General features: G+C 64.0%; 2 protein-coding genes across 12 annotated transcripts in view; one reads left to right on the top strand and one right to left on the bottom strand.

Moving 5' to 3' along the window:
• Positions 1–13,129: 13,129 nt before the first annotated feature.
• On the bottom strand, positions 13,130–43,361 carry RTKN (rhotekin). Of its 11 annotated transcripts, none has more exons than XM_074992141.1 (13): positions 42,988–43,081; positions 34,935–35,337; positions 28,154–28,353; positions 27,980–28,041; positions 23,008–23,061; positions 22,387–22,504; positions 21,668–21,892; positions 21,502–21,596; positions 20,564–20,670; positions 19,631–19,753; positions 18,672–18,837; positions 16,443–16,547; positions 13,130–14,080 (listed from the first exon to the last, which is right to left on the bottom strand). In XM_074992141.1, the coding sequence occupies exons 2-13, from the start codon at positions 35,004–35,006 to the stop codon at positions 13,713–13,715; spliced, it is 1,695 nt and encodes a 564-aa protein (XP_074848242.1). In that variant the 5' UTR covers positions 35,007–35,337; positions 42,988–43,081; the 3' UTR covers positions 13,130–13,712. The 11 variants fall into 11 exon arrangements, 8 of the variants coding, with proteins under 8 accessions (XP_074848242.1, XP_074848243.1, XP_074848240.1 ...); XM_074992142.1 differs by lacking the exon at positions 42,988–43,081 and adding an exon at positions 36,286–36,301; XM_074992143.1 differs by having other exon boundaries at positions 13,131–14,080; positions 19,631–19,750; positions 42,988–43,080.
• A 23,430-nt stretch (positions 43,362–66,791) lies between these two features.
• INO80B (INO80 complex subunit B) overlaps positions 66,792–68,202 on the top strand; it is a 4,072-nt gene continuing 2,661 nt past the window's right edge. The window contains exons 1-3 of the mRNA XM_074992151.1: positions 66,792–66,978; positions 67,461–67,659; positions 68,000–68,118. Of these exons, the coding sequence (XP_074848252.1) occupies positions 66,795–66,978; positions 67,461–67,659; positions 68,000–68,118 (502 nt within the window). The 5' untranslated portion in view covers positions 66,792–66,794. The remainder of the gene's footprint in view (positions 66,979–67,460; positions 67,660–67,999; positions 68,119–68,202) is intronic.

Here is a 68,202-nt window from a genome sequence, read left to right as displayed (position 1 = left end):
GTTACACAAGCTGGGGCTGACCCCCACAGCCTAGCGGGAGGGGCCCCGGGGTGCCCGGAAGGTCCCTGAGGAGACGTACCAGGAGCTGGGGCAGGGCGCAGACCAGAGAGGAGCTGGCTGGTCTGCTGGTGCTGGGGCAGCTGGAGGGACGCCGCCTGCCTGAGCTGAGCCTGCGGCTGATGGCCCGGAAGTGATGGGCCGCACAGCACAGGGCAGCTGGCTGATGAGTTTACAGTCGGCTGCTCCGGGGGCTGGAACTGGGGAGCACCAGAGGGGCCCAGACACAGCGGTGCAGAAGAGGAGACCCCCCCAGCTGGGGTACTCTGGTAAACCCCTTGCACCCCCAAGGGAGACAGCCAATAGCAGAGCAGGCCAGCTGGCTCTGTCATGGCTGTGGGCAGAAGGCCCAGTGCCCCAGATTCCCAGGCAGGCTGAGCAGCCGAGGGCCCTGTGGGGCACACTGCCTGGGCAGGAGGGGCTGGCAGTCCGCCCTCAGCTTGGGAGGGGCCGGATCCACAGGCCAGCTCCTGTGGGGCGTGGGGCAGATGCCCAGGGCTCAATAGTCGGGGGGGGCAGGGCCGTCTCCGCAGAGCGAGGGCCTCGCACCCGTCAAGGAGCATGGGAGGAAGGTCACAGGGTTCTGGGACATGGGTGCAGGTGACGCTGCCCCGGCCCAGGGCGGTGGCACCAGGGTGCCCAGCTTTGGCAGGAATCGATGGGACCCCTTTCAAGGTGCCTGTGGCGAGGGTGCACCTGAAATGGGGATAAGGAAGGCCCCATGGAGGGGGCACGTGCACTGTTATTTGCCTGCTGATGTGCTATTGGGGGGGAACCTGGAACACTGGCCGGGCAAAGGCAGTGAGGGGGGCTCTCCCCAGGTCCAGGGCTGGATGCCCAGCCAGAGCCACAGGGGCCCCCAAGAGCAGGATGGGCCAGGCCAGCGGTCCTGGAGCCAGGCAGGGTGGGGGAAGCGGCTCCCACCCCTTCCCCAGCCACGGAGTTCCAGGTGGAGCTGCAGAGACCTCCTCATTGCAGAAGCTGAGGGAACGGGCCAGTCTCAGCCCGGCCCCACCACTGGGGAGGGCTGCAGGGAGAGCGTCCGGTGGGAGAAGGGATTCACTGTACCGGGAATGGGGTCCCACACACACAGTGGAGCTGGGGGGCGGGGTCTGAAAGAAGCTGGTGGTTCCCCAAAGGTACCGCCGCAGGCTGTTGTACCTGGCCCACAATGACCCGCTCGCAGGCCGCCAGGGGAGCCACAAGAGGCTGTTACAGAACTTTTTCTGGCCAGGGCATCTCTGCTGCTGGCCATCAGTCTCGCCGGTCCTGCAACCCTCGTCAGAGGGTGGGCAATACCTGGGACAACAGGAAAGCCACGTTGGGCCCACGGCCCATCATAGAGGAGCCTTGCCAGCAATGGCCGTAGACATGGTGGGGCCTTGTTGTAGGGTGTAATGGAGTGGGGGGAGTGCATGTGTGAGTCAGGCTGGATGTCCGAGGCAAGCAGCAGCTCCCAGTGGCTAAGGATGACCCTGGGGCTACAACTGGCAGGTGACACCTCTGCCTGAACAAAGAGCAGGGAGGAGCTGAGCTGGGTTTTGAATCGGGGGCGGCAGTTAGAGGCTAGGAAAAGGGAGAGCTGGAAGGCAGCCAGCCTGAGGAGGGGGAAGCTACACCCCAGAGGGGCACCCCTCGGGGTCTTCTCCCCAGGACAGGTTGGAAGGACTGTCTCTGGCTGCTGTGCTGTTGCTTCTGTGAGAAACTGGACATCTGTTGCCTAATAAACCTGCTGTTGTACCTGCTGAGTGAGAGTCTCTCCTGCCAGCGGACGGGGTGCAGTGCAGGGGGACCCCTGAACCCCATCACACTGGTGTCAGAAGTGGGATGCACTGCACCCATGGATGAGCTCCCAGCAGTGGCTGACTGAGCACCAGAGAAGGAAGGAGTCTCACAAGAGCCAGAGGGGGAACAGAGCCATTCCTGCAGCTGCTGCTGGTGAGTGGATACCCCGGGAGATAGCGGGGAGATGGATTATACCCGACTCCTGAAGGCAGAGCTAGCGGGGCTGTGCAGAGAGAGGGGCCTGACCGTGGGGAAGGCGACCAAGGCCCAGCTGATTGCACAGCTGGAAGAGAATGACCAATCCGGGGGGGCAGAGCCTGTCCCGGCAGAAAGTGGCCGGTCAGCCTCGGGAAGCGTTTCGGATTCTCCGACAGGAGCAGGGGCTCGACGCCGTCAGACAGACGCGGTGCCCGCCAGGTCGCGCTCAGCTAGCGGTGGTCCATCGCAGGCAGAGTCCCCCGCCGCAGAGCTGCGACGGCTGGAACTCGAGGTGAAATTAAAGGAACTGGAGCACCAGGAACGGGAAAGAGAGCGTGAGTGTGAGCGCCAGGAACGGGAAAGAGCGCGTGAGCACGAGCGCCAGGAACGGGAAAGAGAGCGTGAGCACGAGTGCCAGCTACAAGAGAGACAGCGTGAGGAGAGAGAGCGAGAGCGGGAGCATGAGCGGGCCATGGCAGAGGCGAGACGCCAAGAGGCCCCAGCTGCGGTAAGCGGGGAGAGGGCCAGACGGCTCGGGGTGGCCAGTCACTTGGAGACGCGTGTGCTGGCCCAGTGTCAGGACCCAGGGGACATGGACGAGTTCCTTACCGCCTTTGAGCGAGCCTGTGAGTTGCATGAGGTTCCCCCAGATGAGTGGCTCCGGCACCTCACCCCCTTGCTGGGCCAGAAGGCCGCAGCGGTGCTCAGCCAGCTGGTGGGGCTGCAGCCTGGGGACTATGAACGGTTCAAACAGGCCCTGCTGCATAAGGTCGGGCTGACTCCGGAGATGTACAAGAAGAAGTTCCAGGAGGCGCAGAAGAGGCCAGAGGAAACCCATGTAGATACAACCGCCCACCTGAAGCAATACGACCAGAAGTGGGCGTTCGGAATGGGAGTCCAGTCCGTAGAGGACCTGATCGAGCTGGCAGTCGTGGAGCGATTCTACGAGATGTGCGCACCTGACCTGAGGGTGCGGCTCGTGGACCGGAAGCCGGAGGACTCACATGATGCAGGGAAACTGGCAGATGACTTCACAAAGAGCCGGGCCATGTTTGAAAGTGAGCCCCACAAAGAGAGGGAGTCTCGGAGAGAGAGGGAGTCCCGGAGGGAGAGGGAGTCCTGGAGAAACCGAGACTCTCAGAGAGACCGGTCCCTAACTGTACGACAGAGGGGACCACCTCTTGGGCAAGCCCAGGAAAGAGGGGCCAGCCACCCACCCCCCAGAGAGCCAAACAGAGCCCGGACAGAGCAGCCGGCCCGAGGGACACAACAAGACCCAGGCTGTTATTGCTGTGGGCGAAAGGGGCATAGAGCAGCCCAGTGCCCCAGCCTCCCAGACAGGTTGAGCAGGCCGGGGGGTCATGGAGTCAACTGGGTGGGGTCCCAGAAGCCAGAGGGGCTGGCGGCCAAGGCGGGTGGTGCTGACAATGGGCACTCGGATTGGGCCGAGTCCGCCCCACAGACCAGCTCCTCAGGGGGATCAAATGCTCAGAGGTCAGTTTACAGAGTGGGGGCGGCACTGCCTCTGTGGAGCAAGTGTCTCAAACACCTCGAGGTAGACGGGAAAAAGGTCACGGGGTTCTGGGACACAGGCGCTGACGTGACGCTGGCCCAACCGGGGGTGGTGGCACCGGGCTGCATGATACCCGATTCCCACCTGACGATAACAGGAATTGACGGGACCCCTTTCAAGGTGCCCATGGCGGGGGTGCACCTGAAATGGGGGAAGAAGGAAGGCCCCAAGGAAGTGGGCGTGCACAGCCATTTGCCGGCGGATGGACTGATGGGGGCTGACCTGGAGAACTGGCCAGGTGAATGCCCTCGTGCCCTGGTCCTGACCCGTAGCCAAAGAAAACGAGGGGTGCGCTCCCCAGATTCAGGGGTACAGGCCCAGCCAAAGTCAAAGGACCCACAGGGGCCAACCCTGAGAGAAAGGGGGCCCCAAAAAACCAGATCTCACAGGACAGGGGTGCTGGAGCCAGGCAGGGATGGGGAAGTAGCATCCGCTCCTGCCCGAGCGGAAGAATTCCAGGCAGAGCAGCAGAGAGACCCCTCCTTGCAGAAGCTGAGGGAACTGGCCAGTCTCAGCCCAGCTCCACAGCTGGGGGAGGGCTGCAGGGAGAGATTCCTGTGGGAAAAGGGATTCCTGTACCAGGAATGGGCTCCCAGACGAAAAGCGGAGCCATGGAAGGTCCAGAGGCAACTGGTGGTTCCCCAAAAGTACCGGCGCAGGCTGCTGTACCTAGCCCATGATGTCCCGCTCGCAGGACACCAGGGGATCCACCGCACCAGGAGAAGGTTGTCACAGAACTTTTTCTGGCCAGGGATCTTTGCAGCTGTCCGTCTGTATTGCCTGTCCTGCGATCCCTGCCAGAGGGTGGGGAAGAGCCGGGACAAGGGGAAAGCTGCCTTGAGGCCACTGCCCATCATAGAGGAGCCTTTCCAGAAAGTGGCTATAGACATAGTGGGCCCCTTCAGCAAGGCAACGCGTTCGGGGAAGAAATATATTTTGGTGGTGGTAGATTTTACCATGCGATACCCAGAAGCAGTGGCCTTGACCTCTATCGACGCTGACACCGTGGCAGATGCACTGCTGTCCATTTTCAGCAGAGTTGGGTTCCCCAAGGAGGTCCTCACAGATCAGGGGTCCAACTTCATGTTGGCCCTACTGCAAAGCTTGTGGGACAAGTGTGGGGTCTGGCACACCTGGGCCACAGCCTACCACCCGCAGACCAATGGGCTGGTGGAGAGGTTCAATGGGACTCTGAAGCAGATGCTGAGAACCTTCATGAATCAATACCCCCATGACTGGGACAAGTACTTACCCCACCTGCTGTTTGCATACAGGGAGGTGCCCCAGGAATCCACGGGGTTCTCCCCGTTTGAGCTGCTGTACGGAAGGAGGGTACGGGGACCCTTGGACTTGCTCAGAGAAGAGTGGGAGGGGACGGCCTCTCCTGAAGGGGAGTCAGTGGTACAGTATGTACTGACCTTCCGGGAAAAACTCACCGAGCTCATGGGCCTGGCCAGGGAGAACCTCTCCATGGCCCAAAGGAAGCAAAAGGTCTGGTATGACCGTAACGCCAGGGCCCGAGCCTATGCCACCGGGGATCAAGTGATGGTCCTTATACCTGTGCGGCGGAACAAGCTGCAAGCGGCCTGGGATGGGCCCTTCAAGGTTGTCAAACAGCTAAATGACGTGAATTATGTGGTGGAACTGTCGAACCGGGCCCACAGCCACCGGGTCTATCATGTGAACATGATGAAACCTTACTGGGACAGACAGAACTTGGTGCTGGCCGTGTGCAGACACTGGGAGGGGCAGGGGGATGATCCCTTGGTGGATTTACTCACAAGGACTGGAGCCGGCTCCTTGCTGGAGTCTATTCCCCTCTCAGACCAGCTGACCCCTGCCCAGCAGACGGAGATCAAGGAGGTGCTGCATTCGCATCAACAGCTGTTCTCAGACAGACCCGGACGCACTGACCTGGCTGTCCACCGAATAGAGACAGGCACCCACGCCCCTATCAAGTGTGTGCCATTCAGAGCCACAGGGAGGACGGCTCAGGACATAGAGCAGGAGGTTGAAGACATGCTGGCTCTGGGGGTGATCCAACCCTCGTCCAGCCCCTGGGCCTCTCCCGTGGTGTTAGTCCCTAAAAAGATGGGTCTGTTCGGTTTTGTGTGGACTATCGCAAGCTTAACGCCATCACTGTCTCGGACGCCTACCCCATGCCCAGGCCTGATGACCTTTTAGACAAGCTGGGGGGAGCCCGTTACCTCACCACCATAGACCTCACCAAGGGGTACTGGCAAGTGCCATTAGACCAAGATGCCCGGCTCAAGTCGGCTTTCATCACTCCTGTGGGGCTCTACACTTTCCTGGTCCTGCCCTTTGGCCTCAAGGGGGCACCCGCTACCTTCCAGCGTCTGGTGGACCAGCTACTGAAAGGGATGGAGAGCTTTGCCCTGGCTTACATGGACGACATTTGCATCTTCAGCCAGACGTGGGAGGACCATGTGTCCCAACTCAAGCAGGTGCTGGACCGACTCCAGAAGGCCGGTCTGACTATCAAGGTAGGGAAGTGCAAGGTGGGAGTGGCTGAGGTGACCTACCTGGGCCACAAGGTGGGCAGCGGCTGCTTAAAGCCAGAGCCAGCTAAAGTGGAGGCTGTCAGAGATTGGCCCACACCCCAGACTAAGAAGCAGGTCCAGGCCTTCATTGGGATGGCGGGGTACTACCGGAGGTTTGTGCCCCACTTTAGCTCCATCGCACCCCCCTCACGGAGCTGTGTAAAAAGGGAAAGCCTGACAAGGTGGTCTGGACCGAGCAGTGCCAAGAGGCCCTCTGCGCGCTGAAGGAGGCTCTGGTCAGGGCCCCAGTGCTGGCAAATCCAGACTTCAACAAGCCCTTCCTGGTGTTCACTGATGCCTCAGACGTGGGGCTGGAGGATGTGCTAATGCAGGTGAATGACAAAGGGGAGAAACACCCCATCGTGTACCTGAGTAAGAAGCTGCTGCCCCGGGAGCAGAACTACGCAGCCATAGAGAAGGAATGTCTGGCCATGGTGTGGGCGCTGGGGAAGCTGCAGCCGTACCTGTTTGGACGGCGTTTCACCGTGTAAACCGATCACTCACCCCTGACCTGGCTGCATCACATGAAAGGGGCCAACGCCAAGCTCCTGCGGTGGAGTCTGCTCCTGCAGGACTACGACATGGAGGTGGTCCATGTGAAGGGGAACAACACCACCATAGCCGATGCCCTGTCACGCAGGGAGGGCCCCGAACTTCCCCAGGTCACTGGCTAAGTGACCCCGCTCAGTTCGGTCTGGAATGGGGGAGAGAAGTGATGGAGTGGGGGGAGTGCATGTGTGAGTCAGGCTGGATGTCTGAGGCAAGCAGCAGCTCCCAGTGGCTAAGGATGACCCTGGGGCTACAACTGGCAGGTAACACCTCTGCCTGAACAAAGAGCAGGGAGGAGCTGAGCTGGGTTTTGAATTGGGGGCGGCAGTGAGAGGCTAGGAAAAGGGAGAGCTGGAAGGCAGCCAGCCTGAGGAGGGGGAAAGCTACACCCCAGAGGGGCACCCCTTGGGGTCTTCTCCCCAGGACGGGTTGGAAGGACTGTCTCTGGCTGCTGTACTGTCACTTCTGTGAGAAACTGCGCTTCTGTTGCCTAATAAACCTCCTGTTGTACCTGCTGAGTGAGAGTCACTCCTGCCAGCGGACGGGGTGCAGTGCAGGGGGACCCCTGAACCCCATCACACCACTCTACCAGCCCATTGGTCTGCGGGTGGTAGGCTGTGGCCCAGGTGTGCCGGACCCCACACTTGTCCCACAAGCTTTGCAGTAGGGCCGACATGAAGTTGGACCCCTGATCTGTGAGGACCTCCTTGGGGAACCCCACTCTGCTGAAAATGGACAGCAGTGCATCTGCCACGGTGTCAACGTCGACAGTGGTCAAGGCCACAGCTTCTGGGTATCGCGTGGCAAAATCTACCACCACCAAAATATATTTCTTCCCCAAACGTGTTGCCTTGCTGAAGGGGCCCACTATGTCTATAGCCACTTTCTGGAAAGGCTCCTCTATGATGGGCAGTGGCCTCAGGGCAGCTTTCCCCTTGTCCCGGCTCTTCCCCACCCTCTGGCAGGGATCGCAGGACAGGCAATACAGACGGACAGCTGCAAAGATCCCTGGCCAAAAAAAGTTCTGTAACTACCTTCTCCTGGTGCGGTGGATCCCCTGGTGTCCTACGAGCGGGACATCATGGGCTAGGTACAGCAACCTGAGCCGGTGCTTTTGGGGAACCACCAGTTGCCTCTGGACCTTCCATGGCTCCGGTTTGCGTCTGGGAGCCCATTCCCGGTACAGGAATCCCTTCTCCCACAGGAATCTCTCTCTGCAGCCCTCCCCCAGCTGTGGAGCTGGGCTGAGACTGGCCAGTTCCCTCAGCTTCTGCAAGGAGGGGTCTCTCTGCTGCTCTGCCTCGAAATCTTCGGATGGGGCAGGGGCGGATGCTACTTCCCCATCCCTGCCTGGCTCCAGCACCCCTGGCCTGTGAGATCTGGTTTTTTTGGGGCCCCCTTTCTCTCAGGGTTGGCCCTTGTGGCTCCTGTGGCTTTGGCTGGGCCTGTACCCCTGAATCTGGGGAACGCATCCCTTGTTTTCTTTGGCTACGGGTCAGGACCAGGGCACGAGGGCGTTCACCTGGCCAGTTCTCCAGGTCAGCCCCCATCAGTACATCCACCGGCAAATGGCTGTGCACACCCACCTCCTTGGGGCCCTCCTTGGTCCCCCATTTCAGGTGCACCCTCGCCATGGGCACCTTGAAAGGGGTCCCATCAATTCCTGTTATCGTCAGCTGGGAATTGGGTATGATGCAGCCCGGTGCCACCACCCCGGGTCGGGCCAGCGTCACGTCAGCGCCTGCGTCCCAGAACCCTGTGACTTTTTTCCCGTCTACCTCGAGGTGTTTGTGTGATGGGGTTCCGGGGTCCCCCTGCACTGCACCCCGCCCACTGGCAGGAGAGACTCTCACTCAGCAGGTACAACAGCAGGTTTATTAGGCAACAGATGTCCAGTTTCTCACAGAAGCAACAGCATAGCAGCCCGAGACAGTCCTTCCAACCTGTCCTGGGGAGAAGACCCCGAGGGGGGCCCCTCTGGGGTGTAGCTTCCCCCTCCTCAGGCTGGCTGCCTTCCAGCTCTCCCTTTTCCTAGCCTCTAACTGCCTCCCCCGATTCAAAAACCCAGCTCAGCTCCTCCCTGCTCTTTGTTCAGGCAGAGGTGTTACCTGCCAGTTGTAGCCCCAGGGTCATCCTTAGCCACTGGGAGCTGCTGCTTGCCTCAGACATCCAGCCTGACTCACACATGCACCCCCCCCACTCCATCACAGTTTGAGACACTTGCTCCACAGAGGCATTGCCGCCCCCACTCTGTAAACTGACCTCTGAGCATTTGGTCCCCCTGAGGAGCTGGTCTGTGGGGCGGACTCGGCCCAATCCGAGTGCCCATTGTCAGCACCACCCGCCTTGGCCGCCAGCCCCTCTGGCTTCTGGGACTCCACCCAGTTGACTCCATGACCCCTCGGCCTGCTCAACCTGTCTGGGAGCCTGGGACACTGGGCTGCTCTATGCCCCTTTCGCCCACAGCGATAACAGCCTGGGTCTTGTTGTGTCCCTCGGGCCGGCTGCTCTGTCCGGGCTCTGCTTGGCTCTCTGGGGGGTGGGTGGCCGGCCCCTCTTTCCTGGGCTTGCCCAAGAGGTGGTCCCCTCTGTCGTATGGTCAGGAACCGGTCTCTCTGAGATTCTCGGTCTCTCCAGGACTCCGTCTCCCTCCGGGACTCCCTCTCTCTCCGGGACTCCCTCTCTTTGTGGGGCTCACTTTCAAACCTGGTCCGGCTGTTTGTGAAGTCATCTGCCAGTTTCCCTGCACTGTGTGAATCCCCAGGCCTCCAGTCCATGAGCCGCACCCTCAGGTCAGGTGAGCACATCTCGTAGAATCGCTCCAGGACCGCCAGCTCGATCAGGTCCTCTATGGACTGGACTCCCATTCCGAACACCCACTTCCGGTAGTATTGCTTCAGGCGGGCGGTTGTATCGACATGGGTTTCCTCTGGCCTCTTCTGCGCCTCCTGGAACTTCTTCTTGCACATCTCCGGAGTGAGCCTGAACTTATGCAGCAGGGCCTGTTTGAACCGTTCATAGTCCCCAGGCTGCAGCCCCACCAGCTGGCTGAGCACCACTGCGGCCTTCTGGGCCAGCAAGGGGGTGAGGTGCCGGAGCCACTCAGCTGGGGGAACCTCATGAAACTCACAGGCTCGCTCAAAGGCGGTAAGGAACTCGTCCATGTCCCCTGTGTCCTGACACTGGGCCAGCACGCGTGTCTCCAAGTGACTGGCCACCCCGAGCCGTCTGGCCCTCTCCCCGCTTACCGCAGCTGGGGCCTCTTGGTGTCTCGCCTCTGCCATGGCCCGCTCATGCTCCCGCTCTCGCTCTCTCTCCTCACGCTCTCGCTCTCTCTCCTCCCGCTGTCTCTCTTGTAGCTGGCGCTCGTGTTCACGCTCTCTTTCCCGTTCCTGGCGCTCATGTTCCCTCTGCCGTTCCTGGGCTTCCAGTTCCTTTAATCTCACCTCGAGCTCCAGCCGTCGCAGCTCTGCAGCAGGGGACTCTGCCCGCGATGGACCACCGCTAGCTGAGCGCGACCTGGTGGGCACCGTGTGTGTCTGACGGCGTCGAGCCCCTGCTCCTGTCGGAGAATCCGAAACGCTTCCCAAGGGTGACCGGCCACTTTCTTCTGGGAGTGGCTCTGCCCCCCCAGATCGGTCATTCTCTTCCAGCTGGGCAATCAGCTGGGCCTTGGTCGCCTTCCCCGTGGTCAGGCCCCTCTCTCTGCACAGCCCCGCTAGCTCTGCATTCAGGAGTCAGGTATAATCCATCTCCCCACTGTCTCCCAGGGTATCCACTCACCAGCAGCAGCTGCAGGAATTGCTCTGTTCCCCCTCTGGCTCTTGTGAGGCTCCTTCCTTCTCTTGCGCTCAGTCAGCCACTGCTGGGAGCTCATCCGTGGGTGCAGTGCATCCCACTCCTAACACCAGTGTGATGGGGTTCAGGGGTCCCCCTGCACTGCACCCCGTCTGCTGGCAGGAGTGACTGACACTCAGCAGGTACAACAGGAGGTTTATTAGGCAACAGATGCCCAGTTGCTCACAGAAGTGACAGTACAGCAGCCAGAGACAGTCCTTCCAACCCGTCCTGGGGAGAAGACCCCGAGGGGTGCCCCTCTGGGGTGTAGCTTTCCCCCTCCTCAGGCTGGCTGCCTTCCAGCTCCCTCTTTCCCTAGCCTCTAACTGCCGACCCGATTCAAAACCCAGCTCGGCTCCTCCCTCCTCTTTGTTCAGGGCAGAGGTGTTACCTGCCAGTTGTAGCCCCAGGGTCATCCTTAGCCACTGGGAGCTGCTGCTTGCCTCAGACACCCAGCCTGACTCACACATGCACTCCCCCCACTCCATCACACACGCCTATAAAGCGTGTGCCGTTCAGCTCCACAGGGACGACAGCTCAGGACCTAGGATGGTGGGGGGGGGGGGGTGATGGGGTTCAGGGTCCCCCAGGCTCTGCACCCGTCCCAGGCAGGAGTGACTCTCACTCGGCAGGAGGATGGCGGGTTTATTAGCTGACAGGACACAGCGTCGTACAGAGGGGTCAGTGCAGCCGGCAGAGACAGCCAGTCCCACCCATGCTGGGGAGAGGAGGCCCCGAGGGGCCCCCGGAGCCGGGGCCTGGCCCCCTCCTTTGTCTCTCTCTCCCAGCCCAGACTCACTGCTTCCCACTCCCAGTTCCAATTCAAACCCCTCAGGCTCCACCTCCCCCTTTGTCTGCAGCCCAAAGGGGTCACCTGGTCGCCAGGTCACCCTCAGCAGGAGCCCCACACCCTGTGAGAGCCACTCAGGTACACACACACGTATCCCCCACTACATCACGGCGGGGGGGGGGGGGGGGTGAGCCAGCCACCCTCCAGGCCCTGGGCCTCTCCCATGGTGCTGGGCCCTGAAAAGGACCAGCCAATCCAGTTTTGCATGGACTATTGCAAGCTCAAGGGCTTCGCTGTCGGATTCTTGTCCCATGCCCAGGCCTCACGCCCGCCTGGACAAGCTCAGCGCCTGTTACCTCACCACCATAGACCTCACCAAGGGGTAGTGGCACGTACCATTGGCTCCAGACAACTGGCTTAAATCGGCGTTCATCACTCCTGTGGGCCACTGAGAGTTCCTGGTCCTGCCCGTCAGCCTCAAGGGGCATCTGCCACTGCCCAGCGCCTGGTGGACCAGCTGCTGATGGGGATGGAAGGTTTCAGCCCCGTCTTACATCACTGATAGTTGTGTCTTCAGCCAGACATGGGAGGACCACGTATCCCAGGTCAGCCAGGTGCTGGGCCGACTTCAGGCCAGTCTGACTATCAAGGCAGGGAAGTGCAACGTGGGAACGGCTGAGGTGACCTACCTGGGCCACAAGGTGGGCAGCGGCTGCATAAAGCCAGAGCCAGCTAAGGTGGAGTCCGTCAGAGACAGGCCAGGGCCCCAGCATAAGAAGCAGGTCCAGGCCTTCGCTGAGATGGTGGGGGTAGTACCGGAGGTTTGTGCCCCACTTTAGCTCCATCGCGGCTCCCCCGCTGTGTTAGAAGGGGAACCAGGTGAGGTGGTCTGTACTGGCCACTCACTGGGCACTGAAGGGGGGCCCTGGCCAGGGCCCCAGTGCTGGCAAACCCCGACTTCGACAAGCCCTTCCTGGTGTTCACTGCTGTGTCAGACATGGGGCTGATGCTGTGCTAATGCAGGTGAACAACATGGGGGAGAGACAGCCCGTCGTGTAACTGAGCAGGAAGCTGCACCCCAGGAACAGACGTCCACAGCCTGGGAGAAGGACTGGCTGGCCGTGCTGTGGCAGCCGAACCTGTTTGGATGGCACATCACCTTGTCCATCGATCACGCACCTCTCACTGTGCCCCAGGCCTGGCCATTTGTAACCTGGGCACCCAGGTAACACTTTGCTTCCCAGGGCACCTAGATGAGGGTGGAGCCAGGCTGGTGCTGAATTAGAAGCTGGGAATTTAGATGAGTTCACCTGGAGGCAGGAGAGGACAAAGGAGGCAGGATCCCAGGCCTGGGGGGGGTCCTTTTGGGGGCCTCCTCCCCTGCCCCCGCCCAATACAGAACAAATTGACCACTTCTGGTGTCTGTGCTGACAAGCCTCTACCTCTTCCAGCAGCTGAGCGGGAGTCACTGCCAGTTGCAGATGGGGTGTGAGAGGCTGGGGACCCCTGAACCCCTTTCCACCCCCCTCCACGCCTCACAGAGCTCAGCAGCAGGCAACCCGCCCCCCAGCTGGCCAGGGCAGAGGGAGGGGGTCCTATCCCTGGGCAGACCTGGCCCAGGCCTGCAGTACTCCCTGGGGCAGGAGCTGGCAGCTGCAGGGAACCCTGGCAGCAGTGTGGGGCCTGAGGGGGCACTGAGGCCCACCCACCAGGCCAATTTAGCCTGGCTCCCACAGGGCTCTGGCTGTTTGTGAGGTCCCGGAGACTGCCCCCCGACAAAGAAGAGAGAGGTAACGTTAAATAAATTTTAATGCATATTAATGAGGCAGCTACTACAGCCTCATGCCCGCGAGCCCCACAAGAGGGGCGAGGCACATCCCTGTGAAGCTGCTGCCTGAGGGGGGCTGCAGGGGGCCACGGAGCAAATTCCCATCCAGGGCTGGCTGGGATGAGTGCGGAAGTGGTCAGGGCTGGTCCCCGCCTCTGCCCTTTAGTGTCACCATGTCATGAAGCCAGTTTTGTGCCCCAGGCCTGCAGCGTCAGCCTCTGCTCAGGCCCCGGGCAGGCTGCCCCACTGCCCACACCGCAGGGGCCCATCAATGCAGGAGGCGGGTCGGGAAAGCCCAGGGGGGCAGCCGGAAGGTAGGCCCCTGAGGCAGCCCAGCCAGGGGGGTGAGTGGACCCAGCACCCCGGGTGGGGATAGGGCCCCCCAAGGCCGCCGCTCGGACATGGCGGCCCAGCCTGGGCTCTGCGGGAGGGCAGCGCTGCAGGCCATGGGGCTGGCTGGGCCATGGGGCTGCGGCCGGGGGCATCTCCCCATCGCTTCCAGTCACTTCTTGGGGTGCAGGCGCCCCCTGCTGCTCACACCTGGGACTGCAGACTGGGGCGGGGAGCCCGGGTGGGGCAGCGGCCTGGGCGCTCCGGCTCGGGGGTGGTGCTGCCGCTGCTGGAGGAGCTGGAGACGGGGGGTGGGCGTGGGGCAGAGGCCCGGCCCTTCCCCACGCGCCCCTTCAGTGTACTGAGCCTGGCGTCCAGGGAGAGCGTGCGGGGCCGGCTGCCCGGTGGGCGCGAGCGGGACGGGCTGCGGCTGGCACCAGACACGGGGAGCAGGGGCCCCTCGAAGAGAGACACCCACTGGGGGGAGCCCGGCCCGGGCTGCAGCTCAAGCGCAGTCACCCGCCGTGCCAGGATCTCCGTCACCGCCTCGATGTCGTCCACAGGCTCAATAGCTGCGGGGCGGGGCAGGGGTGAGGCTGCTGCCCAGAACCGCCCGCACGCGGCTCCCGGCTGCCCTCCCTCCACACCCCACGGCCCGGACCCACCCCACAGCCCCCCGCCGGGACAGGCCGGGCTGCAGTCACTGAGAGCTCACCCCACGGCCCCCCACCGGGACGGGACAGGCTGCAGTCGCTGAGCCCCCGCCCCACGGAGACCCCCGCCGGGACAGGCCGGGCTGCAGTCGCTGAGCCCCCGCCCCACAGCCCCCTGCCGGGACAGGCCGGGCTGCAGTCGCTGAGCCCCCGCCCCACGGCCCCCCGCCGGGACAGGCCGGGCTGCAGTCGCTGAGCCCCCGCCCCACGGCCCCCCGCCGGGACAGGCCGGGCTGCAGTCGCTGAGCCCCCGCCCCACAGCCCCCCGCCGGGACAGGCCGGGCTGCAGTCGCTGAGCCCCCGCCCCACGGAGACCCCCGCCGGGACAGGCCGGGCTGCAGTCGCTGAGCCCCCGCCCCACGGAGACCCCCGCCGGGACAGGCCGGGCTGCAGTCGCTGAGCCCCCGCCCCACGGAGACCCCCGCCGGGACAGGCCGGGCTGCAGTCGCTGAGCCCCCGCCCCACAGCCCCCCGCCGGGACAGGCCGGGCTGCAGTCGCTGAGCCCCCGCCCCACGGCCCCCCGCCGGGACAGGCCAGGCTGCAGTCGCTGAGCCCCCGCCCCACGGCCCCCCGCCGGGACAGGCCGGGCTGCAGTCACTGAGCTCCCGCCCCACAGCCCCCCACCGGGACAGGCCGGGCTGCAGTCACTGAGCTCCCGCCCCACAGCCCCCCACCGGGACAGGCCGGGCTGCAGTCGCTGAGCCCCCGCCCCACGGCCCCCCGCCGGGACAGGCCGGGCTGCAGTCGCTGAGCCCCCGCCCCACGGCCCCCCGCCGGGACAGGCCGGGCTGCAGTCGCTGAGCCCCCGCCCCACGGCCCCCCGCCGGGACAGGCCAGGCTGCAGTCGCTGAGCCCCCGCCCCACGGAGACCCCCGCCGGGACAGGCCGGGCTGCAGTCACTGAGCTCCCGCCCCACAGCCCCCCACCGGGACAGGCCGGGCTGCAGTCGCTGAGCCCACGCCCCACGGCCCCCCGCCGGGACAGGCCGGGCTGCAGTCACTGAGCTCCCGCCCCACAGCCCCCCACCGGGACAGGCCGGGCTGCAGTCGCTGAGCCCCCGCCCCACGGTGCCCCCGCCGGGACAGGCCGGGCTGCAGTCGCTGAGCCCCCGCCCCACGGAGACCCCCGCCGGGACAGGCCGGGCTGCAGTCGCTGAGCCCCCGCCCCACGGAGACCCCCGCCGGGACAGGCCGGGCTGCAGTCGCTGAGCCCCCGCCCCACGGAGACCCCCGCCGGGACAGGCCGGGCTGCAGTCGCTGAGCCCCCGCCCCACGGCCCCCCGCCGGGACAGGCCGGGCTGCAGTCACTGAGCTCCCGCCCCACAGCCCCCCGCCGGGACAGGCCGGGCTGCAGTCGCTGAGCCCCCGCCCCACAGCCCCCCGCCGGGACAGGCCGGGCTGCAGTCGCTGAGCCCCCGCCCCACAGCCCCCCGCCGGGACAGGCCGGGCTGCAGTCGCTGAGCCCCCGCCCCACAGCCCCCCGCCGGGACAGGCCAGGCTGCAGTCGCTGAGCCCCCGCCCCACAGCCCCCTGCCAGGAGAGGCAGGACTGGAGCAGCCGGGAGGTCCCCTCACGGGGTGGCTGAGGCCTGGGGGCATTTGGCCCTGCTTCCGGGGGCAGGTGGCTGCTGGGGCGTGGCCGCGCCGGGACCCCACGCGGGCGTCACCTGTCGCTGTAATAGGAGGACAGCAGCGCCCGGATCTCGGCGGAGGCAGCGGTATCCTGCAGCAGGAGCCCCTCGCACGCCGCGGGCGGCACCGCCGGGCCAGGGAGAGCTGGGCCGGGGCAGCGAGGGGCCGGATAGAGACGAGAGAGAGAGGGGGGGCAGCGCCCGCGGGAAAGAGAGAGCAGCGGTTACAGACGGATGGCAGAGAGAGCGTCAGAGGGGCAGCGAGGGGTCACCCCACAGGGGTTAGAGAGTGGGCAGGTGCCCCACGGACAGGGAGAGCGTCAGAGGGGCAGCGAGGGGTCACCCCACAGGGGTTAGAGAGTGGGCAGGTGCCCCACGGACAGGGAGAGCGTCAGAGGGGCAGCGAGGGGTCACCCCACAGGGGTTAGAGAGTGGGCAGGCGCCCCACGGACAGGGAGAGCGTCAGAGGGGCAGCGAGGGGTCACCCCACAGGGGTTAGAGAGTGGGCAGGTGCCCCACTGACTGGGAGCCAAGACAGATAGGAGCACAGAGAAACTGCCCTGACTCCCCCGAGCCGCCCGCCCCCCTCACCCGTCTCGTGGTAGAGGGATCCCTGCTTGGCCAGCAGTGCAGGGGGCTTGCGGGGCGCAGGCACCTCAATCTTCATCAGCTCCTCACCGCACTGCTTCCACTGGGCTGTGGGGCAAAGTGGGGCTGGGTCACTGCCCCCACACAGCCCTCGGCCCCACCCCACGCAGCCCTCAGCCCCGCCCCGCCACCTCCCCGGCCCCACCCCACACAGCCCTCAGCCCCACCCCACACATCTCCCCACGCAGCCCTCGGCCCCACCCCACGCAGCCCTCAGCCCCGCCCCACCACCTTCCTGGCCCCACCCCACGCAGCCCTCAGCCCCGCCCCACCACCTTCCTGGCCCCACCCCACGCAGCCCTCAGCCCCGCCCCGCCACCTTCCTGGCCCCACCCCACACAGCCCTCGGCCCCACCCCACACATCTCCCCACGCAGCCCTCGGCCCCACCCCACCACCTCCCCAGCCCTCGGCCCCACCCCACACATCTCCCCATGCATCCCTCGGCCCCACCCCACCACCTCCCCAGCCCTCGGCCCCACCCCACGCAGCCCTCGGCCCCACCCCACACATCTCCCCACGCAGCCCTCGGCCCCACCCCACCACCTCCCCAGCCCTCGGCCCCACCCCACACATCTCCCCATGCATCCCTCGGCCCCACCCCACCACCTCCCCAGCCCTCGGCCCCACCCCACGCAGCCCTCGGCCCCACCCCACCACCTTCCTGGCCCCACCCCACGCAGCCCTCAGCCCCGCCCCACCACCTTCCTGGCCCCACCCCACACAGCCCTTGGCCCCACCCCACACATCTCCCCACGCATCCCTCGGCCCCACCCCACCACCTCCCCAGCCCTCGGCCCCACCCCACACATCTCCCCACGCATCCCTCGGCCCCACCCCACCACCTCCCCAGCCCTCGGCCCCACCCCACACATCTCCCCACACAGCCCTCAGCCCCACCCCACCACCTCCCCGGCCCCGCCCCACACAGCCCTCGGCCCCGCCCCACACATCTCCCCACACAGCCCTCAGCAACACCCCACGCATCTCCCCACACAGCCCTCGGCACCACCCCACGCAGCCCTCAGCCCCACCCCGCCACCTCCCTGGCCCCACCCCACACAGCCCTCGGCCCCACCCCACCACCTCCCAGGCCCCGCCCCACACAGCCCTCGACCCCGCCCCACCACCTCCCCGGCCCGACACCACACAGCCCTCGGCCCCACCCTGCCACCTCCCCAGCCCCACACCACACAGCCCTTGGCCCCGCCCCACACCTCTCCCCACGCAGCCCTCGGCCCCACCCCACCACCTCCCCAGCCCTTGGCCCCACCCCACGCATCTCCCCACGCATCCCTCAGCCCCACCCCACCACCTCCCCAGCCCTCGGCCCCACCCCACACATCTCCCCACACAGCCCTCAGCCCCGCCCCACCCCACCACCTCCCCGGCCCCGCCCCACACAGCCCTCGGCCCCGCCCCACACATCTCCCCACACAGCCCTCAGCAACACCCCACGCATCTCCCCACACAGCCCTCGGCACCACCCCACGCAGCCCTCAGCCCCACCCCGCCACCTCCCTGGCCCCACCCCACACAGCCCTCGGCCCCACCCTGCCACCTCCCCAGCCCCACACCACACAGCCCTTGGCCCCGCCCCACACCTCTCCCCACGCAGCCCTCGGCCCCACCCCACCACCTCCCCGGCCCCACCCCACACAGCCCTCGGCCCCGCCGCGCCACCTCCCCGGCCCCTCTCCACGCAGCCCTTGGCCCCGCCCCGCCACCTCCCTGGCCCCACCCCACACAGCCCTCAGCCCCGCCCCACCACCTCCCCGGCCCCTCTCCACGCAGCCCTCGGCCCCACCCTGCCACCTCCCCAGCCCCACACCACACAGTCCTCGGCCCCGCCCCACCACCTCCCCGGCCCCTCGCCATGCAGCCCTTGGCCCCACCCCACACACCTCCCCACACAGACCCTGAGTCCTGCCCCACCCACATCCACATGGAACCCCTTGGCCCTGCCCCACACGTCCCTCCATGGAGCCCCTCGGCCCCACCCCGACACCTCCCCACACATCCCCTCATCCCCGCCCCACACACCTCCCCTTGGAACCCCTCGGCCCCGCCCCAGGCCAAAACACTTCCCCCGCAGAGACCTGCTGGCCCTGCTCCAGCCCCAATGGCTCTCTCAGGCCCAGCAGCTGCCCCCCGCCCGGCCGCGCCCACGCACTGAGGTCATAGAAGTGCTGCCAGAAGGCCTCCATCCAGCGCTGCACGTCGGCCCAGCTCTCCGCCAGCAGCGTGTGCGTCACCTCCTCGTCCCCGTAGCGGTTGGTCACAGAGATGCTCTGCAGCTGGGTCCTCGGGTCCTTCTCCGTGGCCCGGATCCGCGTCTCCTGCCACGCAAGGGACTGCTCAGCCCTGGCCAGGTCCCACGCCTCCCCTGGCACATGGCCCAGCCCGGTCCGGTCCGGTCCAGTCCAGTCCAGTCCAGTCCAGATCCCACGCCTCCCCTGACACACGGCCCAGCCCGGTCCGGTCCGGTCCAGTCCAGTCCAGACCCCACGCCTCCCCTGGCACACGGCCCAGCCCGGTCCGGTCCGGTCCAGTCCAGTCCAGACCCCACGCCTCCCCTGGCACACGGCACAGCCCGGTCCGGTCCAGTCCAGTCCAGGCCCCACGCCTCCCCTGACACACGGCCCAGCCCGGTCCGGTCCGGTCCAGTCCAGGCCCCACGCCTCCCCTGGCACACGGCCCAGCCCGGTCTGGTCCAGTCCAGTCCAGTCCAGGCCCCACGCCTCCCCTGACACACGGCCCAGCCCGGTCCGGTCCGGTCCAGTCCAGGCCCCACGCCTCCCCTGGCACACGGCCCAGCCCGGTCTGGTCCGGTCCAGTCCAGTCCAGTCCAGGCCCCACGCCTCCCCTGACACACGGCCCAGCCCGGTCCGGTCCGGTCCAGTCCAGGCCCCACGCCTCCCCTGACACACGGCCCAGCCCGGTCCGGTCCGGTCCAGTCCAGGCCCCACGCCTCCCCTGGCACACGGCCCAGCCCGGTCCGGTCCAGTCCAGTCCCCACGCCTCCCCTGGCGCACGGCCCTGCCCGGCCTGGTCCAGTCCAGTCCAGGCCCCACCTCCTCCGCCGCCCCTGCTGCAGGGACCCCTGCGCTCCCGCCCCGCCCTGCCCCTCACCTTGCTGATGGTGATGGTGAGCGCCGGCTCCGTGGGGCCCTGGGGGTGGCGGTAGCAGAGGAGGTTGGAGCCATGGAGCACACAGTACATCGGTGTCCCGCTCTGCGGCTCGGCCCCCTGCTGCTGCGGGCGACACGGCCCCACCAGGTCACGCTGGGCAGGGGAGATCCCCGGCAGCACCGCAGCAGGGAGGGGACTCGCTCACACCCTCCCCGTCCAGCGCTGGGAAGGGCTGGTCCTGGCCAGGCTCGCGCCCCGGGCAGGGCAGGGCAGGGCTGGGGGTTCAGCCCCAGGCTCCCAGCCAGCAGGACCAGGAGCTCCTGGGACACACAGACCCCTGCTCCAAATCTGCACTGAGACCCGGCAACCCAGTCACCCAGGCCACCGAGCCACGGCCGCCGGCCCGGCACGAGCGGTCGGCTCAGGACCGCCACCTGCTGCGGGCACCAGCGGGCGCCGCCTGGCCTGGGCTGAAGGAGAGCTGGGAGCAGCAGCCGCCCAGGCTGCCCTTACAGCTCCACGCAAGAGAGAACAGCCGGGCAACAAGAACCTGCAACGGGGACTTCAGAGGGACCCAACCTGGCCTGAGAGCCCCAGTCCCAAACCACAGCCAGCCCGGCCTGGGCCGCATCGGGGCCAGCACCCCCTACTGGAGAGAGGGGCCCCACCTCCCACTGCCCACCCCACAACCCGCCAGCCCGGCCTGGGCCGCATCGGGGCCAGCACCCCCTACTGGAGAGAGGGGCCCCACCTCCCACTGCCCACCCCACACCCCGCCAGCCCGGCCTGGGCTGCATCGGGGCCGATGTCCCCGACAGAAGAGAGGCCCCACGTCCCATCCCCACCCCGACTGGGGCCAGCTGGAGGCTAGCACTGCGAGGGACAGGCCCTGTGCCCCAGGCCCTTGCAGCCCAGGCTGGGTGCAGAACTGACCTGCAGTTTTAAGAAGCCGCACATCGCCTGCTGGGCCATGCAGTCGGGCTGGGCTGTCAGGCGGCAGCACATGCTGCCGTAGAGCGGCAGCCAGAAGGAGCTCTCCTCTGGGGGCAGACAGACAGACAGACAGACTGGAGAACTGGGCCAAAACAAACCCGACGAGCGACGAGCCCAAGTGCGAAGTCCCGTGCGTGGGCCGGGGGCTCCCAGGCACGGCTCGAGGCTGGGACCCACTGGCTGAGCAGCAGCGCAGGGAAACAGGCCTGCGGGTTACACTGGGCGAGAGGCCGGACAGGAGCCAAGTGCGCCCCGGGAGGCAGGGGGCGAACGGCACGTGGGGGCGGCCCAGAGGAGCGTTGCCAGCAGATCCAGTTCTGGGCCCCCCGGAGCAGAAAGCGTGAGGATGTGCCGGAGCAGGAGCAGGCTCAGCGGAGGGCAACAACGACGATTTGGGGGCTGGCGCACAAGAGCCATGAGGGGAGGCTGAGGGACTGGGGCCTGTTTAGCCTACAGCTGAATGAGAGAGGATTTGACAGCAGCCTGCGGGGGCTCTGGAGAGGGAGGAGCGAGGCTGTTCTCGGGGGCGGCAGAACAAGCAGCGATGGGCTGAAGTTGCCGAGGGGCAGTGCGGGGGGATATTAGGGAAGACTCTTGCCCCAGGCGGGTGGGGGAGCACTGGGACGTGGTGGTGGGTTCTCCGTCCCTGCAGGGAGTTAAGTCCCGGTGTGATAGAGCCCCGGCCGGGAGGCGTTAGGTGGGGCCGGTCCTGCTCAGGGCAGGGGTTGGGCTCGATGACGCCGGGGGTCCCTTCCCACCCCGGGATTGTACGCGCGGGAGTCAGGAGTCGCAATGGGGCTCTGCAGTGGGGCCGAGCAGCTCTCGCGGCCGGTGTCACCAGCTCTGCCCTCCTGCCTCTACCCTCAGGCTGCCCTTACCGGTGCTGGGGATGGCCAAGTCGTGGGTGCGGAAGCCGTCTTGCACCTCGGCCAGGGACAGCACAGTGTGGGCCAGCAGGTGGTACTTGGGGCCCCTGCAAGGGACAGAGGGTTAGGGCCCAGCCGGCCCCGCAGGCACAGCAATGAGAGGGCAACGGGTACTCACGCCACGCTGGGGGCCGGCAGCAGGAGGGGGCTGCTCCCCCCATTACTCACGGGGCTCCCGGGGGCCCCGTCTAACGCCGCACGCAGCCTCTTCCCAGAGGAACGCCCCAGCGAGCTGCTGAGCTTGCTGGCCAGCTTCTTCGGCGCGCCGCCGAGTGCGGCGTCCTCCTCCAGCCCCGCGCCGTACAGCTCCACCTTCAGCTCGAAGTCCGGGCCTGCCTCCGTGCTGCAGGGGGAACAGTCCCAGCCCAGCTGCAGACCACCCCTGGGGCGGGACAGCAGGCCAGCCCTGGCTTCTCCCAGCAGGGGCACGGGGCACCGGTGGGGAGCTCCCGGCCTCCCCCTCCCGCTGTGCCGTGGGGGGCTCCCGGCCTCCCCCTTCCCCTGTGCCGTGGGGGGCTCCCGGCCTCCCCCTCTCGCTGTGCCGTGGGGGGCTCCCGGCCTCCCCCTCCCCCTGTGCTGTGGGGGGCTCCCGGCCTCCCCCTCCCGCTGTGCTGTGGGGGGCTCCCGGCCTCCCCCTCCCCCTGTGCTGTGGGGGGCTCCCGGCCTCCCCCTCCCCCTGTGCTGTCAGGGAGCTCCTGGCCTCCCCCTCTCGCTGTGCTGGGGCACTGTGGGGGAGCCACCAGGAACCCAGACCCAAGGTCTCCCAGCAGGGAGCGCTGTGGGGGCGGGAGCACTGGCACGGTTCTGGCTGGGGGGCTGCTGGGGCTGGGTACTTACAAGAGGACGCTGCTCTCAAAGCAGATGTCGGTGAGCGTGCGGTCCACCAGCACCATCTCGGTGTCATAGATCTCCACGCCAATCTGCAGCAGGCAGAACACGGCACAGCGGTGCAGGTCTGGGCCGAAGAGAAGTGCCAACGTCACCCAGGGCCCTGCCAGGCCAGCCGCCTCTCTGACCCACGCCAGGCCCCTGCCAGGCCAGCCGCCTCTCTGACCCATGCCAGGCCCCTGCCAGGCCAGCCGCCTCTCTGACCCACGCCAGGCCCCTGCCAGGCCAGCCGCCTCTCTGACCCACGCCAGGCCCCTGCCAGGCCAGCCGCCTCTCTGACCCATGCCAGGCCCCTGCCAGGCCAGCCGCCTCTCTGGCCCATGCCAGGGCCCCTGCCAGGCCAGCCGCCTCTCTGACCCACGCCAGGCCCCTGCCAGGCCAGCCGCCTCTCTGACCCATGCCAGGGCCCCTGCCAGGCCAGCCGCCTCTCTGACCCACGCCAGGCCCCTGCCAGGCCAGCCGCCTCTCTGACCCACGCCAGGCCCCTGCCAGGCCAGCCGCCTCTCTGACCCATGCCAGGGCCCCTGCCAGGCCAGCCGCCTCTCTGACCCATGCCAGGGCCCCACTCACCTCCCTTGTTTTTGAAGTACTCCGTGTCCTTCCACATCAAGGGGATCCGAAGATCTGTGGGAGCAGAGAGCTGAGCTAGGGGCTGGACAAACACTGCCGGGCAGTGGGGGGGTGAGGAGAGTCAAGGGGTCCCCCAAACACTGCCGGACAGCAGAGGGGGTGAGGAGACTCAGGGGGTCCCCCAAACACTGCCGGACAGCGGGGGGGTGAGATTCAAGGGGTCCCCCAAACACTGCCAGGCAGCGGGGAGTGAGGAGATTCAGGGGGTCCCCCAGCTCTGCCCAACCGAGCTCCACAGCCAGGAGTGACTCTCACTCAGCTGGGGGACCAGGGGAGACAGGGATACAGCGTAGTACAGATTCATCAGTCTGCCCCACACTGCAGGGGAAGGAGGCCCTCAGAGAGAACCCCAGGCTTAGGGACCCAGCCCCCCCTTTGTTCCTCTCTCCCCTCCAGACGAACCCCGCCTAGCTGCCCAGCTTCTAATTCAAACCCAGGCCAGCCCCACCCCTCTGTCTAGCTGCCCCAGAAGCCAAGGTGTTACCTGGCTGCCCAGGTTACAAATAGTCAGGCCTGGGTCACAGCGAGTAGGGACCTCATACCCCATGTGAGGTGTCCCCCCCCACACTCTCGTGCACTTCACCATGTCTCCCCCCTTCCAGACCAAACTGAGCGGGGTCACTTAGCCAGTGACCTGGGGAAGTTCGGGGCCCTCCCTGCGTGACAGGGCATCGGCTATGGTGTTGTTGTTCCCCTTGACGTGGACCACCTCCATGTCGTAGTCCTGCAGGAGCAGACTCCACCGCAGGAGCTTGGCGTTGGCCCCTTTCATGTGATGCAGCCAGGTCAGGGGTGAGTGATCGGTGTACACGGTGAAACGCCGTCCAAACAGGTAGGGCTGCAGCTTCCCCAGTGCCCACACCATGGCCAGACATTCCTTCTCTATGGCTGCGTAGTTCTGCTCCCGGGGCAGCAGCTTCTTACTCAGGTACACGATGGGGTGTTTCTCCCCTTTGTCATTTACCTGCATTAGCACCGCCCCCAGCCCCACATCTGAGGCATCGGTGAACACCAGGAAGGGCTTGTTGAAGTCTGGATTTGCCAGCACTGGGGCCCTGACCAGAGCCTCCTTCAGCGCGCAGAGGGCCTCTTGGCACTGCTCGGTCCAGACCACCTTGTCAGGCTTTCCCTTTTTACACAGCTCCGTGAGGGGGGCTGCGATGGAGCTAAAGTGGGGCACAAACCTCCGGTAGTACCCCGCCATCCCAATGAAGGCCTGGACCTGTTTCTTAGTCTGGGGTGTTGGCCAATCTCTGACAGCCTCCACTTTAGCTGGCTCTGGCTTTAAGCAGCCGCTGCCCAACTTGTGGCCCAGGTAGGTCACCTCAGCCGTCCCCACCTTGCACTTTCCCACTTTAACAGTCAGCCCAGCCTTCTGAAGTCGGCCCAGCACCTGGCTGACCTGGGACACGCGGTCCTCCCACCTCTGGCTGAAGATGCAAATGTCATCAGTGTAAGACAGGGCTGAAATATTCCATCCCCATCAGCAGCTGGTCCACCAGGCACTGGAAGGTAGCGGGTGACAAAAGCCAACCTGAGCCAGGCGTCTGGATCCAATAATACTTGCCGGTACCTCTTGGTGAGGAAGCAGGTGCCCCTGAGCTTGTCCAGGAGGTCACCAGGCCTGGGCATGGGGTAGGCGTCCGATACAGTGATGGCGTTAAGCTTGCGATAGTCCACACAAAACCGAACAGACCCATCCATTTTGGGAACTAACACCACGGGAGAGGCCCAGGGGCTGGAGGAGGGTTGGATCACCCCCAGAGCCAGCATGTCTTTAACCTCCCGCTCTATGTCCTGAGCCGTCTTCCCTGTGGCTCTGAATGGCACACACTAGATAGGGGCGTGGGTGCCCGTCTCTATTTGGTGGACAGCCAAGTTAGTGAGTCTGGGCTAGTCAGAGAACAGCCGATGGTGCAAACACAGCACATCCCTGACCTCTCTCTACTGTTCGGGCTGAACTGGTCAGAGAGGGGAATAGATTCCAGCTAGGAGCCAGTCCCAGTGAGTAAATCCACCAAGGGATCATCCCCCTGCCCCTCCCAGTGTCTGCACATGGCCAGCACCAAGTTCTCTCTGTCCCAGTAAGGTTTCATCATGTTCACATGATAGAGCCGGTGGCTGTGGGCCCAGTTTGACAGTTCCACCACATAATTCACCTCATTCAGCTGTTTGACGACCCTGAAGGGCCCATCCCAGGCCGCTTGTTCTGCTGCATGGGTAAAAGAACCATCACTTGGTCCCCGGTGGCACAGGCTCAGGCCCTGGCGTTACGGTCATACCAGACCTTTTGCTTCCTTTGGGCCATGGAGAGGTTCTCCCTGGCCAGGCCCATGAGCTCAGTGAGTTTTTCCCGGAAGGTCAGTACATACTGTACCACTGACTCCCCTTCAGGGGAGGCCGTCCCCTCCCACTCTTCTCTGAGCAAGTCCAAGGGTCCCCGTACCCTCCTTCCGTACAGCAGCTCAAACTGGGAGAACCCCGTGGATTCCTGGGGCACCTCCCTGGATGCAAACAGCAGGTGGGGTAAGTACTTGTCCCAGTCATGGGGGTATTGATTCATGAAGGTTCTCAGCATCTGCTTTAGAGTCCCATTGAACCTCTCCACCAGCCCATTGGTCTGCAGGTGGTAGGCTGTGGCCCAGGTGTGCCGGACCCCACACTTGTCCCACAAGCTTTGCAGCAGGGCCGACATGAAGTTGGACCCTTGGTCGGTGAGGACCTCCTTGGGGAACCCCACTCTGCTGAAAATGGACAGCGGTGCATCCGCCACGGTGTCAGCGTCAACAGAGGTCAAGGCCACTGGCTCTGGGTAGCAAGTGGCAAAATCTACACCACTGAAGGATGGCAGTAAAGACTCCTGGCCAGAAAACGTTCTGTAACAGCCTCTCCCTGGTGCACTGTATCCTGGTGTCCTGCAAGCGGGACGGTGTGGGACAGGTACAGCAGCCTGTGGTGCTACTTTTGGGGAACCACCAGCTGCCTGCAGGCTCCCCACAGCTCTGCTTTGGGCAGTGGAACCCATTCCCGGTGCAGGAATCCCTTCTCCCATGGCAATCTGTCCCTGCGGTCCTTCCCCAGTGGTGGGGTCGGGCTCAGGCCATCCAGTTCCCTCAGCTTCTGCAGGGAGGGATCTCTCTACACCTCCGTGTGGAACTTCACGGCTGGGGAAGGGGTGGGAGTGATTTCTCCCTCCCTGCCTGGCTCCAGAACCACCAGCCCTGGAGATCCTGCTCCTGGGGGCCTCTTGTCTCCCAAAGTAGGCCCCTGTGCCTCAGGTTGGGCCAGGGCAGAGCATCCCTCGCTTCCTACGGCTGCAGGTCAAAACCAAGGCCCGAGGACGTTCGCCTGGCCAGTGTTGCAGGTCACCACCTATCAGGACATCAGCAGGCAAATAATGGTGCACGCCCATCTCTTCGGGGCCCTCCTTATCCCCATGTTTCAGGGGCACCTTTGCCACAGGCTCCCTGCCAGGGGCTCCCTCTGTGACTTCGCTGGATTTTTAACCGCTATGGAAGCCATTTCTGTCACCATTGTAGAGAGTGGCACCAAGCCTTGTGGCCGGCGGGCCCCAGTGGGGTGTCTAACGAGAGCTGGCGATGCCCTGGATCTGTCTGTTGTGTGTACGTCCGGGGCGTGCGTCTATGTGGAGATACAGGTATTGGCTCCAGAGCCGGACTGCAAACGTTAGTGATGAGAGTCACAAGGCGAGGCGTGATCGCCGCCGCAGCGAAGAAAAGGGACAGATTCCCAGGCGTCCCAAACACATCTCGGAAATTAGCGACTGTCACCTGGAACATGTCCACTGGCAGTTTGCCACAGCAGCCGACCTGGGCCAGGTGACCCTGACTCTCCAGTGCCTGACAGGACGGAGAGTCCACTCGGAAAACCAGAAAGGGGCCCTGGCAGGGTTCCTCCTGGGTCCTGCAGTGCTCATGACTTACGCCTGTCCGGACTGGGGGCCCACCCCCCAGAAGGATGCTTGCAAAGTCTTTCCAGAATCAGCATAAAACTCGGCTGGCTGCACCAATAGCGGTCACTGGTGGGTGTGATGTATCGCTTTGGCAACTGTTCTCTCACTCTGCTCTCTCTTTCCTTGTTAATAAACCTTTACATTTCAGATCCCAAGGATTGGCACTGGCGTGGTGATTTGCATAAGATCCAAGTACATGCTGACCAGGGTCTGGGACTGGGCCCTTTGGGGTCTGGAAGAATCTGTGCGGTGCTGGTGAAACAGACTCAAGAGCCTCTCACCTGATTTTGGGGGTTGTTGCTCAGGGCTGGTGCAGCAGCTGGGAAGTCTGTGGGTTTGCTTGTGTGGCTTCGGGCTGGCCAGTGGGGCTGGCAGAGGTGTTTTCGCGGCTGGTTGGATTTGCCTTGGTGAGAAGGAAATCCCAGCCTGGGGCTGTAAGTAGCCTGGACTTTAAGGAAAGGTACCCTGAACTGATTTCTCTAGCTGTGCCCACAAACACTATCCTATCACAGCCCATGGAAGGCGGAGGTGGGTGCCTTACAGAGCGGTTAGGGCTCAGCCCGCGGCAGGGGGAGATGGGTGCCGTACAGAGGGGTTACAGCTCAGCCCGCGGCAGGCGGAGGTGGGTGCCCATACGGAGGGGTTACAGCTCAGCGCACGGCAGGGGGAGGTGGGTGCCGTACGTAGGGGTTATGGCTCAGCCCGCGGAAGGCGGAGGTGGGTGCTGTACAGAGGGGTTAGGGCTCAGCCCATGGCAGGGGGAGGTGGGTGCCGTATGGAGGGGTTACGTCTCAGCCCGCAGCAGGGGGAGGTGGGTGCCCGTACTCAGCTGTTACAGTGGGCCAGGAACGGGAAAGGGGGCCCCTTCAGCATGGAGGACAGAGGGGTTTATGGGGTACAACTGGGCACATCAGGGCTTGGGGGTCCCGCTCGCCTTACCTGACACGCAGACCTTCCCCTTGCACGGCAAGCGGTCGTCCATTGGGCCGGCGTCCGAGGGGCTGCAGGGAAGCACCGAGCTGTGACCAGCGGCTGGCACTCCAGGTCTGTCCTCCCCCCACTGCCAGCTCCCCGCCCTCCGCCCAGCCCAGGCCAGGCCAGGCCCATCCTCACCGCCGGGCCATCCGCTGTGCCACCTGCGCCTCCTTCATGCGCTGCAGCTCTGCCATGTAGGCCATGATGCGGCTGTTGCAGACCAGGAGGCTCTTGGTGGCCTCCAGCGCTTGCTCCCGCTGTGTGCAAGCTGCCAGCAGCTTGCAGGCGCCTTCCCGCATCCGCAGCTCATGGTCGATCTTCTTCTGGATGTCCGTGTCCTGGGGAGATGGGGAGTGCAGCTGTGGTTAGTGTGGGTCGGGGAGCGGGAGGGCAGCTGGGGGCACCGGGGGCCTGGCAGAAGTGGTCAGAGGTGTGAACTTGCCCGGTGCCTGGCGGGCCAGCCCCACAGAGGATAGGGAGGACACGGCGGGGGTCCGGGGCTGAGTCCCAGGAGCCCCAGCAGGGGAAGGTCCCCGTGGGAAGGTATGAGATCCCCCCGACCTGGCTCATTTGCAGCCCTTGAGGAACAGGGGTCTCCCCTCAATGGCCTGGATGGAGCCCCAGGCCCTGCCGTGGGGACAACAGCCAGAGCAGCTCAGGGAGGGGCTGGGCACAGCACGGGGTACAGTCTGGCCTGCCAGCAGAGCGACAGCGACAGGGGCAGGGCTGGCACAAGGCAGTGCCCTGGGGGCACAGGCCCTGCCTGCCAGTAGCCAGTGCGGTGTGGCTGCCCCCCGAGAACTGAGCAGCAGAGCCACAGGCAGGCGGCTGGCAGCTGGGGAAAGGCTGTGTGGGCAGAGCACACAGGCGCTGGAGGAAAAGCCACATCCAGCCCCAGGCTCCAGCGTGGAGGCCACTCTTCCCCGCTCGCTGGCCCACGCAGCCGCCGAGCCCTTGGGAGAGCCCAGCTGCAGGAGGGCCAGGGCTGGGGTGGGGGAGCCGGGGTGGAGTTCTCTGGGGCAGTCTGTGCAAGGGGCAGGGCCCAACGAGGGTGGGGCTGGCAGGTGCCAGGGAAGCCCCAGGCTCCTAGGAACCAGCACAAGGGCTGGGAGGTAGGAAGCAGCCCCTGGCTAAGGGAGCCGGCTGGGGGGCCCAGGCCTGCGGGGTGCCAGGGAAGCCCCAGCATGAGGACTGCGGAGCCCAGCGCAGGGCAAGGAGCAGTCGGCAGGAGGCTCTCGAGGACACCTGGGGCTGCATCACTGGGAGGGGCCTGGCCCAGGAGCCAGGCAGCAGCGGTGCTGGAGAACTCTGTGCTGGGACTGGGGCACGGGGGGGCCATTCTGTACAGGGTTTGCAGCTCGACTCCAGCCCCGAGAAGCCCTTCAAGGCCACAAGGGACCCCTGTGCCCGCCAGGCCAGAGACCAGCCCTGCGGCAGAGCACGCTGGAAATCGGCCAGCCGGGCTGAGAGAGGGGAACTGGGCACCAGGGCTAACTGCTCCCACCCCGTCCAGCGAGATGCGACGGCCTCCACCTCCCTGCACGCCCCAGGAGCCCACATGGAGCTCTGCTGCTCGGCTGGTACTGGCCGCAGGGCCTCAGAGGAGCCCCGCACCTTCCCTCTGCTGCGCCCGAGCAACCCCTCCAAGGCAGGTTTCCAGCAGGCGCCCACTGGGGCAGGTCCTGAGCCCTGGGGCACTCCAGCGCAGGGCCCGGGCCCCCGGGGCACAGCACCAGGGCAGGGCACCGTGCCGGGGGTCCCCTCCCCGAGGCGCAGGCCACTTCAGGATTGGGCCGATGGGGAGGGGACCCACTGGTCTCACCACTGGGGGTTTGTACTGGGCCAGGAGGCCCACTGGGCCGACGGTCCTGCACCAGCCCTCCCAGCCCCCACACATGGCTCCGGGCATCGCCCCAGGCCCCACGCCTGCAGCCCTATGGCTGTAGACGGGAGCCTGACAGACACCCCCGGGCCCCTGAAGTGGCCTGGCCTCGCCCAGCGCTTGGAGGCATGGAGATACGCCCATCTCACAGCGCTGCAAGGGACCTCGAGAGGCCACGAATCCAGGCCCTGCACTCCTGGCAGGACCTGCTGCCGCCCCGACAGCAGAGGTGAATCCAGCCTGCCCCAGCCCCATGCAAGGCCCCTCGAGGGCTGCGCTCACAACCCTGCGTGTACAGGGCCCAGGCTCGAAGCCCTGAGCTGCCCCGGCCAGCTCAGCTCAACCCAGCCCCCTGCAATCTGACAGGAGGGGGCAGGGAGGTGCGCGTGATGGCCAGGAGCCTGCCACTCACCCCTGTCCACAAGGGCACCCCGACGCCAAGCTACAGCGCTGGTGAACACCGAGCCGCCGCTCACCCCTGTCCACAAGGGCACCCCGACGCCAAGCTACAGCGCTGGCGAACACCGAGCCGCCGCTCACCCCTGTCCACAAGGGCACCCCGACGCCAAGCTACAGCGCTGGCGAACACCGAGCCGCCGCTCACCCCTGTCCACAAGGGCACCCCGACGCCAAGCTACAGCGCTGGCGAACACCGAGCCGCCGCTCACCCCTGTCCACAAGGGCACCCCGACGCCAAGCTACAGCGCTGGCGAACACCGAGCCGCCGCTCACCCCTGTCCACAAGGGCACCCCGACGCCAAGCTACAGCGCTGGCGAACACCGAGCCGCCGCCCCGCCCCGCGCATGGGGAGCCTTTTCCTTCACGCATCGAGGACCCAAGCACGGTGCTCCGCAGGCCCCTGCCTGGCGGGTGCAGCTGGGAAATGCAGCAAGCCTAGGCCAGAGAAAGGATGGGGCCAGAGGCCCCTCGTAACTGAGCACCCCGCCCCCTTCCCAAGTCGCTGTGGGGGTCTATGGGGCTGGCAGTGAGCCTAGACACTGCCCAGTTCATGTCACTAAGCAAACCAGAGCCCCTCACAGCAGACTCCCCGTGCACCCCCCCGGCTGAGCTGTGCTTATGAGAAACTGGGCCAGGCGTGCCCAGCTTGAGGGGGCTCAAGGCCGCAGGCAGGGCAACCTCGCCTCCCTGGGTGTTCACTCTGGAGCCTAGTGTGAACACACCCACTATCAACCCCAGTGCTCCCGCCCTGCTGGCCACACCAGCTCCCCCTTGGGGCCCGAGGGTGGGGACTGGGGGGCTGCCAGCAGCTCTCAAGGCTTTTGGGTGAGGAATTCCAACTCTTACAGGTAAAGTCTCCCCATCATTGTCACAGAGGAGAAGAGTCGGAGCCTTCCCAGAGACCTCCCTGCCCTGGACACGGGCCCTGCAGCCATGGCTGGGCGGAGCTGGGTACTGGCTTGAGCCTCCCCGGCCTGGGCTGGTTCCACCACTGCTGTGGCGTAAGCTCCCTGCAGCACCAGGCCCGGCTGCGCCCTGCCCAGGGTAACACTGCCCGCCAGCTCCTGCTGGCCAAGAGGCTAGCGCCGAGTCAAGGGGCCAGGCTGAGCGCTGCCCACGAAACGCAGGCGCCCAGCACCACGCCGCACGCCAGGCACTCGCTCTCGGCACCAGCACACCCCATGCTGGCAAGGGACCCAAACCCGCCGGGAGACAGAACGGCACCTTCCGACCCACGGACACCGGGCCGCAGGGAAGAGCGCCAGCCTTTGCCGTGCGCCAGGACCAGGCTGGGGAGGTGCCTGGGGCAGACACCGGCCTCCAGCCAGGCGCGGGGGCTGAGCTGGCCCCAGAGGAGAAGTGGGGCGGCCCCTCAGCATGCTGGGGTGGGCGAAGGGCCGGGCAGAGGCCCATTCAGGCCTGCGGCATGGCACCCCCCACCCCCGCCCCGTGGAGCCTGGCAATGCCTTCATGCCCCTGCCCCATGGATCCCAGCACTGCCCTCGCCAGCCCGGTCTGGCTCTCCCAGCCCTCTGCGCCACCCCCTTGGCCCAGCTCCCTCCCGGCAGGGCGCCCGGCACTCACTCTGGCCATCCTGCAGCCGTCCATGCCAGGAGCTCCCCTTAGCTGCATGCCCCTGGCGCGCCAGCCCCCCAGCCCATCGCCCCAGCCTGCTCACGGCCCCACAGCGCTGGGCTGCGGCGGCGGAGGGGCTGGGGACAGCCGAGCCGGGGAGGAGAGGGCTGGAAGCCGGCCCCGGCCTGTCCCCCTGTCGCCAGCTCCAGCGACTCTCACCATGGAAAGAGCAGAGGAAACGGTGACATCACCACGTGGCTATAAATAGCGGGGAGGCAGCTGCAGTGCCGGGGGGGGGCAGCCGCCTCCTTTCCCAGGTGGGGGCCCAGCTGCAGCCGTCACAGCCGCCTCCCCGCCCCAGCTCGGGGGGCGCCGCGGGCAGGCAGAGGGAGCCCCGGCAGCCGGCACGGTCTGCACCCCCAGCCACAGGAGCGGGACCCAGGCAAAGGCAGGGTGTCTGGGGGCGTGCCGACCCCCACCCCCGAGAGGCAGGGCAGCCTGGCCCTACCCAGGGCCGGCCGGGCGTACGGCTGGGCAGCCTCTGCCAGCTCTGGGGCAGCAGCCCCTGCGGGGTGGGGCAGGTCCCCGCCGCCTGGCGCCGGCAGAGCCAGCTGTTGTGTTGTGAGGAGAGGCGATTAACAGGGGATTTGCTAATAGGCTTGTGGGGAGCCCTGCGTGGGGCAGAGCTGGGCAGACTCTGACCCCCCCCCACGCCAGCCTCGCTGTGAGGCAGAGCTGGGCAGACTCTGACCCCCCTCCCACGCCAGCCCGGCCGTGGGGCAGAGCTGGGCAGACTCTGACCCCCCCCCACGCCAGCCTCGCTGTGAGGCAGAGCTGGGCAGACTCTGACCCCCCTCCCACGCCAGCCCGGCCGTGGGGCAGAGCTGGGCAGACTCTGACCCCCCTCCCACGCCAGCCCGGCCGTGGGGCAGAGCTGGGCAGACTCTGACCCCCCCTCCCACGCCAGCCCCGCCGTGGGGCAGAGCTGGGCAGACTCTGACCCCCCTCCCACGCCAGCCCGGCCGTGGGGCAGAGCTGGGCAGACTCTGACCCCCCTCCCACGCCAGCCCCGCCGTGGGGCAGAGCTGGGCAGACTCTGACCCCCCTCCCACGCCAGCCTCGCTGTGAGGCAGAGCTGGGCAGACTCTGACCCCCCTCCCATGCCAGCCCGGCCGTGGGGCAGAGCTGGGCAGACTCTGACCCCCCTCCCACGCCAGCCCGGCCGTGGGGCAGAGCTGGGCAGACTCTGACCCCCCTCCCACGCCAGCCCCGCCGTGGGGCAGAGCAGGGCAGACTCTGACCCCCCTCCCACGCCAGCCCGGCCGTGGGGCAGAGCTGGGCAGACTCTGACCCCCCTCCCACGCCAGCCCCGTCGTGGGGCAGAGCTGGGCAGACTCTGACCCCCCTCCCACGCCAGGCTCACCAGTTCCACCCTGCCCGCCACGGCAGTTTGGCAGGACCGGCCAGTCCCTGGTTCAGACCCTCGCCCACTGCGTCCTGATTCAAACAGCCGTCCCCTCCCTCGGCTGGAGCCGGGCACAGAGGCCAAGCCGCCAGGCAGCCCGGGCCGCGGGGAATCCCCAAAGGCTGGGCCCTGAACGGGGAGAAGGAGCGGCAAGGGCCGGAGGAGGCAGAAGATAAGAGGGTCTAGGGATCCGGGACCACCGGAAGCTGCACTGGGCCTGGAGCGACTCAGTCCTGGGCACGGCTGGGGCAGAGGCCTGTGGTGCTAAGGCCTTGCGCCCCTGCAGGCAGGGCAGACGCAGCGCCTAGCTGTGCAGGGGGCACTGCCCCAGATGGGGCCTGCCCCACGCCCACAGCTCCCACGAGTCCCTGCTCACATTGGCTCTTTGCCTGGGCACCCCCAGTTCTCACAGGCCCGCCATGCCCAGAAATCAGCAGCAGCTCAGGGAGCCCTCAGCCCGGATGCCCGCCCCCAGCCTGCCCGCTCCTGCCTCCAGCCAGCCCCAGCCCCAGCCCCAAACCCGGGAGGCAGAACAGGCCAGGCCCCAGGGCACAGCGGAGAGATGAAAGCTGTGTTGTTTTCCAGCCCCCCAGCACATCCACGCCCATTCCAGAACCTGCTCCTAGCCACTGCCCCTTCCCCTGCCCCAGCTGGCGACAGACAAGGGCCCAGGGGCTGGGACTGGCCCTGCGCTCAGGAAGCGCCAGAGCGTGGCTGCTGCAGCAGCATCCCAGCAGTCTGGAGGGCGAGGGCCAGCCCCTGCCAGCTCACGTGATGTGCCGCTGCCCAGCAAACAGACCCCAAGGATGCCACCCACCCCGGCTCTGTGCTCTCCCAGGGCCCAGTGTAACTAGGGCTCCGAGACTACAGCTCCCAGCAGGCACCGCTCCCGTCAGCACCAACCAGCCCACCCCACTGGCTGGAGAACCGGCTCTGCTCCAGGGAGTGGCGGCACCTGGGCACATGCTCTGCCCAGGGCTCACAGGGCTGGCCAGAGTTAGGGCCCATCTCCTGTGCCCGGCCTCCTCCCAGATGCCACCCATGTGCACGCCCAGGGCACAAGCCCCTCTGCTCGCCCTGCACACGGCACTGACGTGTGTCCCCACCCTGGCACACGCCGCCCTCGGGCCTCATTGCACGCAGAGCATGTGCCGCGCCCTGGAACCATGCCAGCCTCCCCCGGCCCCGCCAGCCTCCCACACACATTCCTGAGCTCAGGGCCGTGCCCCAGGGTGCTGCCTGCTGGGCCCAGGAGTCGGTGACCTCCAAGCGCAGGAGGCCAGGCTCCCAGACCCCACTAATCGCCACGCTCGGCCCCTCAGGATGCCAGCCTGGGGCACCTGCAGCCCAGGGGCCGGGACGCTGCCCCTAGCACAGCCACGCCCGTGCTCGGGAGCTCTGCCCTCGCTTGCCAGCCATGGGCTGGTCCCTGGCCACGCCTGGGGATCACGGTGGGTCTGGGCAGCCCTGGGACCGCCGGGCGTGTGAGCAGGGCTGGCCCAGCAGGCAGCCTGGCCGGGGCACCGCGGGGCCCTACCTGCAGGCTCAGCGCGAACTGCCGGATGTACAGCATGTTGAGGTCCTCCAGGATGCGCAGCCTGGCCTGCATCTCTGCAAACCTGTCCCTCGCCGCCACCGCCACTGCTGCCACGCCGGGCGGCTACAGCCCCAGCCAGGCCCACGCCCTGGGGCAGCCCGGTGCCCCGCTCGCCTGGGCGCAGCCGAGGCCCATGGCGGCCCAGGACACCCACGCTCCCCCGACGGGGGCAGTGCCAGGGCCCACGAGTGGCGCCTGCCCCGAGCTCTGCCCCACACCAGCCAGGCGCTGCCGCACAGGGCTCCAGATCCCCCCAGCCCCGGCGCAGCCTCTGCCGAGCGAGAGGGCCTGTGGGGCGGGCTGGCTCCGTCAGCGGATTCCCGGCCACCGGCCACGGGCCCAGCTGTGGAGAGAAAAGGCCCATTCATCCCGGCCCCCGCAATGCACATGTTCCTCCCACAGAACAAGCAGCCAGTGTACAGGGCAGCACCCCCCAACGCCAGCCCGATGCCCGGGGGAGAGGGGCAGAGCAAAGCAGAGTAGCACCCCCCAACGCCAGCCCGTGGCCTGGGGGAGGGGGGCAGGGCAAGGCAGGGTGGTGCCCAGGGGGTGGGCACGGCGGGGTGGTGCCTGGGGGAGGGGGCAGGGCAGTGCCGGGGGGGGGGAGGGCAGGGCAAGGCGGGGTGGTGCCCGGGGGGCAGAGTGGGGCACAGCAGGGTGGTGCCCAGGGGGGCGGGGTGGTGCCTGGGGCAGGGCGGGGCACGGTGGGGTGGTGCCTGGGGGGGGGCGGGTGGTGCCCGGGGCACAGCGGGGTGGTGCCCGGGGGGGGCAGGGCGGAGCGGGGCACAGCAGGGTGGTGCCCGGGGGGGATGGGCGGTGCCCGGCGGGGTGGGGCAGGGCAGGGCGGGGCGGTGCCGGGGGGGCGGCGGGGCGGGTGTGTGCCGGGGGAGGGGGCGGGGTGGTGCCCGGGGGGGGGGCGGGGCGGTGCCCGGAGGGACTGGCAGGGCAGGGCAGGGCAGGGCACGGCGGGTTTGTGCCTGGGGAGGGCGGGGTGGTGCCCGGGTCGGTGCGGTGCCCGGGGGGGCGAGCAGGGCACGGCGGGTTCGTGCCGGGGGCGGGGCACGGCCGGTTTGTGCCGGGGGGCGGGGCGGTGCCCGGGGGGGCGAGCAGTGCACGGCGGGTTCGTGCCGGGGGGGGGGCGGGGCGGGGCGGGGCACGGCGGAGTGGTGCCCGGGGGCGGGGCAGCGCCCCCTCGCCGCCAGCGCGGTGCCCGCACACCCCCGGGGCCAGGCGCGGCCGGGCCGGGGAGGCTGCAGCGAGCCGGCCCCGGGGCTCAGCCCGCACCCGTTACCTTCGGCCTCCTCCCGCCGCCGGCGCCGCCCGCCCCCGCCGGCTCGGGTTATAGGGGCCCGCCCAGCCCGAGGCGGAGCAGCGGGAGGGAGGCCCGAAGCGGCGGGGATGGGCGGGGGGCGGCCCGCAGGACACAGCCCGGCCGGCCTCCCCCCCGCGGGCCCCGGGACGGAGTCCGGAGCGGGAGCCGGGGCCCAGCCGCCGCCCGGGACCGCGCACGTGGGAGCTACCGCGCTGGGCCTGGTGTCCCCCGAGGCAGCCCCCCACCACCCCCACCCCCGCCGAGGTACAGCGCCCCACTGCCCCTCGAGACAGCCCCCACCACCCCCAGCCCCCCGCCCCACCGAGACAGCCACCCTCCGCCGCCCCCTGCGAGATACAGCCCCCCCAGCCCCCACCAAGACACAGCGCCCCACCACGTCCTGAGACAGCCCCCCATCATCCCTACTGCGACAGCCCCCCAGCACCCCCCCGAGACAGCCCCCCCACCGCCTCCCTGAGACAGCACCCGCCTGCCCCCAGGCCCCCTACCCTGAGACAGCACCCTACCACCCCCAACCCCCCCAGAACGCTCGGTGCCTAGATGGCCCCCAGCACCTATTTCTGAGGGTAAGGGACGGGACCATAAACACTGGCAAATGAAGTGTAAAAATACAATAAATGCACTCCTATCTGCAAAGCAAACCGGCAGTCACACAGCACTTTAAAGACTGACAAAATAATTCAGGTGATGAACTTTTGTGGGGCAGACCCACTTCTCCCTATCCGGAGCACTCACATAACCAGCCTTTTAATCACAAGCACAGGTCAGCTACCTTTTCCATACGTCCAGGGCAGTGAAAGTGAATACCCACAACCACAGCAACCTCAGCACCCATCCATTGCCAGTGCATGATGCTGCTGCTGTTGGTAAATGCAGTACTCTGCACACCTTGTTGTTTGTTTTGTAACACCTAACCTTGTTTTTCCTTAATGTTATGCATTGCTAGGGATCTCTCTCTCTTATCCAGAATATTTGAATACCTGGCAACCTCCTGGTCCCCAGGGCTGCCTGATATGAAGGACTTTACTGTATAATGAAGTAGGCCAAAAAAATGTCACCAGCCAGACACAGACCCACAAAATAACAGAAAAAAAAATTCAAGTACATCAGAAGCAGGAAGCTGCTGAACAGCCAGTTGGGCCAATGGACGACCAAGAGGCTAAGGGAGCACTCAAGGATGATAAGGTCGTTGTAGAGAAACTAAATGAGTTCCTTGCACCAGCTTTCGCTGCTGAGGAGGTGAGGGAAATTCCCACACCAGAGCCATTCTTTGTAGGTGATAAATCTGGGGAGCTGTCCCAGACTGAGGGGTCATTAGAGGTGGTTTTGGAACAAACTGACAAACTGAACAGTAACAAGCCAGGGGGACTAGAAGGTGTTCACAAGACTTCTGGAGGAACTCACGTGTGAAACTGACCAAACACAAACAGTGGTTTGTAACCTATCATTTAAATCAGCACCTGTAAGCGGCTGGAGAATAGTGAATGTGATGCGAATATTTAAAAAGGGCTCTAGAGGTGATCCTGGCAATTACATGGCGAGTCAGTCTGACTTTACTATTGGGCAAATTGGTTAATACTAGAGTGAAGACCAGAACTGTCAGACACATAGATGGACATCATTTCTTGGGGAAGAATCATCAAGGTGTTTGGAAAGGAAAATCATGCATCACTGATCTACTAAAACTCGGAGAAAACAACAACTCACATGGCATGTTATAAACTAACAGACTTTTGGAACATAAGCTCTTGTGGACAAAGACCCACTTGGGCAGACGCATAGAGTTCCTGAAGGGAGTCTATAAGCATGGGGACAAGGGGGACCCAGTGGCTATAGTGTACTTAGATTTCCAGCAAGCTGTGGAGGAGGTCCCTCACCAAAGGCTCTTATGTAAAGCAAGCTGTCATGGGATCAGGGGGCGGCCCTCTCATGGACTGAGAACTGGTAACAGACAGGAAACAAAGGGTCGGGATAATGGTCAGTTGTCAGAATGGAGAGAAGTACCTAATGACGTCCCTCAGGGGTCTGCACTGGGCCCAATCCTATGTGACATATTCAGAAATGGTCTGGAGAAAAGGTGAACAGTGGGGTGGCAAAATCTGCAGATGATACAAAACTGCTCAAGATAGTTCAGCCGAACCAGACTAAAGAGCTGCAAAAGGATCTCACAGAACTGGGTGAACAGGCAACAAAAGGGCAGGTGAAATTCAGTGTTGATAAGGGCACAGTAATGCACCTTGGAACGCGTAATCCAACTACCCATACGCAATGATGGGGTCTAAATTAGCTGTTACCACTCACGAAAGATCTCAGCATCAATATGGAAAATTATCTGGAAACATCCACTCTGTGCACTGGTGGGCAAACACGCCGACCAAATCTTGGGAATCATTAAGAAAGGGATAGAGAATCAGACAGAAAACGCCATCTCGCCGCTACATAACCCCGGCACGCCCCCACCCTGAATGCTGTGTGCCCATGGGGTCACCTCCGCCCAAAACTGACGGACGGGAATTGGCGAAGGTGCAGAGAAGGGCAATCAAACCGATTAGGGCTTTGGAACAGCAGCTGCATGAGACGGGTTTAAAAAGACCAGGACAGTCCAGCTTGGAAAAGAGCCAGCTGCAAGGGGCTCTGCCAGAGGGCTGTAAATCATGGCCGGTGTGGAGAACGGGCCGAAGGAAGTCTCGGTCACGCCGCATCAGAACACAAGAGCTAGGGGTCACCAGAAGAAACAGACAGGCCGCAGAGCTCTTTGCCAGGGCATGTTGGAGGCTGAGACTCTACCGGTTCAAACAGCAGCGGGATAACCTCACAGAGGATCGACCCATCGGTGCCTGTTGGCCAAGATGGGCAGGAACTTGGGTGATCGTCTGTCCTGTACTGGGCAGGACAGTCCTGTATTTAGGGAGCCAAAAAGGCGTCCTGGCTTATTTTTTAAATGGGACCAATTGTCCCGTATGTGGCCCTCGCCGGTGTCCTTTCCCTGTGCTGGCCACAGACTCGCAGGGCTTTTTTCCCAGCTACTGCCATTTTAAACGTAGCTCCCCACCAGCTGCACCACTGGGATGCCAGTACCAGCCCCGGCCGTGCTCAGGTGCCTGGTTGGGCTGGGGATGGAGCTGGGGAGCTGGGCCCCTCGCAGTGCAGGGCCGGGTCCATCGCCGGAGCCCCTCCACCCCAGTCCCCCCCTGCAGGGCTGTGGAGGAGCCAGAGCCCTGCTGCGGCCAGAGCCCTGCACAGCGTGGGGCAGACCCTCCCCCTGAGCCCCTGCCACATGACAGGGCCAAGCCTGGAGCCCTGCATGGTGTGGGTCCAAGCCCCCCACCCGGACATCCTGCAGGGCCAGAGCCCCCCACGCTGGACCCCTGTGTGGTGTGGGGCTAGGGCCAGAGCCCCTCTGGAGTCCGCAGCACCCAGCCCTGAGGAACCTGCTGCAGGGGTGAGTGTGTGGGGTCTGGCTGGGAGGAAGGGGCAGGAGTAGGCGGGGTTTGGGGAGAGAGAGGGTGCAGCAGTGGGTGGGGGGTGCAGGAGTAGGTGGGGGCTGGGTTTGGGGGGAGAGAGGGTGCAGCAGTGGGTGGGGGGTGCAGGAGTGGGTGGGGGCTGGGTTTGGCGGGAGGAAGGGTGCAGCAGTGGGTGGGGGGTGCAGGAGAGGGCGGGGGCTGGGTTTGGCCGGAGGGAGGGTGCAGCAGTGAGTGGGGGGTGCAGGAGAGGGCGGGGGCTGGGTTTGGATGGGAGGGAGGGTACAGCAGTGGGTGGGGGGGTGCAGGAGTAGGTGGGGGCTGGGTTTGGCGGGAGGGAGGGTGCAGCCGTGGGTGGGGGGTGCAGGAGAGGGTGGGGCTGGGTTTGGCGGGAGGGAGGGTGCAGCCGTGGGTGGGGGGTGCAGGAGTAGGTGGGGGCTGGGTTTGGTGGGAGGGAGGGTGCAGCCGTGGGTGGGGGGTGCAGGAGTAGGTGGGGACTGGGTTTGGATGGGAGGGAGGGTGCAGCAGTGGGTGGGGGGTGCAGGAGTAGGTGGGGGCTGGGTTTGGTGGGAGGGAGGGTGCAGCAGTGGGTGGGGGGTGCAGGAGAGGGTGGGGCTGGGTTTGGATGGGAGGGAGGGTACAGCAGTGGGTGGGGGGGTGCAGGAGTAGGTGGGGGCTGGGTTTGGTGGGAGGGAGGGTGCAGCCGTGGGTGGGGGGTGCAGGAGTAGGTGGGGGCTGGGTTTGGTGGGAGGGAGGGTGCAGCCGTGGGTGGGGGGTGCAGGAGTAGGTGGGGGCTGGGTTTGGATGGGTGGGAGGGAGGGTACAGCAGTGGGTGGGGGGTGCAGGAGTAGGTGGGGGCTGGGTTTGGTGGGAGGGAGGGTGCAGCCGTGGGTGGGGGGTGCAGGAGTAGGTGGGGGCTGGGTTTGGTGGGAGGGAGGGTGCAGCCGTGGGTGGGGGGTGCAGGAGTAGGTGGGGGCTGGGTTTGGATGGGAGGGAGGGTACAGCAGTGGGTGGGGGGGTGCAGGAGTAGGTGGGGGCTGGGTTTGGATGGGAGGGAGGGTGCAGCCGTGGGTGGGGGGTGCAGGAGAGGGTGGGGCTGGGTTTGGCCGGAGGGAGGGTGCAGCCGTGGGTGGGGGGTGCAGGAGTGGGCGGGGGCTGGGTTTGGTGGGAGGGAGGGTGCAGCCGTGGGTGGGGGGTGCAGGAGAGGGTGGGGCTGGGTTTGGCGGGAGGGAGGGTGCAGCCGTGGGTGGGGGGTGCAGGAGTAGGTGGGGGCTGGGTTTGGCGGGAGGGAGGGTGCAGCCGTGGGTGGGGGGTGCAGGAGTAGGTGGGGACTGGGTTTGGATGGGAGGGAGGGTACAGCAGTGGGTGGGGGGTGCAGGAGTAGGTGGGGGCTGGGTTTGGATGGGAGGGAGGGTGCAGCCGTGGGTGGGGGGTGCAGGAGTAGGTGGGGGCTGGGTTTGGCCGGAGGGAGGGTGCAGCCGTGGGTGGGGGGTGCAGGAGTGGGCGGGGGCTGGGTTTGGTGGGAGGGAGGGTGCAGCCGTGGGTGGGGGGTGCAGGAGAGGGTGGGGCTGGGTTTGGCGGGAGGGAGGGTGCAGCCGTGGGTGGGGGGTGCAGGAGTAGGTGGGGGCTGGGTTTGGTGGGAGGGAGGGTGCAGCCGTGGGTGGGGGGTGCAGGAGTAGGTGGGGGCTGGGTTTGGTGGGAGGGAGGGTGCAGCAGTGGGTGGGGGGTGCAGGAGAGGGTGGGGCTGGGTTTGGATGGGAGGGAGGGTACAGCAGTGGGTGGGGGGGTGCAGGAGTAGGTGGGGGCTGGGTTTGGATGGGAGGGAGGGTACAGCAGTGGGTGGGGGGTGCAGGAGTAGGTGGGGGCTGGGTTTGGCGGGAGGGAGGGTGCAGCCGTGGGTGGGGGGTGCAGGAGAGGGTGGGGCTGGGTTTGGCCGGAGGGAGGGTGCAGCCGTGGGTGGGGGGTGCAGGAGTGGACGGGGGCTGGGTTTGGTGGGAGGGAGGGTACAGCAGTGGGTGGGGGGTGCAGGAGTAGGTGGGGGCTGGGTTTGGCGGGAGGGAGGGTGCAGCCGTGGGTGGGGGGTGCAGGAGAGGGCAGGGGTGAGAGGTCTGGGCGGGAAGAAGGGGGCAGCCATTGCCTGACGCAAGTTGACCATCTGTCCCGTTTTAGCCAGGACACCCCCACCCCAGGGGTCCCACATTCACCCTAGGGGAACATGGTCACCCCAGCAGGAACTGAGTCCGCAGCCACTGGGTGCCTGATGCTGGGAATGGGTGACAGGAGACGGACAGCTTAGCCCCATCGCTGAGGGGCTGACCCCCAGGCTGCACTCATGGGGCTCCGCAGGGGGCGCTCTCCCGCGGCAGGGCTGACCCCCAGGCTGCACTCATGGGGCTCCGCAGGCGGCGCTGTCCGGCGGCAGGGCTGACCCCCAGGCTGCACTCATGGGGCTCCGCAGGGGGCGCTCTCCCGCGGCAGGGCTGACCCCCAGGCTGCACTCATGGGGCTCCGCAGGGGGCGCTGTCCGGCGGCAGGGCTGACCCCCAGGCTGCACTCATGGGGCTCCGCAGGGGGCGCTCTCCCGCAGCAGGGCTGACCCCCAGGCTGCACTCATGGGGCTCCGCAGGGGGCGCTCTCCCGCGGCAGGGCTGACCCCCAGGCTGCACTCATGGGGCTCCGCAGGGGGCGCTCTCCCGCGGCAGGGCTGACCCCCAGGCTGCACTCATGGGGCTCCGCAGGCGGCGCTCTCCCGCGGCAGGGCTGACCCCCAGGCTGCACTCATGGGGCTCCGCAGGGGGCGGTCTGCGTCCAGAAGCAGGATGAGGGGCTTCCCTAGGGCTGGGCTGCCCCCGCCCCGTGCCCCAGCGCTACCTCGGGGCCTAGGCCCGGCCCGCCGCCGAGTCCTTCCCACGCCCTTCCCCTCCCGCTGCCTCTGGTGGCCATTTCCCCTCGCTCCCTGCGGAGCGGCTCTGGGCCGCCTCTGCCAGCTCCTCCCCAGAGGCGGCTGCACCGCGGGAGCCCAGCTGCGGAGGCCGGAGGCGGTTCTGTCCCACCCTCGCCCAGCGGGACCCGGCCCCGGCCCCGGGTGACACGACCGCCCAGGCCGACAGGGCCGGGGCAGCCCCGGGGCTCAGACCGTCCTGCGAGCTGGAGGGCGGCGCAGGTGAGGGCGGAGGTGCGGGCGGGGGCCGATTCCTACCTGGGGGGTGTCCCCGAGGAGGCTGACCCTGAAGCGGCCCCTCCGGATCTCCATCTCCAGGGCCGAGCCTCGCGCCACGGTCACTCTGCTCCGCTGGTTCCGGCAGAACATCCTGCGCGGCGCGGCGCGGCCCGGCCCGATCCTATCCGATCGGCGCTGCGGTCCGGGCTGCAACCCACTGCGGCTGGGCGGGCAGCCCGCGGGCCGGTTCCGATTGCGGAGCCCCGGCTCGCCCGACTCCCAAGGGAACTTCCAACTGGGAGTCAAACTCCTCCCCCGCCCCCCGGCGGCACCTGGCGGGGCTGGGCGGCGCTGCAGCCCCGAACCGGGCCGTGAGGACCAGGCAGCTGGAATCCAGCGCTGGGAGCAGCCAGGCAGGCCCGACCCGGCCCGGCGCACAGAGCTGGTTCACTGGGCGGGTGGAGGCCGCCGCCCGCTGACCAAGGGCCTGCAGCGCCAGGGCAGGGAGCTGGCAGGAGCCTCGTGGCACGGCCAGGCCTGCAGAGGAGACAATGGGACAGTGTGACAGCTGGGGAGTGAGTGTGTCATTGTGGGGTGGCCCCTGTGTGTGCCTGTAGGAGTACGGCATGAGTGTGCTGTGCCCAAGCCCACTGGTGAACCTCCCCTTGCACGCTCGGCTGTGGGCTTGGCCCAGAGGTGCTGGGCTGGTTCCTGGGTTGGTCGTGCCCAAGGCTGCATCCGCCTGCCCCCACACCCCCCAAGCGGCTGGGGCTGCTCACTAGGACCCTGTCACACTCCTGCTCCCTGCAGTGCCTGCACCAGCACACGAACACGCCTGGTGTGTGTACACAGCCACATGCTGGACACACCCATGTGTAACTCCCTTGCACACATGGCTTTGCACCAATGTCTGCTCCCCGCCTCTCCACCCACACTCTTCACGTGCTCTTCGCGGGCCCCTCTGCGCCAGGCCAGAGGCACATAGCTCCTTCGCTCTGTCCTCGGCAGGGACCCACTCAGCCCCTCCCGGCACGCCCACGCTCTCCTGGGGCTGCGCACACAGGCCCAGGCAGGATCTCTCCCAGTCCAACAGAGTGCTGTGCTGCAGGCAGCTGGGCCAGGCTGCTGATCTCCCCCTGCTCCCCGCTCCCCGCAGGCCACCCCTTGTGCCATCCGCTTCTGCCCTTTATGCTGGCTAGACTGGGAGTGTGGGGTCTGTGCAGCCCCCTGGCTGGCCCGGGCACCGCGGCACGCGAGCAGCAGCAGGGGCAGGGCGGGAGCCTGGCAGGCCCTGGATGGAGGTTGGCTGCAGTGAGGCTGGGTCGGGTCGCCCAGCTCACAGGGATGCACGTTAACCTGGGGGCTCACTGCCGCAGGCTGCCTTGGGAACAAAGAGTTCGCAGGGTTCTGTGCGGCCGGGCAGCACTTCTCTGGCTCGGCCACGCCAGGCTCCCGGGCCTGGTGACATAGGGCACCTTTGGCTCTGGCCTCAGGGGTTATTCCCTCCCTTTGCCTCTGCCCAGGCGCCGCCTGGCAGCCGGCCAGCCCAGCGTAACCCCCTCCCGGTGGGAAGGAACTGGGGGAGGCCTGCGAGGGAGGGGGAAGCGCTGCATCCTGGCCCCCCTACCCCGCGCTGGCTGTGCTCCCCCCCGCCGAGTGCCAGCGGGGGCGGGGCAGGGCAGACAGAGGCTGCCCAGCCCTGGCCTGGGAGCGTCTCCCTCTCACCGGCTGGGCTGGGGCAGCACCTGGGGGGACTTCCGGGGATGCCCCAGGGCCCTCAGGCCATGGATGGGGCCCCCGTTTTGACGCCATTACCCAGCTTGTTCCTGGGGAGGGGACCTGTGCTCCAAGGAGGGGGGGGGTGCTCAGCCCTCTGAATCATCCATCAACTCTGCTGCCCAGGGCCTATACAGCCCTCAGGAGCCCCTCCTCCTCCCTGGCTGGCTGGCTCCCCAGGCTGCCCCAGCCGTCTGTCTGTCTGGCTGTGCTGCCTCCTGAGTCAGGGCTGAACAACCGCCCCACCAGCAATGGGATCTGCTGGGTGGCTGTGAACCAGCCTGCCCCAGTGCGGGCTGTGCAGACCCTGCCTCTCACAGCCTGGCGCCGGCTCAGGGAGCTCATCTCTCCTGGCCCCAGGCCGCAGCACAGCACCCACCCGGCCAGGGCTGAGCCACAAACCGGGGCTGGACGGCAGCCTGCGGGGGGGCTGCTGAGTACACACCACTTACAAACGGGGGCTGGGGGACGGCTGGGTGAGGAGCGCAGCCGTGCAGGGACGGGACTGCTGCTAGTGGGACCGGTGGCTCATACGCTCGGGACAGGCACCAAGGGAGAGAACACAAACTAGGACAGCAGGGACTGAGAAAAGCCGGCTGAGCTACTGTGACGGGGTTTGGGGTTCCCCAAGCTCTGCACCCGTCTGCAGGCAGGAGTGACTCTCACTCAGCAGGAGAACAGCGGGTTTATTAGACAACAGGGCACAACGTCATACAGAGGAGTCAGTGCAGCCGGCAGAGACAGCCAGTCCAATACAGATTGGGGAGAGGAGGCCCCGAGGGGCCCCCAGAGCTGGAGCCTGGCCCCCTCCTGTGTCTCTCTCTCTCCCAGCCCAGACTCACTGCTTCCAACTCCCAGTTCCAATTCAAACCCCTCAGGCTCCACCTCCTCCTTTGTCTGCAGTACAAAGGTGTTACCTGGTCGTCAAGGTTACCCTCAGCAGGAGCCCCACACCCTCCGTGAGCCACTCACACACACACAGGTATCCCCCACTCCATCACATCTCTTCCCACTTCCAGACCGAACTGAGCAGGGTCACTCAACTGGTGACCTGGGGAAGTTCGGGGGCCTCCCCTTGTGACAGGGCATCAGCTGTACCCTCTGTTCTCCCCTTGATGTGCACCACCTCCATGTCGTAATCCTGCTGGGGGAGGCTCCAAGTCAGGAGCTTGGTCTTGGCCCTTTTCATGTGATGCAGCCAGGCAAGTCCCTTTAGTTCCCTTGGGTTGGTCGGTCTCCCTGCTTCGGCCCCGGTCCGTCAGCCACGTTCTCAAGTCGGGCAGGCAGAGCCCATACAGATGCTGCAGCACCAGCAGATCAAACAGGTCTTTTGTGGTCAGGGTCCTGCCCCATCTGAGCACCAGTCTGTACAGCTGCTCCAGCCAATGTCTGGAATTCAGTTACAGTCCAGTAAGGGAAGGTACAAATGCTTCCATCCTTGGCATTTAGCCAGACCACCACAATGGTTGTGTGCCTCAGTTTCCCCTTCCATGCCACACAATAGGTTTGGAATGTTCCTTCTCATGTCAGAGGTTGCAAGACTAGTTACAGGGAACAATGGTGACATTTCAGAATTACAAACTCCTTCAACACACAACTCATTCTTATACATCAATGTCATCATGTCACATGGCTCTTTCCAAACATTCAGTACATGGTACAATTCTATAGCTTTTGGTAGCGGCACCCACTGGTTACAGCAGTCAGCGTGAGTAACAGAACAAACCCATTGCAACTGTACATTCACATTGCTCTTTGGTAGACCACAACCTTTGTGTAACCTCCTTGAGAATCTGGTATTTTGGGGATAAATGGCTGAGGCCTTTCTTAGCACCATCAAGTTCTAATCATCTCCCTTGCCCCCTGGGGTGGAAATCTGATCTCTCCGGCTGTGCCCTCCCTTCTAACAAGAGCTGGGCCATTGATGATCTCAGGGAGACGCCCCCTCCCAGCCAGCCTGGAAATTTGCAAACCAAACTGGTTTCTGAAAGTTGTTTTGTGAGTCCCAGACGCAGAATCCACATGGAGGAATCCCTGTTTATCCCTTACTGGCCCACCAGGCCCAAAGCTCCTTCGTCCTTCCACCTCCAACTACTGCCTCCCCATGGAATCAGAAGTCGAATCCAGTATGAGAATATAAGTGTTTCCACCATCTGGAGATGGGGAATTGCTGGCCCTCTCCTGCATCCTACAGAGATTGACTGTGCAGCCATTTCACTTGGTTCTCACAGGGCTGCTCACACTCCCTGATAGTTTTCACTTTACTTGGACCAACTTCCAATTCCTGAGAAACTTCTACCCTGCCTGCTTTGGACCCTTGCAGAGCACAGCCAGTGGTTTCACACTCAGGCAGGTCCTGGCCATCAGGAGCTGAAACAAACTTCTCCCCAGGCAAAGGGCTGGCTCTGATGCTTACAGGCAACCACCTTTCCTGTTCACTCTCCTTCACCTCACTCCCATTTTCTGCCGTCCCCACAGACTGCTCAAGAAAAGTTTCAGGGAAATTCTCTTCCTCAAGAGCTCCCCCAAACAACAACTCACCCCTGTCTGCCTCCACGGGGGCACTGCTCCCTTGAGCCACAACCAGCTCCTGGGGTTCACCTACACCCAGGATCACTTCTGGCCCATCAGGCAGATTTCCACATAATCCCCTTCCAGGCAGACAGCCAGTACCACCAGACAGAAGGTCAGGATCCCTTTCCTCCCTTCTGCTGCCAGCTTCCTTATTTCCATCAGGCAGCGTAACTCCATTGCCAGTCTGCTCTTCCTGTGTCCTGGCGAGAGGATGACTGTGGTGGGACAGAGTCCTCTCACCCCTCCCAGTAACACCTCAGCATCAGGCAAAGAACAAGCACCAGAATCATCTGGTCTCTGGGATTCCCTGATGATACTAACTGGATCAGACCGAGTTAAATCACCATCCCCCCTGAGAGACACAGAGGTAGGCCCACTTCCCATCTGGGCTTCAGCTGCCCTCAGATCCAGCTCTGGGATCTTAGCACCATCTCCAGCCCCCGCAGGCTCAGACAAAGGATTCACTTCCCCAGAAGCAGAAGCACCTTTCTTGCACCAAGGACCAGTGTCCTTATCAGGGATACCACTGCCCCATCCCGGAGCCATTCCCTCTGCTCCAGCCCCCATGGCTGGATTCAGAGACACACCTGGAATGCGCTTTCCTGGGGTTCCCTCTCCAGCCACCCCGGGCTGGGGAATCTTCCTCAGACAATGGGCTAGTTTCCTCATTGGCACCTTTTCCAAACGCAGGCTCTGCTCTCTCCCCAGGCTGCTGCTGCTGTTCAACACAGACAGACAATTGGAGACTCTCTCCTTTGTCCCAGCCCCCCGGCTGGTCTCCACACACACCCAGAAGGTGAAGCAGCTTCTCTCACAGACAACTTGCCATTCCCAGCGGACAAGCTGCTTTCCTGCACAGACACACAGGCACCTTCCTGGGCCCAGGCCTGGAAAACTCTTCGCAGGTCTGTCTTGGCCACTAGTAGATGATGGGTTGGAATCGCCCCTTCCCTCCTTGAGCTGTGGCAGGCCACTCTGTTCAGAGCTCCAGGCAGTCCAGGGTTCTCTGCCCCGATCCGGGCTCACCCCTGCAGGAGTTTCCTTAACCCTCAGCTCTGCCACTGCACATCCACGCTGCCTTGTCCAGCTCCTTTAATCTCGATTCGGTTTCCAGGTGCTGTCACTTCACAGCGGAGTTGCTGAGCGTGGTTGCAGGCTCTCAGGCTGATGCCCTCTGCAGCCCACGATCCCTGGAAGAATCCCTTCAGTGTGCCAGGCTCCTTGCGGGTCACAAGCTCCCTGGGGTTAGGCCGTAGGCCCCTCCGCCCTCTGGGACCGACTCCAACAGACTCCCAGCGGAACCCCTTCTTCAGTGTGACACCCGCTCTCAGGGACCATGAGCACCCTGTCTTGGGAAGAACTCATTCAGCATCAGCCTCCTCAGGGGTCACTTGTTCCTGGGGGTTGGGCCCGAGGGGCCCCCAGAGCCGGGGCCCTGCCCCCTCCTTTGTCTCTGTCTCTCCCAGCCCAGACTCACTGCTTCCAGCTCCCAGTTCTAATTCAAACCCCTCAGGCTCCACCTCCTCCTTTGTCTCCAGTACAAAGGTGTCACCTGGTCGTCAGGGTTACCCTCAGCAGGAGCCCCACACCCTCTGTGAGCCCCACACACACACACAGATATCCCCCACTCCACCACATCTCTCCAGAGGGCAGGGGAGGAGCCGTGCAAAGGTGCAGAGAGGCCCCCTGCCCGGGGGTTTAAACCCAGAAACACAGTCAGGAACAGCTCCCCAGCAGCCTTCCCTGTAAGCTGAGCCCCACCCTCATTCCCCAGCTCAGGAGCCCGGTGCAGTGGGTAACCCCTGAGCCCCGCCCCCACTCCTGACTGCAGTGCCCGGTGCAGTGGGTAACTCCTGAGCTCTGCCCCCACTCCTGACTGCAGTGCCCGGTGCAGTGGGTAACTCCTGAGCTCTGCCCCCACTCCTGACTGCAGTGCCCGGTGCAGTGGGTAACCCCTGAGCCCCGCCCCCACTCCTGACTGCAGTGCCCGGTGCAGTGGGTAACCCCTGAGCCCCGCCCCCACTCCTGACTGCAGTGCCCGGTGCAGTGGGTAACTCCTGAGCTCTGCCCCCACTCCTGACTGCAGTGCCCCGTGCAGTGGGTAACTCCTGAGCTCTGCCCCCACTCCTGACTGCAGTGCCTGGTGCAGTGGGTAACCCCTGAGCCCCGTCCCTGCTCCCGACTACAGTGCCTGGTGCAGTGGGTAACCCCTGAGCCCCGTCCCTGCTCCCAACTGCAGTGCCTGGTGCAGTGGGTAACCCCTGAGCTCTGTCCCCACTCCCGACTGCAGTGGCCAGTGTAACAGGTAACCCTGAGCCCTGCCCCCCTCTGCAGCTGGAGCGCCCCGTGCAGTGGGTAACCTCTGAGCCCTGCCCCCCCCCCTGCAGCTGGAGCGCCTGGTGCAGTGGGTAACCCCTGAGCCCTGCCCCCCCCCCTGCAGCTGGAGCGCCCGGTGCAGTGGGTAACCCCTGAGCCCTGCCCCCCTCTGCAGCTGGAGCGCCCAGTGCAGTGGGTAACCCCTGAGCCCTGCCCCCCTCTGCAGCTGGAGCGCCTGGTGCAGTGGGTAACCCCTGAGCCCTGTCCCCCTGTGATGGAGTGGGGGATACCTGTGTGTGTGTGTGTGGCTCACAGAGGGTGTGGGGCTCCTGCTGAGGGTAACCCTGACAACCAGGTAACACCTTTGTACTGCAGACAAAGGAGGAGGTGGAGCCTGAGGGGTTTGAATTGGAACTGGGATTTGGGAAGCAGTTAGTCTGGGCTGGGAGAGAGAGAGAGACAAAGGAGGGGGCAAGGCCCCAGCTCTGGGGGCCCCTCGGGGCCTCCTCTCCCCAATATGGATTGGACTGGCTGTCTCTGCCTGCTGCACTGACTCCTCTGTATAATGCTGTGTCCTGTCGGCTAATAAACCTGCTGTTTTCCTGCTGAGTAAGAGACTCTCCTGCCTGCGGACAGGGTGCAGAGCTTGGGGGACCCCAGAACCCCATCACACTGGTGTCAAAAGTGGGATGTTCTGCACCCTGAGGATGGAGCATCCAGCAGTAAGTGACCGGGGCCCCGGAAGAAGTGGGGCCTGTGAGACCCAGGTGTGCTGACGGGCAGTGAGGTGCAGCTCCCAAAGGCGGAGGGGCCTGCGGCCGAACCCAAGCAACTGCGGTTGTGGTCCTCGAGAGGGGGTGTCACACCCGAGGAGGGGTTACTCCTGGGAATCTGTTGGAGTTGGTCCCAGAAGGTGGAGGGGCCGAGAGCCCAACCCCCAGGAACAAGTGACCCCTGAGGAGGCTGACGCTGAATGAGTCCTTCCCAAGACAGGGTGCTCATGGTCCCTGACAGCGGGTGTCACACTGAAGAAGGGGTTCCGCTGGGAGTCTGTTGGAGTCGGTCCCAGAGGACGGAGGGGCCTACAGCCTAAACCTGGGCAGCTTGTGACCCGCAAGGAGCCTGGAACACTGAAGGGATTCTTCCAGGAATCATGGGGTGCAGAGGGCATCAGCCTGAGAGCCTGCAACCATGCTGAGCAACTCCGCTGTGAAGTGGCAGCACCTGGAAACCGAATCGAGATTAAAGAAGCTGGACAAGGCAGCGTGGATGTGCAGTGGCAGAGCTGAGGGTTAAGGAGAATCCTGCAGAGGTGAGCCCGGATCGGGGCAGGGAACCCTGGACTGCATGGAGTTCTGAACCGAGTGGCCTGCCACAGCTCAAGGAGGGGAGGAGCGATTCCAACCCATCATCCACTAGTGGCCAAGACAGACCTGCGAAGAGTTTTCCAGGCCTGGGCCAAGGAAGGTCCCTGTGTGTCTGTGCAGGAAAGCAGCTGATCCACTGGGAATGGCAAGTTGTCTGTGAGAGAAGCTGCTTCACCTTCTGTGTGTGTGTGGAGACCAGCCGGGGGGCTGGGACAAAGGAGAAAGTGTCTCCCATTGTCTGTCTGTGTTGAACAGCAGCAGCAGCCTGGGGAGAGAGCAGAGCCTGCATTTGGAAAAGGTGCCAATGAGAAAACTAGCCCATTGTCTGAGGAAGATTCACCAGCCTGGGGTGGCTGGAGAAGGAACCACCAGGAAAAAGCATTCCAGGTGTGACTCTGAATCCAGCCATGGGGGCTGGAGCAGAGGGAATGGCTCTGGGATGGGCAGTGGTGTCACTGCTCAGGACACTGGTCCTTGGTGCAAGAAAAGTGCTTCTGCTTCTGGGGAAGTGAATCCTTTGCCTGAGCCTATGGGGGCTTGAGATGGAGCCAAGATCCCAGAGCTGGATCTGAGGGCAGCTGAAGCCCAGATGGGAAGTGGGCCTGCCTCTGTGTCTCTCAGGGGGGATGATGCTTTAACTCGGTCTGATCCAGTTAGTATCATCAGGGAATCCCAGAGACCAGACGATTCTGGTACTTGTTCTTTGCCTGATGCTGAGGTGTTATTGGGAGGGGGTGAGAGGACTCTGTCCTACCAGAGTCATCCTCTCGCCAGGACACAAGAACAGACGGGCAATGGAGTTACGCTAACTGATGAAGATAAAGGAGCTGGTAGCAGAAGGGAGGAAAGGGATCCTAACCTTCTGTCCGGTGGTACTGGCTGTCTGCCTGGAGGGGGATTACGTGGGAATCTGCCTAATGGGCCAGAAGTGATCCTGGGCGTAGGTGAAACCCAGGAGCTGGTTGTGGCTCAAGGGAGCAGTGCCCCCGTGGAGGCAGACAGGGGTGAGTTATTGTTTGGGGGAGCTCTTGAGGAAAAGAATTTCCCTGAAACTTTTCCTGACCCGTCTGTGGGGACTGCAGAAAATGGGAGTGAGGTGGAGGAGAGTGAACAGGAAAGGTGCTTGTCTGTAAGCACCAGAGCAACCCTTTGCCTGGGGAGAAGTTTGTTTCAGCTCCTGATGGCCAGAACCTGCCTGAGTGTGAAACCACTGGCTGTGCTCTGGAAGGGTCCAAAGCAGGCAGTGTAAAAGTTTCTCAGGAATTGGAAGTTGGTGCAAGTAAAGTAAAAACTATCAGGGAATGTGAGCAGCCCTGTGAGAACCAAGTGAAACGGCTGCACCGTCAGTCTCTGTAGGATGCAGAAGAGGGCCAGCAATTCCCCATCTCCAGATGCTAGAAACACTTATATTCTCACACTGAACTCCAATTCTGATTCCATGGGGAGGCAGTAGTTGGAGGTGGAAGGACAAAGGAGCTTTGGGCCTGGTGGGCCAGTAAGGGATAAACAGGAATTCCTTCATGTGGATTCTGTGTCTGGGACTCACAAAACAACTCTCAAAAAGCAGTTTGGTTTGCAAATTTCCAGACTGGCAGGAAGGGGGCCATCTCCCTGAGATCATCAATGGCCCAGCTCTTGTTAGAAGGGAGGGCACACCCAAAGAGATCAAATTTCCACCCCAGGGGGCAAGAGAGAAGATTAAAACTTAATGGTGCTAAAAAAGGCCTCAGCCATTTATCCCCAAAATACCAGATTCTCAAGGAGGTTACACAAAAGTTGTGGTCTACCAAAGAGCAACGTAAATGTACAGTTGCAATGGGTTTGTTCTGTTACTCACGCTGACTGCTGTAACCAAGGGGTGCTGCTACCAAAAGCTGTAGAATTGTACCATGCACTAAATGTTTAAAAAGAGCCATGTAACATAATAACATTAATGTAGAAGCATGAATTGTATGTTGAAGAAGTCTGTAACTCTGAAATGTCACCATTGTTCCCTGTAACTAGTCTTGCAACCTCTAACATGAAAAGGAACATTCCAAACCTATTGTGTGGCATAAAAGGGAAAACTGAGGCACACAACCATTTTGGTGGTCTGGCTAAATGCCAAGGATGAAAGCATTTGTACCTTCTTTTACTGGACTGTAACTGAATTCCAAACATTGGCTGGAGCAGCTGTATGGGCTCTGCCTGCCCGATTTGAGAACGTGGCTAACGGACCGGGGCTGAAGCAGGAAGACCCACCAACCTAAGGGAACTAAAGGGACTTGTCCGGCTACATCACATGAAAAGGGCCAATACCAAGCTCCTAAGTTGGAGCCTCCCCCAGCAGGATTATGACATGGAGGTGGTGCACATCAAGGGGAGCACTGAGAGTGCAGCCGATGCCCAATCACAAGGGGAGGGCCCCAAACTTCCCCAGGTCACTGGCTGAGTGACCCCGCTCAGTTCGGTCTGGAAGCGGGGAGAGATGTGATGGAGTGGGGGATACCTGTGTGTGTGTGTGTGGCTCACAGAGGGTGTGGGGCTCCTGCTGAGGATAACCCTGACAACCAGGTAACACCTTTGTACTGCAGACAAAGGAGGAGGTGGAGCCTGAGGGGTTTGAATTGGAACTGGGAGTTGGAAGCAGTTAGTCTGGGCTGGGAGAGAGAGAGAGACAAAGGAGGGGGCCAGGCCCCAGCTCTGGGGGCCCCTCGGGGCCTCCTCTCCCCAATATGGATTGGACTGGCTGTCTCTGCCTGCTGCACTGACTCCTCTGTATAATGCTGTGTCCTGTCGGCTAATAAACCTGCTGTTTTCCTGCTGAGTAAGAAACTCTCCTGCCTGCGGACAGGGTGCAGAGCTTGGGGGACCCCAGAACCCCATCACACCCCCTCTGCAGCTGGAGCGCCCGGTGCAGTGGGTAACCCCTGAGCCCTGTCCCCCCCTGCAGCTGGAGCACCCGGTGCAGTGGGTAACCCCTGAGCCCTGTCCCCCCCTGCAGCTGGAGCGCCTGGTGCAGTGGGTAACCCCTGAGCCCTGTCCCCCCCTGCAGCTGGAGCGCCCGGTGCAGTGGGTAACCCCTGAGCCCTGCCCCCCTCTGCAGCTGGAGCACCCGGTGCAGTGGGTAACCCCTGAGCCCTGTCCCCCTCTGCAGCTGGAGCGCCCGGTGCAGTGGGTAACCCCTGAGCCCTGTCCCCCCCTGCAGCTGGAGCGCCCGGTGCAGTGGGTAACCCGTGAGCCCTGCCCCCCCTGCAGCTGGAGCGCCTGGTGCAGTGGGTAACCCGTGAGCCCTGCCCCCCTCTGCAGCTGGAGCGCCCGGTGCAGTGGGTAACCCGTGAGCCCTGCCCCCCTCTGCAGCTGGAGCACCCGGTGCAGTGGGTAACCCCTGAGCCCTGCCCCCCTCTGCACCTGGAGCGCCTGGTGCAGTGGGTAACCCGTGAGCCCTGCCCCCCTCTGCAGCTGGAGCGCCCGGTGCAGTGGGTAACCCGTGAGCCCTGCCCCCCTCTGCAGCTGGAGCACCCGGTGCAGTGGGTAACCCCTGAGCCCTGCCCCCCTCTGCAGCTGGAGCGCCTGGTGCAGTGGGTAACCCCTGCGCTCCCAGTCTCCCCCAGCTGGATTGCTAGATGGGCTGGCGGGGCGGAGCAAGCGCATGGGCATGAGGAGAGGTGTGGGGGCTGCAGCGGGGGGCCTGGATACAAAGTGATTGTGCCGCAGCCCACTCAGGCCAACCCGTGGCCATGCCCCGGTCCGGGACGGTGTGTGTGAGCAAAGGGGCCGTTCTCACCCAGAACAGCCTGGCAGCAGGTTCCTGCGTGCAGCAGCGTGCCAGACAGACGGCCTGCACCCAGGGGTGTGCCCATGACAAGCATCTGATGAAGTGAGTCTGTGCTCACGAAAGCTCATGCTCAGAACTCTTCTGTTAGTCTGTAAGGTGCCACAGGACCCTTCGTTGCTGACCTAGGGACCCTGTGACTGGGGCAAGGTGGGACTCCCTTCAGGCCCCAGAGATGCAACCCCAGCCCGGGTTATGCAGAGCTGTGGCTGCCTCTTGCAGCACCCCTAATGGCTGGCCAAGCTGGGGTTCAGGGCATGCAATGGGGCTTCCTTCCACAGAGACGGAGACTCCTTTCCCTGCCTGGAGGCTGCCGCAGTGGTTAATCTCCTGCACCGGTAACACACTGTGCCTCGGGTGGGGCAGGAAGAAGGGCTGTGAGTTCCCCGGGTGAAGCGGGGGACGCTGCTGCTGTCTCAGGCAGGCCCCGCTGGTTCCTGGCTCAGAGCCTGGCTGGAAACTCACCAAGCCGCTGCAGCTGCAGGGTAACAGCATCAAAACAAAGCAGCAGTCCAGTAGCCAGACCCACTTCTTCAGACCACAGCCATACCAGAACAGACCATCGTGTGTGCGGGAATCGCTGCAAAGCTGGGGGCCCCAGCCAGGAAGTGGGGCTGTGCCCAGCAAGCCCCAGGGTCCCTGTCCCAATGTTCCCATGGTGCCCTCTGGCTGGAGCAGCTTCCAACTGGCAGAAAGAGGGCTGGAGGGGTGTCACCCCATGGAGTCCTGGCCAGCCCTCCCACCCCAGCCAGCTCTCCAGTCTGTCTTGCCACCACAACAGACTGGGCTGAGAGACAGTGGCCACAGCCCGTTCCAGCCCCCAGAGACCAGTCACTGAGCCAGCTCAGAGTGATGGTGCCCTAGATGGGGGTGTGCAAAGTGGGGCAGCCCCCCCAGGGGGTGTAATTTCACACGGGGTGGGGGGTGCAGCACAATCATCTGCTGGGTCTCAGGCTCATCCATCTCCTTCCAGAGCAGGTCTTTGCCCATGAAAACTCATGCTCCCAAGTGTCTGTTGGTCTCTGAGGTGCCGCAGGACTGCTTGTTGTTCCTGGCTTTGTGTGTGTGGACTGCCACTTACATACCCGGTAATCGAGCTTTTACATCCTGCAGCCCTGCTGCTTTCTTCCCTGGGCCAAAAGGGTTTTGGATATTGTGATGTAGTGAGGGATGGGGGGAGGGGGGACTCACACCAGTGTGGGGGGCTCCCCCTGGGGGTAACCTGGTGACCAGGTGACCCCTCTGGGCTGCAGACAAAGGGGGAGATGGCCCCTGAGGGGTTTGAATTGGAACTGGGAGTTGGAAGCAGTGAGTCTGGGCTGGGAGAGAGAGAGACAAAGGAGGGGGCCAGGCCCCGGCTCCGGGAGCCCCTCGGGGTCTCTTCTCCCCAGCATGGGTGGGACTGGCTGTCTCTGCCGGCTGCACTGACCCCTCTGTACCACGCTGTGTCCTGTCGGCTAATAAACCCGCTGTTCTCCTGCTGAGTGAGAGTCACTTCTGCCTGAGGACGGGGTGCAGAGCTTGGGGACCCGGAACCCCATCACAGTGGTGTCAGGAGTGGGCTGTACTGCACCCTGAGGATGGAGCATCCAGCAGTAAGTGACAGGGCCCAGGAGGAAGAAGGGGGGCCTGCGAGACGCAGGAGTGCTGACAGGCAGTGAGGTGCAGTTCCCGGAGGCAAAGCGGCCTGTGGCTGAACCCGAGAGTTAGGTCGTGGTCCTCGAGAGGGGGTGTCACACCAGAGGAGGGGTTACTCCTGGGAGTCAGTTGGAGTCGGTCGCAGGAGGTGGTGGGGAATCATGGGGTGCAGAGGGAAGCAGCATGTGAGTCTGCAAACCCCGCTCAGCAACTCCACTGTGAAGTGGCAGCGCCTGGAAACTGAATCAAGATTAAAGGACTGGAACAACTGAGAGAAAGAGATCGGCAGCGTGGATGTGCAGTGGCAGAGCTGAGGGTTAAGGAAACTTCTGCAGGGGTGAGCCCAGATCGGGGCAGGGAACCCTGGACTGCATGGAGCTCTGAACCGAGTGGCCTGAGCGATTCCAACCCATCATCTACTAGTGGCCAAGACAGACCTGTGAAGAGTTTTCCAGGCCTGGGCCGAGGAAGGTGCCTGTGTGTCTGTGCAGGAAAGCAGCTTGTCCGCTGGGAATGGCAAGTTGTCTGTGAGAGAAGCTGCCTCACCTTCTAGGCATAACTAGAAATCTTGTGGCACCTTGTAGACTAACAGATATTTTGGAGCATAAGCTTTCGTGGGCAAAGAGCCGCTTTGTCAGATGCATGAGTAGGGGAGTGGCTTCAGAGGGGTATTTAAAGAGTGGGGTCCCAGCAAGAGGGAGGGCCAGAGCTGACAAGGTCTATTCAGCAAGGTGGAAATGGCCCAGTATCAACAGTAGTTATCAAAAGAGGAAAAAACAAGTCAGATCAGACAGGGGGATGTGAGCCTTTGTCAGAGTCTAATGGGGAGCTATTAGCACTCAGAGCACAGAAACTGCATTTGTAACCTGCCAGCCACTCCCAGTAGCTGTTTAATCCACGGTTAAAGGAGTCAAATTTGCAAATAAATTGCAGCTCAGAGATTTCTCTCTCCATTTGATTTTTGAAATTTTTTTGTCTCAGGACTGTCACCCTTAACTCTGCCACTGAGTGTCCAGGGAGATTGAAGTGTCCCCCACAGGCTTCTGTACATTACCCTTCCTGATGTCTGATTTATGTCCATTTGTTCTTTTGCGGAGAGACTGTCCAGTTTGGCCAATGTAAATGGCAGTGGGGCGTTGCTGGCACATGATGGCGTATATTATATTAGTAGATGTGCAGGTAAAGGAGCCTGTAGATATGTGAGCAGAGTTGGCAGCGAGGACTGTTGCATGGGCTGGTTCCAGGCCTAGAGTCCCTGGTTTGTGATTTGCAGTGGCTGGTGAGGATTTGTTGAAGGTTGGCAGGCTGTCTGCAGGCGAGGACAGGCCTGCCTCCCAAGGGACTGTTGCATGGGCTGGTTCCAGGCCTAGAGTCCCTGGTTTGTGATTTGCAGTGGCTGGTGAGGATTTGTTGAAGGTTGGCAGGCTGTCTGCAGGCGAGGACAGGCCTGCCTCCCAAGGGACTGTTGCATGGGCTGGTTCCAGGCCTAGAGTCCCTGGTTTGTGATTTGCAGTGGCTGGTGAGGATTTGTTGAAGGTTGGCAGGCTGTCTGCAGGCGAGGACAGGCCTGCCTCCCAAGGTCTGGGAGAGTGAAAGATCATTGTTCAGGATGGGCATCTGGGCATGTGTCTGAGACCAGTCAGCGGGGCTGGAACAAAGAAGAGAGTGTCTCTGCTTGTCTGTCCTGTTGAACAGCAGCAGCAGCCTGGGGAGGGAGCAGGTGCCAACAAGGAAACTAGTCCATTGTCTGAGGAAGATTCCCCAGCCTGGGGTGGCTGGAGGGGGAACCACCAGGAAAGAGCATTCCAGGTGTGACTCGGAATCCCGCCATGGGGGCTGGAGCAGAGGGAATGGCTCCGGGATGGGCAGTGGTGTCCCTGCTAAGGACGCTGGTCCGTGGTGCAAGGAAGGTGCTTCTGCTCTGGAGAAGCTGGTTCTTTGCCTGAACTTAGGGTGGCTCAAAACAGTGCGAAGATCCCAGAGTTGGAGCTGAGCGCAGCTGAAGCCCAGAAGCAGTTCGCTGTGGCACAAGGGAGCAGGGCCCCTGTAAAGCCAGATGGAGGTCACTTGTTGTTTGAGGGAACTCCTGAGGAAGGGGCTCCCCCTGGAAGTTGCCCTGAGCAGCCTGTGACAAGTGCAGGGGATGGGAGCAAGGAAAACGAGAAGCAGCAGGGCAGTTGCTTATCTGTAGAAGACAGCAGTTTGTCTGGGGAGAAGTTTGTCTGAGTTTCTGATGGCCAGGACCTGGCTGAGTATAAAACCACTGGCTGTGCTCTGCAAGGGTCCAGAGCAGGCAGTGTAAAGGTATCTCAGCAACTGAAAGTTGTAATGGAGTGGGGGGAGGGCCGGTGTGAGACTCAGGCTGGATGTGAGAGACAAGCAGAGCAGCTCCCAGTGGCTAAGGATGACCCTGGGGCTACAACCTAGGCTGGCAGGTAACACTTCAGCCCTGAACAAAGAGGAGGGAGGAGCCGAGCTGGTTTTTTAATCAGGGGCAGCAGTTAGAGGCTGGGTGGAGAGGGAGCTGGAAGGCAGCCAGCCTGGGGAGGGGGAAGCTACACCCCAGAGGGGCACCCCTCGGGGTCTTCTCCCCAGGACGGGTTGGAAGGACTGTCTCTAACTGCTGTAGTGACGCTTCTGTGAGAAACTGGGCATCTCTTGCCTAATAAACCTCCTGTTGTACCTGCTGAGTGAGAGTGACTCCTGCCAGCAGACGGGGTGCAGTGCAGGGGGACCCCTGAACCCCATCACACTGGTGTCAGGAGTGGGATGCACTGCACCCACGGATGAGCTCCCAGCAGTGGCTGACTGAGCGCAAGAGAAGGAAGGAGCCTCACAAGAGCCAGAGGGGGAACAGAGCCATTCCTGCAGCTGCTGCTGGTGAGTGGATAACCCGGGAGACAGCGGGGAGATGGATTATACCCAACTCCTGAAGGCAGAGCTAGCGGGGCTGTGCAGAGAGAGGGGCCTGACCACGGGGAAGGCAACCAAGGCCCAGCTGATTGCACAGCTGGAAGAGAATGACCGATCTAGGGGGGCAGAGGCAGTCCCGGCAGGAAGTGGCTGGTTACCCTCGGGAAGCGTTTCGGATTCTCCGACAGGAGCGGGGGCTCGACGCCGTCAGACAGACGCGGTGCCCGCCAGGTCGCGCTCAGCTAGCGGTGGTCCATCGCGGGCAGAGTCCCCCGCCGCAGAGCTGCGACGGCCGGAACTCGAGATGAGATTAAAGGAACTGGAAGCCCAGGAACGGCAGAGGGAACATGAGCGCCAGGAACGGGAAAGAGAGCGTGAGCACGAGCGCCAGCTACAAGAGAGACAGTGGGAGGAGAGAGAGCGACAGTGGGAGCATGAGTGGGCCATGGCAGAGGAGAGACGCCAAGAGGCCCCAAATGCGGTAAGCGGGGAGAGGGCCAGGCGGCTCAGGGTGGCCAGTCACTTGGAGAGGCGCGTGCTGGCCCAGTGTCAGGACCCAGGGGACATGGACGAGTTCCTTACCGCCTTTGAGTAAGCCTGTGAGTTGCACGAGGTTCCCCCAGCCGAGTGGCTCCGTCACCTCACCCCCTTGCTGGGCCAGAAGGCCGCAGTGGTGCTCAGCCAGCTGGAGGGGCTGCAGCCTGGGGACTATGAACGGTTCAAACAGGCCCTGCTGCATAAGTTCGGGCTGACTCCGGAGATGTACAAGAAGAAGTTCCAGGAGGCGCAGAAGAGGCCAGAGGAAACCCATGTAGATACAACCGCCCGCCTGAAGCAATACTACCAGAAGTGGGCGTTCGGAATGGGAGTCAAGTCCGTAGAGGACCTGATCGAGCTGGCGGTCCTGGAGCGACTCTACGAGATGTGCGCACCTGACCTGAGGGTGCGGCTCGTGGACCGGAGGCCTGGTGATTCACACAGTGCAGGGAAACTGGCAGATGACTTCACAAAGAGCCGGGCCATGTTTGAAAGTGAGCCCCACAAAGAGAGGGAGTCCCGGAGGAAGAGGGAGTCCCGTAGAGACCGAGAATCTCAGAGAGACCGGTCCCTGACTGTACGACAGAGGGGACCACCTCTTGGGTGAGCCCAGGAAAGAGGGGCCGGCCGGCCACCCACCCCCCAGAGAGCCAAACAGAGCCCGGACAGAGCAGCCGGCCCGAGGGACACAACAAGACCCAGGCTGTTATTGCTGTGGGTGAAAGGGGCATAGAGCAGCCCAGTGCCCCAGGCTCCCAGACAGGTTGAGCAGGCCGGGGGGTCATGGAGTCAACTGGGTGGAGTCCCAGAAGCCAGAGGGGCTGGCGGCCAAGGCGGGTGGTGCTGACAATGGGCACTCAGATTGGGCCGAGTCCGCCTCACAGACCAGCTCCTCAGGGGGACCAAATGCTCAGAGGTCAGTTTACAGAGTGGGGGCGGCACTGCCTCTGTGGAGCAAGTGTCTCAAACACCTCGAGGTAGACGGGAAAAAGGTCACAGGGTTCTGGGACACCGGTGCCAACGTGACGCTGGCCCGACCCGGGGTGGTGGTGCCGGGCTGCATGATACCCAATTCCCACCTGACGGTAACAGGAATTGATGGGACGCCTTTCAAGGTGCCCATGGCGAGGGTGCACCTGAAATGGGGGAAGAAGGAAGGCCCCAAGGAAGTGGGCGTGCACAGCCATTTGCCGGCGGATGTACTGATGGGGGCTGACCTGGAGAACTGGCAAGGTGAACGCCCTCGTGCCCTGGTCCTGACCCGTAGCCAAAGAAAACGAGGGGTGCGCTCCCCAGATTGGGGGTACAGGCCCAGCCAAAGCCACATAAGCCACAGGGGCCAACCCTGAGAGAAAGGGGGCCCCCAAAAACCAGATCTCACAGGCCAGTGGTGCTGGAGCCAGGCAGGGAAGGGGAAGTGGCTTCTGCCCCTGCCCCGGCCAAAGAGTTCCAGGCAGAGCAGCAGAGAGACCCCTCCTTGCAGAAGCTGAGGGAACTGGCCAGTCTCAGCCCAGCTCCACAGCTGGGGGAGGGCTGCAGGGAGAGATTCCTGTGGGAAAAGGGATTCCTGTACTGCGAATGGGCTCCCAGACGAAAGCGGAGCCATGGAAGGTCCAGAGGCAACTGGTGGTTCCCCAAAAGTACCGGCGCAGGCTGCTGTACCTAGCCCATGATGTACCGCTCGGAGGACACCAGGGGATCCACCGCACCAGGAGAAGGTTGTTACAGAACTTTTTTTGGCCTGGGATCTTTGCAGCTGTCCGTCTATATTGCCTGACCTGCGATCCCTGCCAGAGGGTGGGGAAGACCCGGGACAAGGGGAAAGCTGCCCTAAGGCCACTGCCCATCATAGAGGAGCCTTTCCAGAAAGTGGCTATAGACATAGTGGGCCCCTTCAGCAAGGCAACGCGTTCGGGGAAGAAATATATTTTGGTAGTGGTAGATTTTGCCACGCGATACCCAGAAGCAGTGGCCTTGACCTCTGTCGACGCTGACACCGTGGCGGATGCACTGCTGTCCATTTTCAGCAGAGTGGGGTTCCCCAAGGAGGTCCTCATGGATCAGGGGTCCAACTTCATGTCATCCCTGCTGCAAAGCTTGTGGGACAAGTGTGGGGTCTGGCACACCTGGGCCACAGCCTACCACCCGCAGACCAATGGGCTGGTGGAGAGGTTCAATGGGTCTCTAAAGCGGATGCTGAGAACCTTCATGAATCAATACCCCCATGACTGGGACAAGTACTTACCCCACCTGCTGTTTGCATACAGGGAGGTGCCCCAGGAATCCACGGGGTTCTCCCCATTTGAGCTGCTGTAAGGAAGGAGGGTACGGTAACCCCTGGACTTGCTCAGAGAAGAGTGGGAGGGGACGGCCTCTCCTGAAGGGGAGTCAGTGGTACAGTATGTACTGACCTTCCGGGAAAAACTCACCAAGCTCATGGGCCTGGCCAGGGAGAACCTCTCCATGGCCCTAAGGAAGCAAAAGGTCTGGTATGACCATAACGCCCGGGCCCGAGCCTATGCCACCGGGGACCAAGTGATGGTTCTTGTACCCTTCCTGGTGTTCACCGATGCCTCAGACGTGGGGCTGGGGGCTGTGCTAATGCAGGTGGATGACAAAGGGGAGAAACACCCCATCGTGTACCTGAGTAAGAAGCTGCTGCCCCGGGAGCAGAACTACACAGCCATAGAGAAGGAATGTCTGGCCATGGTGTGGGCACTGGGGAAGCTGCAGCCGTACCTGTTTGGACGGCATTTCACCGTGTACACTGATCACTCACCCCTGACCTGGCTGCATCACATGAAAGGGGCCAATGCCAAGCTCCTGCGGTGGAGTCTGCTCCTGCAGGACTACGACATGGAGGTGGTCCATGTGAAGGGGAACAACAACACCATAGCCGATGCGCTGTCACGCAGGGAGGGCCCCGAACTTCCCCAGGTCACTGGCTAAGTGACCCCGCTCAGTTCGGTCTGGAAGGGGGGAGAGATGTGATGGAGTAGGGGGGGAGGTGCCAGTGTGAGACTCAGGCTGGATGTGAGAGACAAGCAGAGCAGCTCCCAGTGGCTAAGGATGACCCTGGGGCTGCAACCTAGGCTGGCAGGTAACACCTCTGCCCTGAACAAAGGGGAGGGAGGAGCCGAGCTGGGTTGGAATCGGGGGCAGCAGTTAGAGGCTAGGGGAACAGAGAGAGCTGGAAGGCAGCCAGCCTGGGGAGGAGAAAGCTACACCCCAGAGGGGCACCCCTCAGGGTCTTCGCCCCAGGACGGGTTGGAAGGACTGTCTCTGGCTGCTGTACTGATGCTTCTGTGAGAAACTGGGCATCTGTTGCCTAATAAACCTCCTGTTGTACCTGATGAGTGAGAGTCACTCCTGCCAGTGGATGGGGTGCAGTGCATGGGGACCCCTGAACCCCATCACAGAAGTTCATCCATATAAAGCAAAAGTTATAAGGGAATGTGAGCAGCCCTGTGATAACCAAGGGACTGAGTGTGACCATCTTACTGGGAGTGTGGTCCTGAGCCAGGTCACTTGCAGGAGAGGGCCAGCAATTCCCCATCTCCAGATGCTGGGAACACTTGTATTCTTGTCAAAACAAAAAGGCAGTTCAGTAGCAATTTAAAGACTAACAAAATAATTTATTAGGTGATGAGCTTTTACGGGACAGACCCACTTCTTCAGACCAGAACAGACTCAATATTTAAGGCACAGAGAACTAAAAAGTAATCAAGGTGGACAAATCAGAAAAATATTATCAAGGTGAGCAAACCAGAGAGCAGAGGGGCAGGAGGGGGAGTCAAGAATTAGATTAAGCTAAGTATGCAAAAGAGCCCCTGTAATGACAATTCACATCTCGGTTCAAACTACATGTTAATGTGTCAAATTTGAATGTAAAAGACAGTGCAGAAGCCTCTCTTTCAAGAGTGTTGTGAAAGTTCCTCTTCGGTAAGATGCAAACTCTTAAGTCATTAACAGAATGGCCCACTCCATTAAAGTGCTGGCTGACCAGTTTGTCTGGAGGTGGAAGACAAAGGAGCTGTGGGCCTGGTGGGCCAGTAAGGGATAAACAGGGATTCCTTCATGTGGATTCTGTGTCTGGGACTCACAAAACAACTTTCAGAGAGCAGTGCCCTGCTTGGTACGTAAATCTCCAGGCAGGCTGGGTGGGGGCGGGGGCGGGGGTCTTCCTGAGGATCAGCTGTGGCCCAGCTCTCGTCAGAAGGGAGGGCACAGCCAGAGAGATCAGATTCCCACCCCAGGGGGCAAGGGGAAGATTAGCACTTGATGGTGCACAGAAAGGCCTCAGCCATTTAGCCCCAAAATACCAGATTCTCAAGGAGGTTACACAAAGGTTGTGGTCTACCAAAGAGCAACGTACATGTCCAGTTGCAATGGGTTTGTACCACAGTCCCAGGGGGCTTGGGGCAGAGCGTGAACTTGCCCCCAGGAGAGCTGCCTCTCTGCTCAAGCAGAGCCTCCTGCAGGGCGCAGCCAGTGGAAGCTCTGCCCACCCCAGCTCCCTCCTCTGCACTGCAGGCCTCCTGGGTTCTCCCTTTGCAACTCTGCTCCCCCTACTTCAGGGCTTCTGCCTGCAGTGTGGGCAGGCTGGTAACTCGTGCTGCCCATCTCTTAGTCAAGCCCTTACCGTGTCCCTTCAGCACAGTCTGGCCTCACTACACAGACAGGGACTGGGGCTGCACGGGAAGACCTGGGCAGAGCCAGGCACTGAACGCTCCCAGGGCGGGAATCTCACCTGATCCGTTTTCCCAGTGCAGCACCTTACTGCAAGAGGCCACGAGCCCACCGCAGAGTGCCAAGCACACAGGAGCCACTGGCGTCTGCAGAGAGAGGGGGTGCTGGGAGCACCAGCCAGAGGGCCAAATGGGGGCCCCTTGTGGGAACCCCTCGTTTCATGGTGCCCAGGCAGGGGGGTGCCTCCAGGTGCTATCACTACTGCTCTGTCTTGTAGGGGTGAAACATGGTCTCTGCCCCGGGAGCTGGTAATCTGGGTTTCGCTCCCCCTTTCTGCTGATCCCCGTTTGCAGAAGGTTGCCCCATCTCCCCCCCGCACAGGCCCCATGCCCAGGCCCTGGCATAGCTCCGGGGGACAGGGTCCCTGCCCCGTGTCCCCCAGCACAGGCCTTGGCATAGCTCCAGGGGGGCTCCTGCCTCATGCCCCCCCATACACAGGCCCGGGCATAGCTCCGGGGGGCTCCTCACCCCATACCCCCCGCATGCCCAGGCCCCGGCATAGCTCCAGGGGGGCTCCCTGCCTCATGCCCCCCCATACACAGGCCCTGGCATAGCTCCGGTGGGGTCCTCACCTCATGCCCCCCTATGCCCAGGCCCCGGCATAGCTCCGGGGGGCTCCCCGCCTCATGCCCCCCATGCACAGGCCCTGGCATAGCTCCGGTAGGGTCCTCACCCTATGCCCCCCCATTCCCAGGCCCCAGCATAGCTCCAGGGGGGTTCCCCGCCTCATGCCCCCCATGCACAGGCCCCGGCATAGCTCCGGGGGGTTCCTCACCCCATGCCCCCCATGCACAGGCCCTGGCATAGCTCCGGGGGGTTCCTCACCCCATGCCCCCCATGCACAGGCCCCGGCATAGCTCCGGGGGGGTCCTCACCCCATGCCCCCCATGCACAGGCCCCGGCATAGCTCCAGGGGGTCCTCACTCATGCCCCCCCATGCACAGGCTCCGGCATAGCTCCGGTGGGGTCCTCACCCCATGCCCCGGGCCTGGCATAGCTCCGGGGGGGTCCTCACCCAATGTCCCCCAGCACAGGCCCCGGCATAGCTCTGGGGGGTTCCTCACCCCATGTCCCCCATGCCCAGGCCCCGGCATAGCTCTGGGGGGTTCCTCACCCCATGTCCCCCATGCACAGGCCCCGGCATAGCTCCGGGGGGCTCCCCGCCTCATGCCCCCCATGCCCAGGCCCCGGCATAGCTCCGGTGGGGTCCTCACCCCATGCCCAGGCCCCGGCATAGCTCCGGGTTGTCCCCGCCCCATGCACAGGCCCTGGCATAGCTCTGGTGGCTCCTCACCTCATGTCCCTCATGCACAGGCCCCGGCATAGCTCCGGGGGGTTCCTCACCCCATGCCCCCCATGCACAGGCCCCGGCATAGCTCCGGGGGGGTCCTCACCACATGCCCCGCCATGCCCAGGCTCCGGCATAGCTCCGGGGGGGTCCTCACCCCATGCCCCCCATGCACAGGCCCCGGCATGCTCCGGGGGGGTCCTCACCCCATACCCCCCATGCACACGCCCCGGCATAGCTCCGGGGGGGTCCTCACCCCATGCCCCCCATGCACAGGCCCCGGCATAGCTCCGGGGGGGTCCTCACCCCATGCCCCCCCATGCCCAGGCTCCGGCATAGCTCCGGGGGGGTCCTCACCCCATGCCCCCCATGCACAGGCCCCGGCATAGCTCCGGGGGGGTCCTCACCCCATGCCCCCCATGCACACGCCCCGGCATAGCTCCGGTGGGGTCCTCACCCCATACCCCCCCATGCTCAGGCCCCGGCATAGCTCCGGGTTGTCCCCGCCCCATGCACAGGCCCTGGCATAGCTCCGGTGGGGTCCTCACCCCATGCGCCCCATGCACAGGCCCCGGCATAGCTCCGGGGGGCTCCCCGCCCCGTGCCCCCCATGCACAAGCCCCGGCATAGCTCCGGGGGTTCCCCGCCCATGCACAGGCCCCAGCATAGCTCCGGGGGGGCTCCCCGCCCCGTGCTGGGGGTCTCTTGCGGCAGGGGGGCGGGGGTTCCGTGCTGGCTGCCGGGGGGCAGGAGGACCCTTGTGCTGCTCCCGAGCACGCAGCGCCCCGGGCTTTTACTCTCCGGGCCGGTCACGAAGTGCTCGAAGCCCATTTCCGGCGGGGCCCTTTCGCGGCGCGCTGCGCCCCGCACAAAGATGGCCGCCGCCCGGGAGGAGCGCTGGGCTGAGTCCTGTGCGGGGCGGAAGCGGCCCCGCGTGCGCCGGAACAGCTCGCCCCGTCCCGCCCCGCCCCCGGCGGCTGCGGTCCAGCCCGGCGCGATGAGCAAGGCCTGGCGGCGGGGGGGCGCCCTGGGCGCCGGGATGGACGGGGCCGAGGCGGGTGAGGAGCGAGCGGGGCTGGGGGCGGCCCCCGGGTCAGGGCAGGCGCGGCCCGGCCCGGCTCGGGGCTCCCCACCGCTTCCCCGGGAAAGGCGGGGGGAGGTGCCCGTGGGGGTGGAGGAGTCGGGGGGCGGGGCTGAGGGGGAGGTGCCCGTGGGGGTGGAGGAGTCGCGGGGCAGGGTGGGGGGGAGGTGCCCGTGGGGGTGGAGGAGTCGGGGGCAGGGCGGGGTGGGAGGTGGGGGGGAGGTGCCCGTGGGGGTGGAGGAGTCAGGGGCGGGGCTGGGGGGGAGGTGCCCGTGGGGGTGGAGGAGTCAGGGGCGGGGCTGGGGGGGAGGTGCCCGTGGGGGGGGAGGAGTCGGGGGCAGGGCGGGGTGGAGGAGTTGGGGGTGGGGCGGGGAGGTGCCCGTGGGGGTGGGAGTCGGAGGGGGTGGGGGGAGGACCCGTGGACAGCAAGCAGGTCCAAGCGGCTGCCTGTGTCCCCAGGGGAACAGGACGAGCCCAGCGGGCACAGCTCGCACAAGAGGAAGCACAAGAAGCACAAGAAGAAGCACAAGAAGCGGCATCACCATGAGGCTGTGGGCTCCAGCTTCTCCTCTGGGACCCTGGAGTCCAGCCCCTTGCTCCCCAAGCCCCAGCTCAAGCTCAAAATCAAGCTGGGGGGGCAGATCCTGGGCACCAAGAGGTAGGAGGGGCCCCGGCTGCTCTCGGGGACAGGGAAGGTCAGTGGCTGAAGCTTATCTCGCAAACCCACGCTCTGTAGCGGCCCAGACCAGGCTTCAGCAAGCCAGGCTACATGCCTGGAGCAGGGCAGCCTGGATGCCTGGTGTGTCAGTGAGGTCCGCTAGCCCAGTGTCCCTACTCTGCTTCCCTTCCCCAGAACACAACAAGGGCCCATCTGCCCTGGGGCCTGTCTGACGACTGCTGTGTGCGGGAAGACATGCCCGCAGCTCCTGGGGCAGCACTTGGCATGGGCGTGCAAGCTCTGCTCCCCCTAAGAGGCTGGGCATGGGCTCTCTCCCCAGTGTGCCAACCTTCACGGTGATCCCTGAGGTGCCGCGCTCCCCCTCCCCCCTGACGGTCGCGGATGACGAGGACGAGCCCATGGAGGGGGTCCCCATTGAGCAGTATCGTGCCTGGCTGGGTAAGTGCTCCATGTGAAACCTCTGCACCGTGCTCCTCCACACCATTCCCGACCAATGGCCAAAGGAGCCGGGGTCCCCAGGCG

The sequence above is a fragment of the Carettochelys insculpta genome, chromosome 4 (genome assembly GCF_033958435.1).
Source record: "Carettochelys insculpta isolate YL-2023 chromosome 4, ASM3395843v1, whole genome shotgun sequence".
Classification (NCBI taxonomy): domain Eukaryota; kingdom Metazoa; phylum Chordata; order Testudines; family Carettochelyidae; genus Carettochelys; species Carettochelys insculpta.
Note: the sequence above shows the minus strand (reverse complement) of the source record. Positions and strands in the feature narration are given on the sequence as shown.

Excerpts from the sequence above, each read along its gene's own strand:
- RTKN (XM_074992139.1), bottom strand. The coding sequence starts at position 43,098 with ATGTTCTGCCGGAACCAGCGGAGCAGAGTGACCGTGGCGCGAGGCTCG. Across the intron at positions 19,754-20,563 it reads GCGGCTTCTTAAAACTGCAG|CAGCAGGGGGCCGAGCCGCA; the intron begins GTCAGTTCTGCA and ends TGTCGCCCGCAG. Across the intron at positions 16,548-18,671 it reads GCAGCACTTCTATGACCTCA|CCCAGTGGAAGCAGTGCGGT; the intron begins GTGCGTGGGCGC and ends TTTGCCCCACAG.